Source organism: Brassica napus, chromosome C9 (assembly GCF_020379485.1).
Source record: "Brassica napus cultivar Da-Ae chromosome C9, Da-Ae, whole genome shotgun sequence".
NCBI classification, from domain to species: Eukaryota; Viridiplantae; Streptophyta; class Magnoliopsida; order Brassicales; family Brassicaceae; genus Brassica; species Brassica napus.
The window spans coordinates 35,558,151-35,630,065 of NC_063452.1; the positions used below are offsets into that span (position 1 = coordinate 35,558,151).

The 71,915-nt window shown below is 41.4% G+C and overlaps 2 protein-coding genes and 2 non-coding genes across 9 annotated transcripts; 3 read left to right on the forward strand and 1 right to left on the reverse strand.

The window, feature by feature from the left end:
- Positions 1–2,771: 2,771 nt before the first annotated feature.
- LOC106451962 lies at positions 2,772–4,381 on the reverse strand. Of its 6 annotated transcripts, none has more exons than XR_007329154.1 (5): positions 4,077–4,367; positions 3,886–3,971; positions 3,440–3,713; positions 3,353–3,361; positions 2,772–3,024 (listed from the first exon to the last, which is right to left on the reverse strand). XR_007329154.1 is itself a non-coding variant. In XM_013893971.3 (5 exons), the coding sequence occupies exons 3-5, from the start codon at positions 3,639–3,641 to the stop codon at positions 2,914–2,916; spliced, it is 432 nt and encodes a 143-aa protein (XP_013749425.2). In that variant the 5' UTR covers positions 3,642–3,713; positions 3,886–3,971; positions 4,077–4,381; the 3' UTR covers positions 2,772–2,913. The 6 variants fall into 6 exon arrangements, 2 of the variants coding, with proteins under 2 accessions (XP_013749425.2, XP_013749418.2); XM_013893971.3 differs by having other exon boundaries at positions 3,243–3,361; positions 4,077–4,381; XM_013893964.3 differs by having other exon boundaries at positions 3,243–3,361; positions 3,886–4,011; positions 4,077–4,380.
- A 31,615-nt stretch (positions 4,382–35,996) lies between these two features.
- LOC125593666 lies at positions 35,997–36,103 on the forward strand. Its single transcript, XR_007329566.1, has one exon. It is a non-coding gene; the product is annotated as a small nucleolar RNA R71 (small nucleolar RNA).
- A 7,873-nt stretch (positions 36,104–43,976) lies between these two features.
- On the forward strand, positions 43,977–47,865 carry LOC106452002 (ferric reduction oxidase 7, chloroplastic). Its single transcript, XM_013894008.2, has 9 exons — positions 43,977–44,586; positions 44,680–44,776; positions 45,140–45,337; positions 45,427–45,661; positions 45,775–46,102; positions 46,175–46,454; positions 46,530–46,785; positions 46,860–47,301; positions 47,459–47,865. The coding sequence occupies exons 1-9, from the start codon at positions 44,367–44,369 to the stop codon at positions 47,626–47,628; spliced, it is 2,226 nt and encodes a 741-aa protein (XP_013749462.2). The 5' UTR covers positions 43,977–44,366; the 3' UTR covers positions 47,629–47,865.
- Positions 47,866–65,694: 17,829 nt separating this feature from the next.
- LOC125593565 lies at positions 65,695–65,801 on the forward strand. Its single transcript, XR_007329468.1, has one exon. It is a non-coding gene; the product is annotated as a small nucleolar RNA R71 (small nucleolar RNA).
- Positions 65,802–71,915: the final 6,114 nt, after the last annotated feature.

Here is a 71,915-nt window from a genome sequence, read left to right on the forward strand (position 1 = left end):
ATATCGATCGACGCTTTTGGATAAGCGTTAATGCGCAGATTGAATATGCTCAATAAGCTTCCTAGATCAGCTCTCGCCTTACTCTAACAATCTTAGCTCATTTAGGATGGATTCAGGGTAAGATGCAAGATATCTAGAAACATGCATTAATGACAATCCTTAAGATGAACATCACAACTTAGCAATCTATAGTTGGGGCTAATCCCTCATAACTTATTTAAACCTTAAATCTAACAAAGAGAACTACTCAGACATGGCCAAGCAATTCACAACAACAATTAGGAATAAAAACTGCATAGATAAATATATAGATATCAATGGAGTTCCAATCACAAATCTCTTTGGATCTTCTCTCCAATCTACTAAAAATCCTAGAAAACCTTTGCTGTGAAATCAATAAAACAAGAAAGCACACTTTGCCTCTAACATGTTGGCAAAGCTTATATAATTAGGTTAAAACTCGTCAGGGGTAATCTTGTAAATTGGTGAAGACTTGGGCTCTAAGTTGGCTGAGACCAAACGGGCTTTCTGCGCGCTTCGTTGTCGATCGATGTTACGATATGAACATTGATCGATTATTCCTCTTCAGTATCGACCGATGGCCGTGCTCGATAGTCATCTCGGGTGCTTACTCCAAATATCTCCAAAATGCTCCAAAATAATCACTTTCTTCCAAATCACTCCTAATCCTATAAATATACTAAATAGACTCTATAATATAATAAACTAGCGCGGGATTTGGATTTTGTGTCGTTTCCATTTGAACAGAATGACAGAATGGTAAAATCATTGTTTGTTAGATATTGTTTAGTTTCCTGTTGTATTAATTGTTTGACTTTATCCGCAAGTTAGCTTTCACACGGAGTCTTATCCCAGACAAAATTGAAAGTGAGGTCTTCTGGAGTTATGTTGTCCGAGCCTTGAGCAAACCAGCCACCTCCAACCTGTCTGAGTGTAGATTCCCTTGGTAATATTATTGTTTGTTTCATTCAAAAAAAAAATATTATTGTTTGCTTTGACGACCCTCAAATTTTTAATTTTTTTTTTGAAGATTTCAAGACCTTTAGCAGTATACTTTGGAGCAACCACGATTTTATAAAACATTCAAGTTTCACTAAACAATTGAACTGAATACACTAAAGAACACTACCACTTTAATTTACCTCGTCTACCACGATAATGAAGGCCACAATGCCACCAAAGGCGATAACAGGGCAGCTTTTACAGCAAACCGGTAGGCCTCACGAAAAGGAATTGTGTGCTTCACGACTATACATAACAGGTTTTCAAATTCTGATACACAGTTCTACGCAGAAAATCTTTTAAAGTGTTAAATTGTCAGAAAGCGAGGAAAAAGATCATAAATGACAATTCATAACTAAGACCATTTGGCCAATAAAAACGAAAACCTTAAAGCACTATACTCTTACAACTATGGTGGCCAAACTATTATTATCTTTCCATGGAGCTGGAGTGTTGTGGCAAGACCTCGAACATTCAGTTCAGTAAGGCTCTGTAGCAAAAAAGAACTCTAAGTGAGAGCAGAAAGAAACTCGGAGGGAACATCTCTTTTGAGAAAGACATGAATAGCAATTAATCGGCTCGGTAGATAATGGTTAAATACGATGTTCTCACCACCTTCGATGAGTATATTATTTCTCAAGCGCAAAATTCTTAGATCGTCTCGACCTGACTTCAACGATCATGATTAAATCTCCTTCCACAATCACTCTGTAATTAGTGATACGGAGTTCCTCAAGAACCATCAATTGGATCGGTTGCTTCATCTTTGAAAAAATTATAACCACTTTCTCAAAAAAAAAAAAATTGAATACCTACTTCAAAATTATAACCTAAGTGCACATCCTCTATTCCCACCAAAACACATGTATTTCCAGATACATATACATAAGATCAATTCCAATGGTAGTTTTAGGAGGAGTTCTGAATATTTAAAAAAAAAAATAAAATAAATAAAATTAGGACAGAGAAAAAAGAAAAGTTATTAATTATGAATTTTTAAGAATCCCTAATATACTAAAAGGGGCACATGTCATTCAATTAAAAGCTTAACTTATTTAAAGAAAATAAAAAATAAATAAATGATTATGATACTAATAATTTTTTTATTTTGGAACCTTTCGTGTTTTCTAACCATTGGAGGTGTTCTAAAATCCACCTGAAAAGTCCAAGTCAGTAATTTACTTTGCTTGTATGAATCGTGCAAGTCATTATTGTCTACATAAGACCCACCTGAAAAGTCCAAAATTAAGTGTCAGATGCTTTAAAATAAGTGCTAATGTGGCAATTACCTTTAGATTCTGAACGTCTTTGGTAGGCCCATATTCTTCTCAGCTTTAGGGATGAAGAGTAAGAGAGTTGTTAACTGTAAAGAAATATATAAGCATCATAACTTTAGGAAAAATATTAATGTGATTCCAGATACAGCAACTCCATGTACCTTTTAAGGAAAGTATCTCACCACACTAAAGAACAGGTTCCACCAACTTTAGGTGAGTATCGTTGAGGAATTGTCTCGAAAATACTTTTCCCTGGCATCTGAGATGAGGGTAACATTTCTTTCTTCTTCCATGTTGTCTTTGTCCACTCAGTGGCAAATAAAAAAACAAAAACTATTCACTGGGTCAATATGTATATATTTTAGCATATTATATATTAGACCATAGATTGTTTATGGTCATTCAATTTGCTTGCTTAATTCAGGAAAACTTCACAGTCGAAGTCCTTAAATAAATATGGAGAAGATTGAATCGTTTTTAAATATTCATTTGGTCACATCTTATCCATATATTAAGCATTGCAATTATGTAACGGTACAATCCATAAAAAAACAAATCGCAAAGATGCTCCTGAGAGTTACAAACTTAGTTACATGAAAATGCAAGGAGATGATCAAAGCAACAAATACTCTTCCGCACAAAATAAACTTAAACTAAAAGCCGAGAAAACAACGCCAATACATACTTTGAGTTCCTCAAGCTTATCAGCCTCTGGAAACCACTCCTGCAAAAAAGTAGAGGTGATAAGCTTTGGTTTCAGGGAAGAAACTATCTTTCCAAGTGATACATCTATATCTGTTAAAATCAGCAAGTAGAACAGAGGAGTAAGCCATTATAATGAGAAAGAAAATTCTAGTGCTAGGCGGAACATAAACACCTCCTACAATCTTCGGGTTTATACTGGTTGCAACTACAACCTTACCTTACGAACTACAACCTTACCTTACGTTCTATTTTGTTGCGAAACGCAACAGATTGTGAGTCAAACAAACTAAGTGTCACATAGACGTACTGCCAAGGAGAAAACAGAATATGAATTGCACATATCTCACCAGTTATGTCTGCAAGATGAGGAACAACTGAATAGCGCACTGGTTACAAAGATGAGAGTGGGAGAAACAGCAAGCTGAAGAATTTACCTGGAAGGTGGGTGTTGGTGTTGGCTAGACCAAGCAACTCACTGTGATTGCAGAACCTGAACCGTTCTTCAGGAATGGGGTTCACCGGCTCAGTCATCTCATCCATAGCGGTGGAATCACTGAATCGGATTGCCAGAGGAGAGTCTGACAGCATGAAGTTCTGGTTGCACTCAGTCACATCAAATCTGCTGACGGAGAACATGGAACCCGCCGTGAGGCGATGTCTGAAAGTGGTCAGATGGTGGACATTCACGGTGGCATGTATGAGAGTCGCCTGAAACACATGTAAATAGAAAAACCTAATCAACAAACGAAATTGAATCTAAATCTGAAATAATAAAATAAGTTTAAAGACAGAAAGAGATTAAAAAAAAAAAATGCTTCGGAATCTGTTTTAAAAAGGACGGGCATGGAACAACTTTAAAGTTTAGACGGCTCATGTCTACCTTATCAACTTTCCACCAAGTTTAGCGTTTCTTGCTTCCTAGAGTCTCAGAAGCCGCACCTCCACCGTGGAAGAGCACCGTCGAGCCTTCAAATAGGAGAGCAAGATAGTTGAGGCAGCCATTATACTGAAAATAAAATTATTTTAGATAATAGGAACTGTGAGGATGATGCTAAAGGGATAAATCCATACCTTTTTATAGCTGAGAATCACCGACTGGACGAAGAACAATAATCATTTAATGGAAGATCGTGGGTGTAGTGGCGATGAAGATTTAAGTTTCGGTTCATGGGGGTCTATTAATTTGATTTGTAACGATCGAAAGGTGAAGAATGGAGACAGAAACGTCAGAATCGCCATTGTTGTTTGATGGTTGCATCTTGGATGCGCCTATAAACCCTAGAAATTTTAAGAACCAGGAGGAAGCTTAAGGCTTGATGGGCTTAGATTTTGGTAGATCTCGCCCAATAAGAATTCTGTAAAGTACGTATTCGAAACTGAACCCCAATATCAAAAAAGAGACAGTATCGCTGAAGTCCATTTTAAAAGTCAAAAGGCCGGGGATTTTTTAAAAAAGACACGTGTCACCTTGTCAAGTCGCGAGTTTCCACGTGGACACTGCTGGAGGGACTCGAACAATTTTTTATGTAATTAGATAGTAGATAAAATACTTATACACCATGGGTAAAAGTAGGTCAAATCCATGGTCTATCAACTTCTCCAGACTTACCCTTTTGCTTGTCCTCAAGCAAAACATACATGCAGTCTCTCTGAAAGAGGTTTGAAAATAACAGGGACTCACAGATTTTAAAACTTAGAATCAACACCTTAGAAAGTCCTAATCTCAGAAGCACACTATACCATATCCTAGTCTAGCAACCAAGTTCATCTAGTCAACAACTTAGCAAATCATGTCTGACAATCCCCTCTACCAACGTCAATTCTTGCATAAAATAAAAGTGTAGGCTTTACCCTGGGGGTATCGATCACATGATGCAAGGATGCTCAAACAAGTATCTGGACCTGTAGGTAGACAATAGTTCATATCCTCTCTCTTTACTAATTTCTCCCCTAATCAAAGTACGCTTTATTGCAAGATCTTTGATCAAGGTTGGACAGGCTTCCATGAATCAAGCTTTAATGGTTTTAGCCACCAAATCCTGTTCACTTCTTTTTGACCTATCTCCTAGGATTATTTGTGAATCAAGCCTTAATGGTGGTAGCCACCAAGTCCCGTTCTAATCCTTTACCTATAGAATTCTTATGAAGCAAGCCTTAATGGTTGTAGCCACCAAGTCCTGTTCGAATTCTTTCCTAAATTTCTCTATTTCTAATTATAAACATAAATAATATATATATATTTTTTTTTATAAAAACCTAAATTCAAAATTTAAGAGAGAGAGAGAGAGAGAGTGATATTTCTACACGAGGCTTTACCTTCCAGACTTGTTTGAAGAATCCGATCCCATGTATACCAAGCCCCAAGACAAGCAGAGTTGAGGTCAATTAGGTTGAAGGTCAGCTTTGGTTCCTTCAAACATTCTCAGCTAGTGTAACATAGTTGACAGGTTGATCCACTTTGGTATCTTTAGTGCTATCTGCAACTAGTAAATCTAGAATGGTGTGGTTAGATAATAAGCAAAAATTAAACAAGTTCATTATCCCCTTCTTGACTCAATAAAAACTCCTTTTGAAAACATTTTAATAAGACTCATGTATAAACTAATATTATTAAACATCCCCCACACTTAAACTTCACTGTCCACAGTGTAAATTAAGTCAGAGTTATGTGAATAACTAAAGCATAAGGACTCAATGTAACAAGTAAGAATGATATACCAGACCGAATTAGATCTCGATCGATGTAAATGTGTTGAAATCGGTCGCGACATGTGATGTTCTGTCAATCGATGTCGGCAGTGGTTCGTCGGTCGATACTCATGGTAATCGTCTACTCGGATCTTTTTATTTTATTTTTCTTTTTATGACCTGCAATAATTAAAAACCAACATAAATACTAAATCAATGAAAACCAATTAAATATTACCTAATATTGGGTTGCCTCCCACTCAGCGCTTTGTTATAGTCATTTGGCTTGACTTTTGGAGGTGATTTGGCTAGTAATGTGGAAAGCTGGAACTTGCTGGGAAACAAGTCTCCATCTCTTCTCTGCGCTTGTTGAACCATGTACCAGTGAAGTCTCTCATCGCTTCATCTCTTCTGCGCCATTTGTCCATCATTGATGCAGTTGCATTCTCTATCTTCTGCAATTTGTCGTCAAGACTCTCAAGTTGGAACTGATTCCTTATGAGTGTGACGTACGCATCGTCTGAGATCTCTTCTCCATGTTTGTGTGTATCAGACATGTCTGATTTCACCTATGGTACTAGCCTACCTCGGTTTGTAGCTTCATCGACCGATGTTCGTCTGCGACTGTCGGTCGATTTGTTGTTGTGTCTGTCGATCGATGCTGATGCTTCTGGTCGACGAGCGATGTATCCCTGAATCTCTACTATCTTTCTCTGTATTGCTTATATCTTGGAAGTCATAGAACTTATTGTAAGGTCCATCGGGAAACAGATGTCATCACATCTCCTATCAAGCCTCTCTTCTTTAGTTTCCAGAGTTTTATAAATTCCTTCTACCAACTGATCAATGTCTGCTCTGGTGTAAGAATCTGGTTGAGACTCCATCGGATGTGAGTGTTATGGGTTGTCGTCGATCGATGTTGGCTGGTGTCTGTCGATCGACGCTGCAGCAGTTGCTTTGGCCGCACACTGTGTCTGGATCTTGGCTATGTCTTGCCTCATCTCCTCCATACATGTAGTTAACCAACTGACGCTATCATTCAGTGGATAGTAGACACCATCAAGCTTCATCTGGAAATCACCTTCATTCTTTTCTTGGGCTCCACAGACTCCATAAAACATCTCATTGATCTCGTCCTTGGTGTAGATCTCTGGTACCAGCTTAGTCTTTGTGAATGAGCTAGCATGTTCTGGAAGACATAGGTAGATGTGCTCATCTCTTGAAGCTCTTTCCAGAAGACTTTTGATATCTCCCATGGATACACTGATGATGTGTCCATCTACATCTCTGGCGTGCCCATGATCATCTCTGTAGACTCCATACTCATCTTTCTCCTCCCAGTTGAATCTTCTGGTTCCATCACGGTCATAAGCTCTTTTTCCAAATTCTGGATGTCTGTCGATCGATGAAGAGACTTCAACGTCGATCGACGGTCGAGTATTCTGTCGAGATTTCTGCTTGAAACGATCATCTACTCCACCAGTTGTGTTATAGATCTCGCATTTGACCCTCTGCTGATGCGCTAGGCTGTTGCGTTGTTGCATGAAGAGATTTTCTGCTCCATTAGCCATCTGAAGAATGTCTGCAATGTCCTCGCTGGATACTTGCAGTGCATGTCCATCTATTTCTCTTGCATAGCCATCTGGGTTCCTGAAAATACCAAACTCATCACGTGTTAGATAATGATTATCATAATTAGGTTTTTCGCTTACAGTGGATTGTGGTTTCGGACGGATGTCGATCGATGATGGATGTTGGTAGTCGATCGACGGGTGGTTGATTCTCGAGTAAGGATTACTGAAACGTGTTCTTTCCCAACAGGTTTCTGCTTGGTGTTGATCTGCTTCATCACGTCTTTGCATGTTGAGAAGTTCCTCATATGTGAAACCCTCATGAAGTTCATCTCCTCCTGGTTCATGTACTGCAGTTTCTACTGCATAGCTTTCGTGATGGTGATCATCGGCCCAACTTCCAATTGAGTAATTTTCTTCTCGTACACGGTCGACTTCAGTGTCGATCGATGGGTAGCAGGAAATGTCGGTCGATGCTCGTTTTCGGTTTGTCTAATGAGGAAGAGTGTCGATCGATGTTGAGACAGTTTTATCGATCGACGGCGCATTCCTTTTCCTCGAGGAATGGTGGATAAGTCTATCTTCCTCATCAAGAATGCCTCTGTACTCTACAGCTCGTTCCTCCTCATAATCTTCATCATACTCCTCAGTATGCATGGTGTCTTTGGTGTGTGTCTCCATGGTGGGATTGTAGTAGTCGTTCTCCCAATCGCGTGGACTACTGTCGACCGATTCTTCCTTTGGACTGTCGATCGATTTCTGGTGGGCACTGTCGATCGATGTGGCGGTGTGAGTTTCAATCGACGCCGAATATTCTGTCTCATACTCGGCTCCACAGTGGCATGCTGCGATGAGTCCTTGATCATCGATTCTTCTGGAGGACGTCTGTGGCTTCCTGTCCGGAATAGGGTTGTAGTGGACATGTGGATCTATGAGCGTCAGGCACAACTGGTTGGTTTGCATGTTGCACACTGCTCCTACTGTTGACAAGAATGCTCTCCCAAGCAATAGAGAAGATTTTCAGTTCAGCCTGATATCCAAGACATGAAAATCAACTGGAACTAGGACATTACCAATCTGCACCTCTAGGTCTCTTATAATACCTGATGAGCTCCTCTGAGAACAATCCAGAAAAGTGAACGATTCTTTGGAAGGCTCCACCTTCAGACCCAGATGGTATGCCATAACCCTAGGTAGGATGTTGACTGATGCTCTTGTGTCGCACAGTGCATGTGAGAACTCAATACCCTTCACCGTGCATGGTACTGCAAACTTTTCAGGATCATTCTTCTTCTTCAGTGTAATCCTATTCTTCATCTTTTCTCTAGCCTCACAGAACATTCTCCTAATGTCCTCTTCAGTTTCTCTGGTCTCTCTGAAGAACATCCACAATCTTTGGGTGAAATAGGCATCTTCGAATGGTTTTTCTAATGGGATCCTGTCGACTCTCTTTTGGAAACTTTCCATCTCCGTCTCATTAGCTTCCCTTTTCAGATGCTTAGCAACCTTTCCTTTCTCTTCCTCAAGGTTCTCCCCATAGGAGCCTTATCAACTTCCATAGGCTCTGCTGCATCATCTGAATGTGTGCTGGTGGTCTCTGGAGGGTTAGCTGAAGGTTTGGGTTGTAGCCAGAGTGTGTTGAGACAGGCGACTTCTACTTTGGCATCTGCACTCAGTATGTGAGGTGCGCGTTGATCGATGGGCGCTGGGTGTTGTCGATCGATGGCGGCCTCTCTCTGTCGATCGATGGCATGACCAGTGTGCCGATCGATATTGACATAAACATGGTTGGGCGGATGTGGGTGTCTTGCTGCGAACTCCTCGTGAGTCATAATCTTCACGGCATTGGAAGATGCATTTGACTCCGTAGGTGTCGTCGATCGATGCTCTTGAGAGCCAGTCAATCAATTTTGATTCACGTCCGTCGATCGATGTTCGAAGTCTGGCGTCGATCGACACCAATGCGATCCGCCGAAACTCATCGAGCTTTCCACTTCGAAATCTCCTTCTTGCAGCTTCTCCTGCTTTACCACTTGCTAGAAATAATCATCTATGATGGCATTCACGTGGTGCTTCATCACATCATCTCCTACCCCCCTTGTTAAGGCCTCTTGCCTCTTAACAGCTTCTCTTGTCTGTACAACCTGCATCTCCAGCTCTTCACATGAGTGCTCAAAGTCTCAAACTTTGTATTCAGGTTGGTGTAGACAGAGTCAATCTTCCCATTGAAGTCCACCGTCATGCTCTGCTGTCCCTCAAGAACCTTATCGAGCATCGCCTCAATCTTGCTCTCTTAAGTAGGTGGTGGTGGCTTCTGGTAGAATGAGTTTCCATAACTCATGTTGTTGCTGTAGTTGTTGTTGTAGGGTTTCTGCTGCTGCGAACTCTGGTTGAAATTACTTCTCTGTCCATAGAAGTTTCCATTCTGGTTTCCAGACCTCTGAAATCCAGTTCCTCCAATGAAGTTCACATCTTCTTCTACTTCTGCTTTTCCCTCTGTGTCTACAGCCTCTGCATCCTCTACTAAGCAAGTCTGCTTCCTGAGAAGCTTGTGAACACTGTCCAGCTTTGCTCTGACTTCATCCATCTGGTCATTCCCAAGGATGGAAGCAGATCTCTTCCTCTCAAAGCCAGTGTTCTTGGTGTTGTTGTTGGATGCTAAGTTCTCAATAACTCTCACAGCCTCCTCTAGATTCCTGGTGTTGAATTTCCCATCACTGGAAGCATCAAGAGCCATCTGATACTGCACTGCGATGCCTCTGAAGAAGGTCCTGAGTAGTTACACCTCATTGAATCCATGGTGTGGACAGTCCCTCTGATAAGACTTGAATCTGATCCAGGAGCTTCTGGAGGACTACGTAGGCTCCTGAGTGAATGTGGAAATCTTGCTCCTCAAGTCTTCAGCACGTGCCTCATCAAAGAAAATGCATAAGAGTGCATTCTTGATGTCGGCCCAGGATGTGAGAGATCTTGGTGGTAACTGCTTAAGCCAATGCGAAGCCTCTCCAGCAAGTGAGTACTTGAAGAGCTTGCAGAGTAGGTAGTCCTCAGGGACTCCTTTGACTTGTATAGCAGATATGAGATCCTTGAACCTCTTTAGATGGTCCATAGGATGCTGGTGAGATAACCCATTGTAGGGTGTCTGTCCCACGAGTGTGTAGTACTGTGGCTTCAACTCAAAATCCCCTCTCTAGATAGTTGGAGGACGAATAGCTGATTTGTTGGTGTAGAACTGATCTGGACGGTTGTAATCAACTAACGTTTTGGGTCGAGCAGCCTCATCTACAGGTAGAGTAGTTACTGTAGCATCAGTATCAGACTCAGGGATTGCAGCCCCCTGCGCATTTATCCTCTGACCTGCTGCATTACGCAGATGACCTTCCTGGTTACGCAGGTTTCCCTTCTCATCACGTACAAGTATCAAAGTCGCAACCATGTCTCGCGGCTCAGTATCGATCGATGTTCAGACTGAAGTATCGATCGATGTCGGGTGGAATATATCGGTCAACGAAAGAGTGTCTTCGGTCGACGGTGGTGAGCGAGTGTTGGTCGACGAGACTGGTGTCTGAGTCGACGGTGGCTGACGAAAATCGAGCGACAAACTAGTGTTGTTGTCGATCGATGAGGAGCTTATTCCTTTGCGGATTGAACGTTCCAAGCTTGCAGGATCTGATGAGAATAGCAGTTGATTTTTCTTGTTGCTTCTGGTATTGCTAGGCATGTACCTGAAAAGACAAGAAATTTTTTGTGTCAGAAAGTGGTTTTAAGAAGAAACCTAGACTAAATCAAATTAAATCTATCAAGCGTTCAAAGCTCCCCGGCAACGGCGCCAAATTTGATCTCACTCAAATTACCCTAAGGTGTGAATTACTCTCTCAAATAAGAGGTTCAGATGTAGTAGTTAGGGATCGAATTCACAGGGAGCTAGGGAACCTAATAAATCTAATTAAGTTGATTAAGGTAGGTTGTTTATTATTAAATATAAAAGACATGTTTGTGAGCAAGTTAATTGCTCGATTGATTGATTGGGGTTTTGGAACTTAGATGAAAGTAGCTAGACTTAGGGCTTTTATTCAGGTAATCAGGATTATAATCCTACAGATACATGATAAGTTGTATGCATGATATTGTAGAGCTCAACACTTAATAACAAACCATTAGGCTTTCGCTTTCTAGGTTTGTCTATTGACCAGTGTCGATCGATTATTCTATAGGAATATCGATCGATTCACTTGTTGAAACGTCGACCGATTATTCGATTGGAATATCGATCGACGCTTTTGGTCAAGCGTTAATGCGCAGATTGAATAGGCTCACTAAGCTTCCTAGATCAGCTCTCGCCTTACTCTAGCAAACTTAGCTCAGTTAGGATGGATTCAGGGTGAGATAGGATGGATTCATGGTGAGATGCAAGCTATTGCTTATGTCTACAACTCCTAAGGCAAGTTCTAGGTAGCTAATCTAGAAACATGCATTAATGACAATCCTAAAGATGAATATCACAACTTAGCAATCTATAGTAGGAACTAATCCCTCATAACCTATTTAAACCCTAAATCTAACAAAGAAAACTACTCAGACATGGCAAAGCAATTCATAACAGCAATTAGGTATAAAAAACTACATAGATAAATAGATAGATATCAATGGAGTTCCAATCACAAATCTCTTTGGATCTTCTCTCCATTCTGCTAAAAATCCTAGAAAACCTTTGCTGTGAAATCAGTAAAACAAGAAAGCACACTTTGCCTCTAATATGTTGGCAAAGCTTATATAATTAGGTTAAAACTCGTAAGGGGTAATCTTGTAAATTGGTGAAGACTTGGGCTCTAAGGCAGCTGAGACCAAACGGGCTTTTTGCGTGCTTCGCTGTTTATCGATGTTACGATGTGAACATCGATCGATATGATTATTCCTCTTCAATATCGACCGATGGTCGTGCTCGATGATCATCTCGGGTGCTTACTCCAAATATCTCCAAAATGCTCCAAAATCATCACTTTCTTCCTAATCACTCCTGATCCTTTAAATATACTAAATAGACTCTATAATATAATAAGTAGTTAAAATACTTATAAACCATGAGTAAAAGTGGGTCAAATCCATGGTCTATCAGATCTGCACATAGTGAAGAAGGAAAAAGTGAAAATAATGAGATAGAGAAAGACGTGGATGAAGAGAATTCTGGGGAAAGAGAGGAATCTGAAGAAGGAGAGATCTTGGAGAAGGTGGGACAGATGAAACATGGGGAATTATGAAACATGGGGAATTCAAGCATACCATCAATCCCGCGAAACTCTAAAACTGGATAGTTTCCGAAGGGTCAATAAAAAAGAACCGCACAATCAACAAACCAACGACACTTTTGGTGGTCAAGAAGATAACCTTGCAAAAGGATAGTTCCCAAAGGGTCAAGCAAATGTGTTTGAGTTTTCCTCGCAACCATCCCCCGATTTTGTCAGGTTCCGAAAAATTTGGAGTTTAGGATACTTCGGGAAGAAGAAAGTTCTGATATTCCTCCCGAATCATTGGTACGAGATACAAAAATTTGTCTCTTCGTTAGTACTTGGACGTTGATGAATCTTTGCAAATATAAACCCTGAAAAGGGCGAGTATGACATAAGTCAACATACTTATTACAAACATGGAACATATTCCTTCTAAATGCAAAACCTATCATTGGGAGAAATTATAAAAACCGGAGCATGAATATCCAAACCCATAATCACCAATGTCGAGCGAATCCTGAGACTAGTTAACCTCCTCTCCTCGTGTGGAGCAGCGGGTGCAATATCTTCACAATCAGGAGAAACATGGATCGGAACCAACCTTCCCTAAATCCTACCCTCGATTTTGGACAGTAAAGGCTCTGAATAAGCATTCTGGCCTTGATGATCGGAGTTCAATTCAACGCAAGCTTTGTATCATAGTTAAACGCCTCGGTCTCCCTCATATACTCCAAAGCACCAACGTCACCGCTGCACTCTCAAAAATCACAGTAGGCTCCTTGAACAGTACCCATCTCCACCAACAATCTGAATCAAATGGTCTTCATAAATCGAGGCCGCCTCCCGCATTCCCTGCTTACTTCGGCATGCACGCTCTCAAACTCGGCCTTACGAGCCTCAACTTCGTTCTTCAAACGAGCAGCCTCCTTCTTGGCCTCTTTGGGTCTCAAGCGGAACGTCCGCGCCTCCAAATTGCTCGCCATGAGAGCCTCGTTCATCGCACCCAGACCCTACAAGAAAGAGAGACCAACGAGTTAGAAGCAGAATTTGAAATGACAAAAATCAATAAAAGACTTACCCCCATGCACATGTCAAAAGCTTCCACATAATTTTCTGAGCCAGAAAGGTCGTTAATTGTCACTGGCTGTCCAAGAGGTCGCCTAAGGTGTGCCTGAAGGTAGCATAGCCCCCAAGCCCATCGTCCCCAAACGCCGACATTTCCCGATATACAATCAGGGTGCAAACGGTAAGAGTGTTGTCAATGCTACCCTTTTAGCTCCACTCGGTCCTAAAAACAGATAAGCATTCTTCCGCAATGGACAAACTATTCAAAAAAAATATGAAAGAGTCTCTCCAACGCCATTCATTTGACGTGAACCCTTTGACTATCGTCATATGCTCTCTCAGTCCGAAGCAATAGGAAAGATTCTTCGATGTGTTCCCTATGTTCAAAAGGCCCTCTAGGTAGCCATCGCCAAGAGTCATCCTGCGGTCGAAACTTAGAACCAATATCCTGATAAGGTGTTGCTAACCGCGAGGAGTAACCTGACTAAGCGACACATTGAAGCGGTGCAGAACTTGAACTATAATTGATGGTATGGGAACCATAAACGGTAACGCAAGAGTTGCGCCTTGTAACATGTGAAAAAACTCGGCGGAGGAGTATCAGCACTCTCTCCTTCCCGCGGTATCCGAAAATCCACGTTATTTGGAACCTGACAGAATCAGCGGATGGTTGTGAGGAAAACTTGATCACATTTGCTCGACCCTTCCGAAACTATCCTTTTGGAAGGTGGTCTTCTCGGAACCCACAGTTCGGGGGAGGGGGGGGGGGGAATGTTCCAAATTGCACCGAGCTTTCCAATACGCTGCTGCTTCTTCTGGGTCAACGCGAGATACTCTGAACTCTTCTTTTGGAACTGTTTCGTCACTTGAATCATGAACCTCCTCTTTACTAAAACCGACAGAGGGTGGCTTATCAAAATTACGGGCAGAGCGTGAGAAACTCCTTGTCACTCTCCTACTAGTCAACCTGAAGGGAAATAAGAAAATAAGGGAAAGAGAGAGAAGTAAAAACAAATTTATATCTTACGGAAATTCCTTGAAGAAATAATTGTGAGCAAGTAAGACCATGATTAACGGAGTATCTTAAGTGGGGTTGTTAGTGTTATTAGGATTTAAAAAAATTTAGCATTAATGTGAAGATGCGTTTCTTATTAGGGGGTTTTAAGAGTCGGGTCTTGTGGGACACGTGTTCCCTTTTGCCCGTTCATCTCTTTCTTTTTCGAGAAAGAATCACTCGGCGTCCCTCTCCCTCTCCTCCACGACGCCTTGTCTCTCTAGCTTTCCTCGGCGACTCCGCATGTCTTTCGATCGGATGAATCAGTCGGCGTCTCCGTCGGTGGACTCTTTGTTTCTCTTGCTTTCCTCGATGGCTCCGCGTCTCTCTAGCTCCCCTCGACGACTCCGCCTCTCCGCTTTTAATCTCTTAGTGGCTCTCCTCGACGGCTCCTCGACGACTCCGCCTCTGCGCTTTTTATCTCTCGGTGGCTCTCCTCGATGGCTCCACGTCTCTCTAGCTCTCCTCGACGACTCCACCTCTCCGCTTTTGATATCGCGGTGGCTCTCCTCGACGACTCCGCCTCTGCGCTTTTGATCTCACGGTGGCTCTCTTCGACGGCTCCGCGTCTCTCTAGCTCTCCTCTACGACTCCGCTCAAGTGCCTTTTGATCTCACGGTGGCTCTCCTCGACGGCTCCACGACGAAGAAAAGCATAGACGTCTCTCTCTGTGGCTCTCCTCGACGAAATCAAAACGGCGATTGTTGTTGATTGGTCGAATCGAAAGGTAAAGCTATGTCTCTTGATTATGTCTCATTTGTTTGTTTATGTCTCCTGATTAATAAATCGTTCACCTCTGATCCATTTCGATTGGGTTGTTTTCTTTTTGTGTTGAGATGTACGGATCATGAGACATGCTTGGAAGGTCTAAGCAGAGGACTACACCTAGCGAGAAGATCCAATTGCAAAACAGGTAAAACGTATATATTTGATCTGTTACATAGATTGGAAGTGTTGAAATGTGATTGTGATTCTTGTATTGAATTCGATTGTGTTCTGAAATGAATAGATTGTGATTCTTGTGTGAATTGAAGCCTCGATAATTAATGTTTTGGTTACTGTTAGATTATGGGTGTGCTTAAAATCTTTGGTTAATTTCGATTGGGTTCTGAAATGAATTGAATGTGATTCTGGTCTGAATTAAAGCCTCGGTAATAAATGTTTTGGTTAGTGTTAGATTAAAGTTAAGATAGGTAATAAATAGATGAAAAAGGTTTGATAGAAATAGATGTGCTAGCTATATGTATACTCGAATTGGTTGAGTGTTATGAATGCGTTGATCAATGCTTCTTTCATTCTTCTTTTCTATAAAACACATTCTTCTTCTCTTCCTTCTATCAAAAACTGAGTTCTTTTCTCTCTCTCTTGACACATTCGGATATGGATTCCAATTCATATACTCCGACGTCAAACTTTGTTGACCTTCTTCAAAGTTAGCAACATACTGTCTTTGGTTATGTTCAAGACAATGTTGAACTATGTTCCTCACAAGTCCCTCTGTTTGGCACTCAACCTACGGAAGCTTCAATCCCAAGTCAAGACACTCATGCAGAGCGAATTCAAAGGAGGAAATGGACGCCAATTGATGATATTGTCCCATCAGCGCCTGGTTAAACACAAGCAAAGACTCTGTTGTTGGGAATGAGCAAAGAGCTGGTGCTTTCTTGAAAATGATAGCAACCTACTTTGCGGCAAGTCCCAAGGTTGCAGGTTGTGAACAGAGAGAAGCTAGTCATTGTAAACAACGATGGCAGAAGATCAACGACCTTGTGAACAAGTTTTGTGGGTCGTATGAAGCTGCAAGTAGAGTGAAGAGTAGCAGTCAAAATGAGAATGATGTTCTTAGGGTTAATCATGCTCTAAGAATGGAAAAACTTACTCCATTCTTATAAGGGAGAAAAAAATGAACCATCTACTGTAGCTTTCAGAAAAAAGTTTATTTTACCAACAAACCTTTTATCCATTGATTCCACCTAACATGTCTATCATTACATCTCGAGAATTGCAAGTAAAATCTAGCGAGCTGGGGGGCTAACCGCTAGGGTCAAAATCAGTCACGACGAAATCAATGGCTAAATTTTTTTATGAGAAATTATGCCTTAAATAGATATAAGTTGGAAATGTCAAAGAAACTACACCACATAAGTCTGTTTAAATAAGGAAACAAGAACAAAACTCCATCCCAGACAAGGGATGAAAGAGTTTCTATCCAAACATAAAATATTGGAACAACGTTCTTGCAAAAAGTTTTTGTGAGAAAGGACGAGTTTTACGAAATAATCTTCGGTGAAAAAAATCAGAAAGTTTCCAAGAAAGAACCTTATAGGAAAATCTATAAGATAATCTTTCGCAAAACAACTTTCAGAAAATCTTTATGGAAAAATTTTCGTAAAACAAAAAAAATGGTTCCAAGAGTATACGAAACAATCAACGGAGGGAATGAGAATAGGAGAAAGGCCTCATCGCCCATCTAACACTACCCATTGCCCAATGGCCTTTCACTCTGCTCCAGTTTGCCCTTCTCATATACCCTCGCTGCCCAATGGCTCTCTCAGCTCCTCATCACCTTTCTCATATACCCCCGTCACGAAATGGCTCTCTCTCAGCTCCTCATCGCCCTTCTCATATACCCCCATCGCCCAATGGCTCCCACTTAGCTCCATGTCGCTTTTCTCACCCTCGTCACACAATGGCTCTCTCTTGGATCCTTGTCGCGCAATGGGGACCCTCATCGCCCTTTGAAGTCTCCATCATGTTCTCCTTTGAAAATATTTCGAAATGTCTTTCGTTTCATTGCAATCGGATTTTTCGTTGAGATTTTATGAAGAAAATAAGCAACATGTGTTTTCTCGTAAAAATTGAAGTCAAAAGTCGAGTCGAGAATAACTTAACATCATCGTAGTTTTTACTAAATGAATTGGTTTTTATCATTTTGTAGGACCAATGACATAAAAACGTATGTCGGACAAATTAACGATTTCCTGAGAAAGAACCCTACTTAAGATTTAAAATAAGAACGTGTCCGGATAGCAATGACGATTTACTCGACTTGGATAAAGAAAGATGGGAAAGTTGGATAAATGTGAAGTTTCCAAGATAAACATGGATTCTGAGAAGATAATGAATGATCTATGCAAAAGGATAACTTGAATCTGGGCGGGAGAAGAAAGACGACCGACCTTGGAGGCATATATAAAGAGGACCTAGGCAAAGAGGACAAAAGAGACAAAAAATTTCTTAGCAACTTAACACTTGGAGCAGTTTTAGGCAATTTCGTTTTTGTTATCGAGCTGTGACTTAACTAAGTTTAACGTTTTAGATGTTTAGGACTAGAGAACTTGCTAACAGATCTTGCGGCCGAAAATTTTACAACCTGTTGTAACAATCGTAACGCTCTTATGCGGATTCAAAATAAGATCATCCTTGTTTTCCTCTCAATTTTGTATTGTTACTCTGTTTTTTATTCATAGTTTGATCACTTGTCGTTGGCTTCGCAGAAATCCTGATCCTCAAGGAAAATTGAGATTTTTTTACTTTCATCCGTTAACTATAATCGCAGTGCGAATTTCAGTTTCCACAATTCCTCTTCCCATCCAAAAAACCTTTAACACACTTATTCGCATGTATGTATGTTTTCGACTTAATAAGTTGTGGGTCATCTGCTTCACCCGGCCACTGAAGAAACAGCTTTTCTATAGTGTCCTTCATAACCATTTACCTCAAACGCACCTACATCAGCCAAAAATAAAAAATAAAATAACTCAACAATCAAATAATTCATAAATCAACCATAAAAACATAACTAAGCCATCAATAATAAATAACTCAGACATCAAATGATTCATAGGTAAGCCTTAAATCTTACCTCACCATGATCTCTAATCTCGTTAGACATGCCAGTAGTTAAGCTTGAACGTTTAAGGTTTCTACCCCATCGCAAAAGTGAAATTTCTTGCTCATTGACTACTTTCCCTATACGCTCTCTAAAGGAAGTGATACATTCATACGCCAAAATCAATAACACGTCTTTCAGGCCGCTAAAGGTGTACAACTTTCTTTGTGGATTCAACATCTTAATAGAATCAACAAGAACTTCAAATGCAGTCTGACCCCATGGATAAGTCATCATGGCTTCATCATCAAATACTTGTTTTGCACTTTCAAGAGTATTATAGAATTATGATGCAAGTCATAAAGTCCCATGGCTTGAAGAAGCAACAACCCTAACCATTTCCGATTTTCAAAACTCCCGGTCCGACAGACCTCTAATGCTGGCCTCAGTTCATATAATTTGGGTCCTACCCCAAGCGACAAATGAAACTCCTCCCATAACGTTTTGTATTGGTTAAGTTCAAAAATTTCCGTTGGTGGTGGATAAGCTAAACCTAAGAGGTTGATCAACAACGAGACACCAAATCTCCTTTTTGTGTACTCGCAACTGCCTACATAGTAGATAGTGCACAGTCTTACTAGACCAGATAAATTTGATATCAACTAGTTTAGCAATTACTCCCACAAGAAACTCCTTCAGTTTATCTCACACATCATGTCCTATTTCGCCTCTAAACAGAGGGAAGTTTCCCAAATGGACATTATGATTAATGTTTTTTTTTAATTTATAGAGTAGAAGCCCCTTCTGCGTAAAGTCTTGGAGGGTAATCCCTTATTTGATCTTGATCTTCAGAAACAACCACCTGATCATAAAAGACATATATAACATGTTAATAATAAATGATATACCATGGATTTTACCCATTTTTAGCCATGGTATATAAGTGTTTTCAAATACATTATAGTTGTTTTGGAGTCTTTTTAGTATGTTTTCAGGTTTTGGAGTGATTTGGAGGAAAGTTGTGATGTTAGTGCATTATGGAGAGAAAATGACAGAGGCACGAAGTTGACCATCGACCACGACTATCGAGGGCGATCGAGGGCGAAGCGCGCAGAAGTCAGATTGGGTTCCAACCGACTTAAAACCCAAGTCCCACAAAAATTACCATATTACCCCTGATGAGTTTTAACCTAATATTTATGTGCTCTGTCATTGTTCTAGGCAACACACGCTTTCATACTTTCTACCTTTTCATACAACAAAAAAAGTTAAGAGTCTTAGGGTTGGAGAGAAGATCCAAGAACTCATTCAGAGCTTTGTGATTGGAACTCCAGTTTCTTTACTCTATTCTATTTATGCAATTTACTTATTCTTTTGTTATGAATTTCTTAGCCACGTCTGAATAGTTCATCTTGTTAGATTTAGGGTTCAGATATTCATGAGAGATTAGTCCAAAATATAGAATAGCTAAGTGTCAGGATATTAATCAACTAAATTGTTCTTAATGCCTGTGTTCTAGAATAGCAAACTAGGACCTTGCCTATACATTAGGGCGCTTTAGGAAGTTTGGTTCTTTAAGTCTCCCGAAAGTGCTGACCAAATTTTGGATTTCTTTTATAGTGCGCTATTTATCCTAGTCGGATGTAAGAGGATCTATCTTTAGGATGGATCTAAATGTGTTTGTTTAGGATGGCTAAAGTGCTCGGCGGGGCCAATCGACGAGCGTTTGTAATTTATAGTCGTGAATGGACTGAGAGCATGTTCTCAAAGATCTAGGCGACGTCTCGCTTATTTTTTCGGAAAACATACTTTTAGTAATGTTTTCGGTAACTGAGACCGGGGTCTTATGTTCTGGTCGGGAGTCGGAATCGACGGTGTGTCAGAGATATGTTTGTCAAGGATTTTTTGTGGTCGACGGAATCTGTCGATTCCGGCGATGCCTTAGTCAATGTGAAAAAGTTTCTTTGTTGGATAAGCTAGTGTGGAGTTGATCCGTTTTGAGGTAGGACGAATTTTCGTGGGTTTCTATGATTTTAGAGAATAGAGTAGGTATTGAGAGACTACAAGTAGATTAGAGAAGATTAATGGGAGATTTGTAGAGAAATTAGGTAGTAATCATGTTTAAGAGTATTTAAGAATCATCATGAACAAGAGAGAGAGTCTAGAGAGATAATCCCCAAACTTCTTAATTATTAATCTGATCAGAGTTTACAATATATATGAGGATGCAACACTAGGATGAGGGTTTCATAAAGAGGCACTATTACAAGAGATAAGGTTTGCTTTAATTCAAACCATGCAATGAGCTTCTTCCTTGTGCATAAAGCTCCTTTTGCTTTATCCAGCTCTTCTCCAGCCTGTCACACGCGCCTCCTCTTCCCTTGCAACGGTCTGATGCCTTAGCAAAGGGAATAGGGCTTCTCTTCTTCATCCAAAGTTACCCGGGTAACTAGTATAACTAGTATACTAGGATAACTAGGGTAACTTTGGTTTAACCTTCGGAAGTTACTCGGGTAACTAGTATTACTATGCCATGTACGACCTCTTCATCATACTCAACTCCTCATGTCTTTCTCTTCCCTTATATTGATCTCATCTCAACACTCCCCCTCAAGCTTAGCTTTGTGAAAGTCTAAGCTTGGATAGCCATGAGATCTTTCTCATTAAAAACCTCACCAAGGAAAACCCATTGAGACAAAACCTTGATGAGGGAAAAAAAATAAAGACCTCATGACTTAGGGGATCAGCTCCTTCTCTTCCTAAGATCTATGAGTCCCAATCTTATGTGAATGGACTCCATAGTCTTTTGTCTTGCTGCCTTGGTGAACACATCGCCAACTGATCTTCGCTTCTTGTATAACATGGCAAGATCACTCCCAAGACTATCATCTGCCTCACCTTGTGGCAGTCTACTTCAATGTGCTTTGTCCTCTCATGAAACACTGAGTTTGTAACAATGTGAATAGCCGCCTGATTGTCACAATGCATAGTCATTGGTGTTGCTTGCTCAATCTCCAAGTGCCTAAGAATCCATTTGATCCATATCAACTCGTTGGTAAGCTTTAGCATAGCTCTATACTCAGCTTCAGCACTAGAGCATGATACAACCTTCTGCTTCTTACTCTTCCAAGTAACCATGTTTCCACCAACGAAAGTGCAATAGCCTGTTGTAGACCTTCTATCTACTCTATCTCCAGCCCAATCAGCATCACAATAACCCACAACTTCAGTGCTCTTATTGACTCCCATCCATATACCAAGCCCTTGAGTTCCATTCAGGTACATGAGAATTCTCTCCACCATGCGCCAGTGATGCTCTCGTGGAGCTTGCATATGCTGGCTTACTTGATTAACAGCAAAGCATATGTCTTGCCTGGTGATAGTCAAGTATATCAGCTTCCCTACAAGCTTCCTATACAGCTTTGGATCATAGAACAGCTTGTTGTCTTCAATCTCCCCCTCACGTGGAACCTTTTATCCATCTTTCATGGGCATCTTGGCTGTTCTTCCTCCATACGCACCAGCATCCTTCAAGATATCCAATGCATACTTCCTTTGAGAGATGAATAACCCTTCCTTGGATCTGCACAGCTCAATCCCAAGAAAGTACTTCATCTCACCCAATTCCTTTATATCAAATACTGATTTCAGAAACTCCTTGGTGGCTCGGATTCCTTCCTTATCACTGCCTGTTATGATGATGTCATCCACATACACAAGCAAAACAATGATGCCTGAGGGAGTATCGAGGGTAAAGAGGGTGTGATCAAGCTCGGACTTCCTGAAGCCTCTACCATTCAGTGTTGTGCTTAGCTTACTGTACCATGCTCTAGGTGATTGTTTCAATCCATAGATGGCTTTCTTCAGTCTAAGAACATTTTCTGGCTTCACCATTCCTTCAAGACCCGGAGGTGGTAGCATATAGACTTCATATTTTAGCTCTCCTTGGAGGAAAGCATTCTTCACATCCATTTGCCAAAGATCCCACCCAAGGTTGGTTGCAACTGATAGTACAATCCTAATGGTATGGAGCTTTGCAACAGGTGCAAAAGTATCAATATAATCCTCTCCATAGGTTTGTGTGAAACCTCTTGCCACTAGCCTTGTCTTACGCCTATCAATCTTCCCATTAGGTAAATACTTGATGGTGAAGATCCACTTGCATGACACAGCTCTCTTCCCCTTAGGTAACTCACTCTCATACCATATATCATTTCTAATCATGGCATCAGCCTCATCATTGACTGAATCCCTTCACTCTTGAATCAGCATTGCTTCTTCATAGCTTCTTGGCACATAGCTTTCATCTAAGCTTACCATAAAGGAGTAGTGCTCTTCCGGAAATTCAGCAAATGAGCACACAGCTTGGGAAGGATGCTCCATAGCCTTGGCATTGTAGTACACTCTCGTGTTTACCCAGTTTCTCGTGTTTGCCCACTCGGAAGCATCCCTCCTTACCCGTGTGCTTCTTTTCAAAGGAACTTCTACTTGTTCCTCAACTGCTTCTTCTTGTATTTGGATTTCTTCTCCAGCTTCCTGACCTTCATTCTGAACTTCTCTTACTAATTCATCTCCACTTTGGACAGGAGAATCTGAGCCTTGATCTTCTAGACCTCCAGCTTCTTCTGAGCCTTGATCTTTTAACCCTTCAGCTTCAGATTCACTTCCCCCCTCATGTTCAAAGTGGGATGGTTCTTCAGCGGCCACTTGAGTAGGCTCTTCACTCCTTAAGAGCTTGGAGAAGGCTTCAAGGTCAGCTCTCTTGAATACCTCCTGATCCATACCCTTTCCAATTAGTTGATGAGATGCCAAGGCTCTACCTTCACTTTCACCCACCTTAGCGCCTGAGCTAGCTCCGGATGAACCAGCACCATTTGCGTCAGCAAAAAGATGAGCCTTTGCTTCCTTATCCCTGTTCAACCCGCGTGGCCTGAGGTGAGGATGTAGGATCCAACACTCACTCTTCTTGTGACCGGTCCTCTTGCAATGCTCACAGCTTCCCTCATACTTTTCATACTTCCTTCCTGAGCCTCTGTATGAAGCCTTGTTTGCTTGCATTCCTTCAGCTTGATGAGCCACAGTCACCCTTCTCTCCAAACAGGCCAAGAGATCCCTCCTCCTTCTGAAGTTGCGCGCATACTTCCTCCAGGGATGGTAGGTTAGGCGATCTCAAGATGTGTTTGATGACATCTTTGTAGCAAGGATCCAATGTCATCAACAACCCAAACACTTGATCTTGTTCTCTTCTTCTTTCCATAAGAGCTGCTTAATCAGTGGTGTTAGGTCTTAGACTTTCAAGTTCAGACCATAATGATCCAAACTTTACCATGTGTTTGGTGAGCTCTCCTCCATCTTGCTTCATGGAGTTAATGGCTCTCTTCAGTTCAAACACACGGCTGATGTTGGAGACATTTCCAAACGTCTTTAAGAGGGTCTCCCACAAGTGTTTGGGAGTCTCACAATAGCTGTAAGCTTCAAGAAGAGGGACATCAAGAGATCCTTGCAGCACGGAGAGCACCATCAAGTCTTCTTGCACCCACTTCTTTGCTTCAGCTTTGGTGAGAGTCTTTTCCTCTTCACCTTCTTCAGTTTCTTTGGCCACTGGCTTCGGACCATCATCAGTGATGTGGCTCCACAGCCCTAGCCTTCCAATAGCAGTCTTCACCAATCGAGACCACAAGAGGTAGTTTGAACCACCTTTCAACGCAACCGGGACAATAACTAGCTTGCTGAAGTTGTTTCCCTCCATCTTCTCTTGCTTGAACCAGAAATGACCAGAAAGCTTCAAACTTGCAACTCAGCTGAAGAACACACAGTACCAGACTTCAAGAACACACGAACTTAAAGCACAACACCACATGAATCAACTTTATCACACATCTTCACGGAACACTCAAGAACACAAGAGCAAGAACACAAGAACACAAGAGCTAGAGAAAGAAAGAAATGGAAAGAGGTTTCTCAGTACCAAAGCCAACCTGGCTCCGATACCATATGATTTTAGAGAATAGAGTAGGTATTGAGAGACTACAGGTAGATTAGAGAAGATTAATGGGAGATTTGTAGAGAGATTATGTAGTAATCATGTTTAAGAGTATTTAAGAATCATCATGAACAAGAGAGAGAGTCTAGAGAGATAATCCCCAAACTTCTTAATTATTAATCCGATCAGAGTTTACAATATATATGAGGAGGCAACACTAGGATGAGGGTTTCATAAAGAGTCACTACTACAAGAGATAAGGTTTGTTTTAATTCAAACCATCCAATGAGCTTCTTCCTTGTGCATAAAACTTATTTTGCTTTATCCAGCTCTTCTCCAGCCTGTCACACGCGCCTCCTCTTCCCTTACAACGGTCTGATGCCTTAGCAAAGGGAATATGGCTTTTGTTCTTCATCCAAAGTTACCCGGGTAACTCGTATAACTAGTATACTATGATAACTAGGGTAACTTTGGTTTAACCTTCCGAAGTTAGTCGGGTAATTAGTATTACTATGCCATGTACGGCCTCTTCATCATACTCAACTCCTCATGTATTTCTCTTCCCATATATTGATCTCATCTCAACAGTTTCCGTTTTCGGGTTCGTACGATAATCGTTTTGCTCGTATACAGATGTTTTCTGAAAATATAACATGACATTTCTCGAGATAAGAGAGATTTTGTGAGATTTTAATGAAGTCTTTATTGCCGAAAAAGTTTCGAAAATATTGAGTACAAGGCAAATATTTTACAATGCGGGAATATAGTATTCGTATATATACCCACCCCCCCCCCTTTTTGAGAGGAGGGATAAATGAACTCGTCCTTGGATGAGCTGCCTACGTACCCCTTTCGAGGATCAAGCCGTCTCGTAGTTCTGCTGTTTGTGCGAGTGTGTTTTACTCGGCTGTCGTGTTTGCGTCGATCGCCTTAGTTGCAAGACCGACATTTTCTACCCAGTTTGTCTCCTCCGGTTGGGTCGAAGCTTTGGGCTCTGAAACTGGTTGTTACTTGGTTGTTACTTGAGTCGACGATTCTGGATTGTATTTTTCGAAGCGTTTTCAGCTAGTGCCTGAGTTAGCTTCGCCTGTTTGGGTATTACCATTGCGGTGGTCGTGATTTGTCTTAGTTTCTGATCGGCCAGGAAGCACCGTCTCGACTGTTTCTTGCAACCCCAGATTGCAGTAATTCCGTTATGAGTTGGGAATTTGATGCCTAAGTGATAAGTCGATGGGACTGCCTTCATGGCGTTCAACCAAGGTGTGCCCATAATGACATTGTAGATGGTCGGGTGGTCAACGACCGCGAAGTCGACGACCTTGGTGACTTCTTTTGCCGCAACGGGCAGTTTGATTGACCCGAGAGTCATTGACGTTGTGCCCGAGAAGTCAGTTAGCGGCTTGAGCGATGGTACGACTTTTCCTAACTCGACGTTCATGATACACTAAAATTAGATCTTTGTATACTGTCAAGTTAACAGTGTAGTTGTAATATCTTTAGATTCAATTCCAGAGGACCAGTTCACACTTTATTTTTATGTGATCAAAATTTAGCTAAAACGAAGTGGGGATTTTAAAGAAGTAAATATCGTAAAGAACATGTAACTTGATTAGGTTGTTTTCGATTGATTTAAAGGCGCTAGTCTAGAGTTTCTTTTCAGGTATGGAATCACAAACCAAGAAATTATTCAACTTCAGTTTATAACAAGTCTAAACTCGGATTACTCAAGTTGAATCAACCCACTCTCGTGGTGTTGATTCCTTTGCAAGTCGGTCTTGATGCCTAAACTCTCGTTTGGATCAAGACACGATGGTAAGCTCTAGAGATCAAGTCCGATATGTTCACAATACACCCTAATATCTGCTCTCGCTGACTAGGGATGCAAAGCTCATTCAAATCATATCAGGTTATCAATTAACGGCCAGCTAAATCGATTAACCCTAATTCATGCCCTAAGTGATCGGTTCAATGCAAGCAATAAGAACAGATATGAATGTAGACAATCTCAAGATGACTTATTTATGCTCTAGCTTACGAATCCAAAACCCAGGAACCCTAAACTAACTCGGTGACTACTCAGACATAACACAAGAACAGAGAAGCATGATTTCTGAATAATACTGCATATAATAGATCAAAGAAATAAGAGGATTCAGGATAATCTTCTCTATGAGATAGATGAGGCCTTCTCCCTTACAAGTAGCAATCGCTAAATCAAAGCTCCCTCAGGTCTTTTCTTGCATAAAAACTAAGAAAGGTCTAAAATAATAAATAGTAGACTATATATATGGGAGCCACAGGCGGCTATAGGAAAGAAATAGGAAATCTAGGGCAAATCCCAAAATATTTGGAAACTTCCTTTTTTTATCTCTGTCGCTGGAGCAGGCACTCAGGCTGCTCCGATTGACTGTGTTGCGCGAAAAACTCCAAATCATACTTTTCTCTCTTCTTTTCCTCTAGCTAGTCCATTTCTCATCAAATGCAACTCTAGACCTGTTATGACTCGAAAAGGGACTAAAAAGACTCGATAAAACCTTGAAAACTATTAGTAAGACATACATATAATGTGCCAAAAACACTATATATCAACTCCCCCAGACTTAGATCCTTGTTTGTCCTCAAACAAAATCAAGTACCAAGAACCGAGAGAAAGGTTTGAAAGTGTGGGAACTCGCTTATTCTCAGCAACCATACAATAACCAAGAATCTCTGAATCTCTAGCTAAAACAACACATCCTTACCAAGAACTCCACTAACTGCTGTTCAAAATGGCTCCATACTCTGTATCTCATGCCTGCCAAAGTTAAAACCTTCCAGACAAAACTTCTTATATTCAATTAAGAGTAGTGTGAGCTTCTCATCATATGCATTAGATAGGTAATGGTCTAGGTATGAAACATGCCTTTTTGTGTTTAAGTGGAGCTAATCAGTGTTTAGGGGTTACCAAATTTCGTAGAGGATGCAGGATATCGCGCATAATTGCAAGAGAGGATATATCCATTGATGTCCACAGCCTCTTTTCGTTTTTGCATGTTCTTCGTTAGGAACAGTCGCTCTGATCTGCATGGTTCTCCTCTCTTCACTTTATACTCCTTCTAGTTTACCAGTGACGTCCGTCTTTCTTAGGAATCTTCTCCTTCTTCATCACCTTATTCTGAAGTACATAAAGCTAAATATTTTTTTTTTTAAATACATAGGTGATGGTGACGAAGCAGGAGGTAACAATTGTGATGGTGACATGCCACTGGAGTTCTTGACTTCTCATTCATTCTTGTTTCTCTAAGTTAGATCTTCGGCGGTGGAGCGGCTGCTCCGCGTTGTTGGGATCAAAAACGGCTGCGACGAAGTTAACGTCCAAATCCCCGAAGAAGAAAACGAAAAACCTTCTTCGACAAATACTTTTTCGAAATAGATTCTTCCTTACGAAAAGCTTTGCGGAGGAAACGCGAGTCATCGGACAAGAGCTCAAAAAGGGTCGCTACGTAGCGACCGAGCTCGAGCAGAAGCTCGGTCGCTACGTAGCAACCGAGCTCGAGTAGAAGCTCGGTCGCTAGGTAGCGACCGAGCTCGAGCCGAAGTTTGGTCACTACGTAGCGACCGAGCTCTTCTGAAACGTCGATACAATATTAGACCATGCATTCTCGTCTACCCTTCGATGCTATCTCCCGAAGACCATAGCGAACCCATTTCACGTTCCCCGCCATTCTAAGTTATCGATCAAACTTTACCGTAAAAACCGCGGAAAGTTCGTTCTTTATCGAAAGAAGCCGTAATGAACGCTTCGAGTCAGAAGACGGCCCAAAGGGACCTAAGACATGACTCGAGGCCCAACTTACGATTTCTTAACCAACAGCCCGTGAGCCGCATGGCGGTTTACGCTTGGTTCGCAAGGAAAGATAAATATCAAGTTTCCGCGGATAAATACGAAATTTTGAAGATAATTACGAAGATCAGAAAAATGGAATATCTCCATTTTTATGCTATGGCGGCTTAAGGACAGAAGGGGAAAAGCGTAAACCGACCTAGGAGCCAGTATATAAGGAGTTCTTGGCGAGAGGCATGAGGAGGACTTTTCTCAGAGCAAACTTAGCATTTAGGGCAATTAGGCAACTTTTCATTTTTGTTATTCGAGCTGAGACTCAATTAGGTCGTCTTAGGGTTATTAGAACTAGGAATCTCGCCGACAGCTCTCGAGCCCAGGCTTATACCTTGTTGTAAACGCTCATACGCAAATTCGGAATAAGACTTCTCTTTGCTCTCTTTTTACGATTTCATATAATTTATCGTTGTTATCTCGTGTTCTGATTGCTTAGCGTGTGGTATTAGCAGATATCCGAGACTTCTAGGAAACTAGGGTTCTCCTACTTTCCTAATTTAAACGGAAATCGACAGTGCGAATTTTGGTTCCCAGACGCGTGCTTCCGCCTATTCTTTAGCAGAAACTTCTGTTGTATCAACGAGTAAGAGACTGCGTCGATCCTTTCCTCTCTGGCCCTTTTGCACATATCTGCACATAAGATACTGAATAACAAATGCATGAGAGCAGAACAAAGGCTTTAGGGTTTTAAGGTGGGTACTAGCTAAAGATGAGATAGCCACTCATGATCCGCAAGATGGGTAAAAATATTGCAGTCAAGATTAAGTTCAAGTTAGATGGAGTTAAGTCTTTCCAGAGTAACCTCGACAAGCTAAAAGCTTTTGGAGAACAAGATGATGTAATGTCAGGGCGTTCTGGATCCACATGTGCGTCTGTCTCCTCTGCTAAGGTCACTGAATAAGATGAATTAAAGCACGAGGGCGGTTAATACACATCATAAAATAAGGTCCTGATTCCCACAAGGTTGGACTGACTCGATCTTAACAAACTGACTTGATAAATACATCAAAATGACTCAAAGCGGACTGACTCTAAACATTAAACCAAAGGTAAACGATTAGTAGCAGATAAGCGCCTCCCTCAGACTTACTTCTCACCATCCCCGGTGAGAAAATAAATCAAGGAAAAGCTAAAATAATAAACAAGTGCAGGAAACAGAAACAAAAAATAGAAATAGTTCAAACGGATATAACAATGGAGATAGAACTAGGAGACTGCCTACTCAGTATCATCGCTCTCGGACTGGCCCGTGGAACGCATGTTCCTTCTGCGTGGAGTGGCCCATGGAGTCTCTTCGTCACCCCTTGCAGTTCCTGCTGGCTCCTTCCCTGGACGATGACTGCGCGGTGTAGGCTGGTCTTGACGAGGTTCATATGTGCTCGGAGCTCCCATGCATCCTCCAGTGATCGCCTTCAGTATCCTCTTCATGAGGCTATTGTTCTTGCGCTGAGATTCTACCATCCAGCGATGGTAGGTGGCATCATCTGCGTTGTCATCAAGGGGGCCCAAGTCATATGCATTGTCGCCTCCATCTGTGCGGACAAACCCAACATCGTCACGATAAGATGACTTTGGGTCGGCGCAAAGATACTGAGCATCAGGGACGAAATAGATGTTGGTCACGTCACTTAGCGAGGTGATGTTCGGTTGAGGCAGCTTGCAGTAGAGGTTTCTCCCGTCCTAACTGAGGAAACTGTAGGTTGTCTCGTCGCGGAGAATCTGGCAGTTGATCAGGTAAGGGATATCAATGAACTCTGCTATCTCGTTACACTGATAGACGCTGAGATCAAGCTCTAAGTGGCGGAAGAGAGGAGTAAGCAAACTCCCAGAACGGTCTTTCTTCAAAGAACCCTTAACCACTCTGGCTTTCTTGTCCACAAACATCTGAAAGAGCACATAACTTGGACTGGTTGTCATCGGCGCGGTCGGAATCCCAATGTCGGAAGATTTGAGCTCGTCCTCAACACCGGCCCATAGCATCTGCAACTCTCCCCGTGTCACCTTTGACGTCTGATCCTTTGAGAAGAGCAGATTGCTCAGGACCTTAGCAGTAATTCGCAGAACAGGGTTGCGGATGTGATACTGACTGGCTAATCGGGATTTGAAATCCCTTGAAGCGATGAATTTCCAGAATGCTTGCTCTGGGATAAACTTCCTGGGGAAGGACGTCAGAGTGTACCACTCGGACATCTCATAAATCTCAGTCAGCGTCAAGCTGATGGAGTGCTTAACACCACTCGCAAAGAAAGTGAAAGAGGCTTCCTCAAAGATCGGGAAACCAGGCTTCTTGAAAGTTAGCTCCGCGGTGGCGAGGACTTGCCTCACCAAATCAGGGTACAGCGGGTGAGTTCTGTGACAGAGATCAGCTATTCCCAGCACTTGGAGAACCGCGTATAAATCCTCATGGAGGCCTAGGTTGCTCAAAGCCCCGGCGTCGACGAAACGGGTTGGGAAGATGTTGGTGTTGAGCAGAGTGTTGTAGCGGCGCGAGGCTTCCTTATCCCATTTTTTCTCTGAAGACTTAGGGATGTTCAGATCTGTGAGGGAGATCTCGGTTCCCTCTTTTTGTGGCCATGGGTAAGTTGAGGGAACAGTGTAATCCTCTGGTTCACCCCGACCGTATGGTCATTTGATCCTAGATGCTGCCTTGGTTCGCCTGGGAGCCATCTGCAAAACAAAACCAAAGGCAAGAGTTAGTACCATTCGATTGGGTTTAGTAGGAAGACTTGGAAGCTTTTGCGATTTAGTTGCTCTTTCCAAACTATCCCATAACCCAATGTAGAGAGTTCAAGCGATTGAAAATGGTAAAACAAATACAATCACTTTAGAAGTCTAGGTACTTAGATCAACTTGCCAATCAAAAATCGATTCAATGGATCCCAAAACCCATATCTTAGCAATCGATGCATGTGTAATTTAAGAACATTGGCCTAAAGGTGATGACTTTCCATCTAACCTAATCGAATTAACCATTCTCATCTCAACTTCTATTAACCATCCTAGCAGCAAAAGGAGAGGTCAATTTTGATTTTGATAAACCCTAAAATCGATCTATTCAAGCGCAAAGAAGAGAAGAGAAAGAGATTTTAAGGACGAGAATCATAGTGTGATTTCGCCTCTTACCGTTCGATTGGTGATGGTAGAATCCTGCAAATTAGCCAAACAGTTCGAAATCAAAGCAAGTAGAAACCGAAAAACTCAAAACAAGTTGAAGAAATTGAAAGAGTTTTAGGTTTTGAAAGGAGAGGGAAGAGAGGCGATGGGGGAGGCGATTTTTGTGGAAGTGGGAAAGAGATGGGGAAAGTTCCCTTTTTATAGGTCAACTTCATGCCCCACTTCCTAGGATTTCCCTCTATTTTACAAAATTAATTCAAATCTAATAAAATATATATTTTTTTTCGAGGAACTTACCTTCGCGGATCGACTGCTTCGAAAAATCAGAGACTGTTCTGGTTTGAGTAACTCGGTTTTTTGATTTTTATCCTGCAAATAAGTAAAAAGAAACACAAAAACCGAAATCTAAAAGAAATATTTACACTCACCAGTGGGTTGCCTCCCACCAAGCGCTTGGTTTAAGTCACTAGCTTGACTTGGTTGGCCTATTAGGCTAATGGATGATCGCTTAGGGGAATTTCTTCACCCTCTGCGATTGTTGTCTCAGCAAGGTATGGCTTTATGCGTTGACCACTGACAACAAATTCTTCCCCTTTTGTGTTCAGCAACACAACAGCTCCGTGGGGGCGGACCTCTTTAATGATGAACGGTCCGGACCATCTAGATCTCAGCTTTCTAGGGAATAATCGTAACCTTGAGTTGAAAAGGAGCACCTGATCCTTAGGTTGAAAGTTGCGGCTGGTGATCCTCTTGTCATGGTAGGCCTTAGTTCGCTCCTTGTAGATCTTAGAGCTTTCATAGGCGAGATGCCTAATTTCCTCCAGTTCGTGAATCTGCATGGATAGTCTCTCTGCTGCTGGTTTGATGTCGAAGTTGAGTAGCTTCACAGCCCAAGCTGCCTTGTACTCCAACTCAACAGGCAGGTGACAAGCGTTACCATACACTAGATTGTAGGGAGTGGTCCCGATTGGTGTTTTGTAGGCTGTTCTGTAAGCCCAGAGAGCGTTGTCTAGCTTGAACGACCAATCCTTGCGACTTTTGTTAACTGTTTTCTGCAGGATGCTCTTGATTTCTCTGTTTGAAACTTCCACTTGTCCACTAGTTTGAGAGTGATATGGCGTGGCTACCTTGCGTTGTGCACCGTTCTTCTTCAATAGACCTGCAAAGATCTTGTTGATGAAGTGACTACCCCCATCACTGATGACTACGCGTGGTACCCCAAATCTTGGAAAGATTATGGTTTTGAACATCTTAGTCACCACCTTTGCGTCGTTTGTGGGACTGGCAATTGCTTCCACCCACTTAGAAACATAGTCAACTGCTACCAAGATGTACTCGTTCTTGAAGGGTGGTGGGAATGGTCCCATGAAGTCGATTCCCCAACAATTGAATACTTCAACCACCAAGATGAAGTTCTGAGGCATCTCATTTCGTTTACTGATATTCCCTTGTCGCTGGCATGAGTCGCATCTAGAGATGTAGGAATGGGCATCTTGAAACATTGTTGGCCACCAAAAACCGGCTTGGAGGATCTTAGATACGGTTTTAAATGTCGCAAAGTGCCCTGCATAAGAGGAACCATGACCGTGATAGAGGATTCCTGGAATCTCAGACTCAAATACACATCGTCGGAATATTCCATCCTTGCAACTTCGGTACAAGTAGGAATCATCCCAATAGTAGTGTCTTGCTCCTCTTAGAAATTTCCGTTTATCATTGCCAGTGAATTTGACAGGTTCTTTCTCAGCAGCCAAGTAGTTGGCGATTGGCGATCTCAGCAAACCATGGAAGATTAGGATATTGCTTTTGGATCGCACAGACAAGGTGTTCCGGAACGCTGGAGGAAACTGGATAGAGCGGTTGTTCTGTGATGCTTCCCAGACTGATCGAGTAAACGTGCTCGACTAGGAGGCTGTCATCAAGTGATGTATCTTCAACTATCTTCATTCTGGAGAGGTGATCTGCAACGCCATTCTCAATGCCCTTTTTTTCCTTGATTTCTAGGTCAAATTCCTGGAGCAATAAGATCCATCGGAGTAGCCTTGGTTTTGCATCCTTCTTCGTCAGCAAATACCTCAATGCTGCATGATCTGTGTGCACTATCACCATAGATCCAACTAGGTAGGATCTGAACTTTTCAAAGGCGTAGACAATTGCTAGAAGTTCCTTTTCTGTAGTTGCATAGCGACATTGAGCTTCATCTAATGTCCTGCTCGCGTAATAGATCATGTGAAGCTTCTTGTCTTTTCGTTGTCCTAGCACAGCTCCAACTGCAAAATCGCTTGCGTCTGTCATGATCTCGAATGGGAGCTCCCAGTCTGGTTGTTGCACGATGGGTGCTCTGACTAGATCTCCTTTGATCGTGTGGAAGGCTGACAAACAATCGCTATCGAACTCAAATCTTGTCTCCTTGCAGAGCAGGCGAGTGAGTGGTCTTGCGATTTTGGAGAAGTCCTTGATGAATCTTCTGTAAAATCCAGCATGTCCGAGGAACTCATGATTCCTTTGACAGAGTTTGGAGGTTGTAAGCTTATCATCACTTATATCTTTGCCTTGTCCACTTCGATTCCCTTTTCTGAGATTTTGTGACCGAGAACAATCCCATCTCGCACCATGAAGTGACACTTCTCCCAATTCAAAACGAGATGATTTTCCTCGCAGCGTTGAAGGACCCTGCACAAGTTCGACAAACACACAGAAAAGAAACTCCCATAGACGCTAAAATCGTCCATGAAAACTTCCATTATATCCTCAATTAGGTCAGTGAAAATAGACATCATGCAACGCTGGAATGTCGCAGGAGCATTGCACAAACAAAACAGCATTTTCCTGTAGGCAAAGGTGCCGTAAGGACACGTGAAGGTCGTCTTCTCCTTATCGTCTGGGTGAATGGGAATCTGAAAGAAACCTGAATAACCATCTAAAAAGCAGTAATATGGGTGGTTAGCCAATCTCTCAAGCATTTGATCAATAAATGGGAGTGGGAAGTGGTCCTTTCGTGTAGCCATATTTAATTTTCAAAAATCAATACACATACGGTGACCTGTTACTGTCCTAGTGGGTATCAATTCATTCTTTTCATTAGTAACCACAGTGATCCCCCCTTTCTTAGGAACTACATGAACATGACTAACCCACTTACTATCAGAAATCGCATAAATTACACCAGCTTCTAGAAGTGGAACCCAGATCGCATAAAGAACAAGCGAAGACTGTCTTTCCAATCTAAACAGATATGACAAATTTTCCAGGATCTTCCAATTTCATGATTGTTCTGTTTTAAAGGACTGCACTGTATTTTTTCGAGACCATCATGATGTCGCTGTCTGCAGAAGTCTTCCCGGAGATCAGCCCTTTCACAAGATTGCGCATTGAAGGAATCATCTGAATAGCATCCATGAGAGAGAACTTGACATTCATCTCTTCAAGCATCTTCTTGCACTTCATCTCTTCGCAATCCTTGCGTGATTTCTTAGCAGGGACTGGGTAGGGAACTTTTGGAATGTAGACGCGAGTGGGAACAAATTGATCTTGCGTCGTGGGTGGTTATGCGGCTGTTGGCTGTTCCGATTCATGGTCGTCGTGGACATCCTCAAGCGGAGGCTGTTCTCCCTCTTTCTGTTTTCCCTTCTCTTGAGCAGTGAGCTTCTTGGGGACAGGATCTGATAGATGTCTTCCACTTCTCAGCTCGACTGCGTTACAGTCCTTGCGATTCTTGTCTGTTTTCCCTGGGAGCGTTCCCTGTTGCCTTTTTATTGTTTCAGCAGTTTGAGCAATCTCAACGTCCATCTGCTTTATGTGGCTTGCTACAGCATCATATTTGGAATTCAATTTCGTGAACATGTTGTCCATCCGAGTGTTTATCTCTGTTGTAACCTAGTTCAGTGCTTTTCCTTGAATTTGTTGACCTTGCATAAGTTGTTGCATCATTCCCTTCAGCTCATATGGCGGACCACTCGTGGTTGCAGGAGCAGCCTGTGGATTATTCTGCCGGTTCTGAAATTGATTCTGAGCCTGGCTGAGGATGAACATCTTCCCATTCTGATTATGATTTTGATTCTGATTCTGGAAGTATGGCTTCTGATATCCAGTGTTTTGGAACTGATTTCCTTGAGATCTGTCGTTGGGGTTGTCTGGATTGGTCTTGTATGAGAACAGATGCGGGTTGTTCCTTACATTAGGGTTTGGATGGTAATTCTTGAACTGCCAACCCTTCCCATTAACGTAACTGACCTCTTGCTGATCTTCTTCCGATGTCTCGGTTTCTGCTGCAGCAACTGTAGTACCTGGTTCCAGATTGGTTTCTTCCATGACATATATGTGATTCTGATTGTTCTTGAGCAGCAGATTGACCTTAGCGGCAAGGTCATCAATCTTCCTAGTGTTAATGCTGTTCACCTTCTTGGAACGGTCAGTCTCCTCGTTTTTGTTGGACGAACTAGCTGCCATGTTCTCTATTAGCGCGTGAGCTCCTTCTGTGGTTTGAGTCATGAAATCTCCATTGCTCACTGCGTTTAGACCATTGCAGAACTCCCATTTCACATCATCGTAGAAGATTCCTAGAACATGGTCATCGTCGAACCCGTGATGAGGACAATCTCTGAGGGTATCATTGAACCGTTCCCAAGCTTCGTTGAAAGGTTCATTAGCGAGTTGCTTGAAGGAGGAGATCTTGTTCCTTAGGGCAGCTGTTTTGGCTTTCGTGTAGAAGTGTCCCAAGAAAGCTGCTCTAACCTGTTCACAATAAGTTAGGGAACCTGTAGGTAATGACTTAAGCCATCGTGAAGCCTTGTCCGCTAGAGAGAATGGGAACACCATGCATTTGTTGTAGTCGGGTGGGACGCCGTTTGCACGAGTGAAACTGCATATCTCTTCAAAAGCTTCAATGTGTTCCATCGGTATCTCAGCTGATAGTCTATGGAACATCTTTCTCTAGACAAGATTGATCATGCCGGGTCTTATCCCAAAGTCTGCCCTTTGACATGGTGGTGGGGCGATAGCAGAGCGCGTAGCAGAGATGTTACGCGGTAGGTTTCGCTCACCAATCGGGACAGGTGGTTCCCGCTGTGCAGTCAGTTGCTGCGCTGCGATTGTTTGTTGTAACTCTTGCATCTATTGCATCTGCTGTTGCATCTGTTGCATAGACCCGGCCATTTGTTCTGGAGTGCTGAAGTTGGCCATTGTTGCAGTGATTGATTTTTGTTGACGGTTGGTTCTTCCTAAGCTTGCGAGTTCCTGATTTGTAAGCGAAATTAAGTCCCCTGGTCATGCACCTGGGTCATCAACTGCAAAAAGTATTAAACAAGTTAGAAGTTTTAGACTAAGTAAATAACCGAAAAATAAAGGTAAACCCCGTCGCAACGGCGCCAAAACTTGATACATTAAAATTGGATATTTGTCTACTGTCAAGTTAACAGTGTAGTTGTAATATCTTTAGATTCAATTCCAGAGGACCAGTTCACACTTTATCTTTATGGGATCAAAATTTAGCTAAAACGAAATGCGGGTTTTAAAGAAGTAAATATCGTAAAGAACATGTAACTAGATTAGGTTGTTTTCGATTGATTTAAAGGCGCTAGTCTAGGGTTTCTTTTCAGGTATGGAATCATAAACCAAGCAATTATTCAAGTTCAGTTTATAACAAGTCTAAACTCGGATTACTCAGGTTGAAACAACCCACTCTCGTGGTGTTAATTCCTTTGCAAGTCGGTCTTGATGCCTAAACTCTTGTTTCTATCAAGACACGATGGCAAGCTCTAGAGATCAAGTCCGATATGTTCACAATACACACTAATATCTACTCTCGCTGACTAGGGATGCAAAGCTCATTCAAATCATATCAGGTTATCAATTAACGGCCAGCCAAATCGAATAACCCTAATTCATGCACTAAGTGATCGGTTCAATGCAAGCAATAAGAACAAATATGAATGTAGACAATCTCAAGATGACTTATTTATGCTCTAGCTTACGAATCCAAAACCCTGGAACCCTAAATTAACTCGGTGACTACTCAGACATAACACAAGAACAGAGAAGCGTGATTTCTGAATAATACTGTGTATAATAGATCAAAGAAATCAGAGGGTTCAGGATAATCTTCTCTATGAGATAGATGAGGCCTTCTCCCTTACAAGTAGTAATCGCTAAATCAAAGCTCTCTCAGGTCTTTTCTTGCGTAAAAACTAAGGTAGATCTAAAATAATAAATAGGAGACTATATATATGGGAACCACAGGCGGATATAGGAAAGAAATAGGAAATCTAGGGTAAATCCCGAAATATTTGGAAAATTTCTTTTTTTATCTCTGTCGCTGGAGCAGGCACTCAGGTTGCTCCGGTTGACTGTTCTGCGCGAAAAACTCCAAATCATACTTTTCTCTCTTCTTTTCCTCTAGCTGGTCCATTTCCCATCCAATGCAACTCTAGACCTTTTATGACTCGAAAAGGGACTAAAAAGACTCGATAAAACCTTGAAAACTATTAGTAAGACATACATATAATGTGCCAAAAACACTATATATCTGTTCATCCTCTTGAGAGTGTCACGGAAGATGACGTTGACCGTGCTGGCCGTATCGATGAGAACCATGGCGACCTCGAGATCTCTTATCACGAGATCGATCACGAGTGGATCGCAGTGGGGATGGTCGATCCCGCCAGCCTCTTCTTCATCGAAAGTGATTGCTCCTTTCGGGAAGTCACTGGGCACGGACCAGGTCAGCGAATTTGTGCTCGTCTCGGCCTTGCACTGATAAGCTTTGGTGGCAGAGACGGTATCGCCGCAAAATTACGACCCTCCGATGATCATGTTCACTCTGCGGTGACTATTGTCGTTGCCCTTTTCGTCCTGTCTTCTGCCGCGCTTTTCTCCCAATTGGTTCCCTTGGAAAGAGTTCTCTGTCGGAGAGCCTTATCGTTCCTCTAAGGGCGGTCTGAATCACGGACGAGATCTTTTATCCTAAACACTTTGGCGAGTTCTCCCGCATGTAGCTTTGCGGCTAACCTTGCGCCGAGAACTTTGCATTTAACGGATGAGTGGCCGCAGGCCTGGTGAAAGTCGGAGAAGACATTCTCGTCGTAATTTAGATTTCGGGTCCATGTGTTACCCGTCGTCTGGCCTTGCTCCGGTCCGAAGTTGATGGCGTAGTTATGCGCTCCATGGGTCTCTTCTTCCCCGTGATGGACATTTTTATCGTTTCAGGGGTTTCTCTTTTTCGACTTCTAGTCCGACCCATGATCTTTTGACGATGTCTTTGTCAGCCTTTGCTTTTGTGACAAGAATTTCGTCTCCTCCTCGATGATCATGTAGTCTATGGCTTTGTGGAGCGCATCTTGGATCGTACGCAGCTTATCCAAAGTTATCCACTTCTTGAACTTCGACTTGTACCAGAGCCTCTTTCGGAGCGCGTCTACGGCTACTTTGTCGCTTATTCCACTGACTCTATCCATAACGGTCTTGAACCGTTTTATGAAGTGGCGGAGAGATTCATCCTCACCTTGGGAAATGCTCCAGAGATCTACATCGGAGGTTTCTCGATCTTTGAACATAGAGTACTGCTTGAGAAATTCCGAGGCGAGTTGGCGGAAACTTTCGATGGAATTTTGCCTCAGGCGAGAGAACCACTCAAGTGCTACTCCTCCGAGGTTTCGAAGAAGAGGCGGCATTCGCTGGCATCTCTTTCGTTTTCTCTAACTTGGCTCTCCCCATCGCGATCTGGAGAGTCTGTAGGTGTGACTTTGGATCGCTTGTACCGTCGTAAGGTGTTACCTTGACCTTTCCAGGATCCGAAACCCTAGGTCCGGTGATGCAAGTAGTGAAGGGCGTTTTTCAAGACTCCTCGAGTAGTAGATCAATCTCGGGTGCGGTGCTGGTAGCGTGTTGGATCTGAGATTGCACCGTTCTAACCTCTACTACCGTTTTAATGAGATGATCGCGAAGATCTCGAATCTCAGATTTTTTGCTAGCAGATTTGCGACCTTGTCGGCATTTGCCGCGAGTGTTCCGAGTTTGCTCATCGGCCAGTTCTTCCTGTTTGTCCCAGAAGATGGCTTCTTCTTCTTCTTTGATCATAGGGTTGTCAAACTGGGAGTTGTCTTGAGCCGCGCGGCTCCTAGTTCGACGCGGATGCACGTCTGCGTCTTCGTATGTAGGCTCGGACTGACTGCTAGAATCCACGTCGACATGTCAGATTTCTCCTTCTTCTTTATCTTCCACGACAGGAGGAAGATCTTCCGGGTTTTTCCGTGTTGGCGCGGGATTGACTTCGTCGGGATTTTTCCCAGACGGTTTTCCCAGCACGCTGCCTGACCGGTCAGAAGGAGTCGTGAAATCAAGTCTTCTTCCGCGGATTTGGGTTGTTCTGCGCAGAAAAACTACCATGGTTCTGGTTGTTATGTTTTCAACCTGTTTAGCGAGAGAACTCATGACATTCTTCTGTTCTGTTGACTTCTTTTCGAAAGTTGAGAACATCTTATCGACCTCCTCGAACACTGTGGTGTTAGCGTTAACCGGGGTAACGTTCGCTGCTGGAGTATTTTCAACGTCGTTGTCGGCAGCGGTGCCGCCACTGGTTTGTTGGTTGTTGAGATCATCAGTTGACATGTTTGATCGAGCGTTGGTTGCTGAGAGTTAGATTGATCCGTACCTCCCCTCCCTCCTTGTAGCGCCAAACTATGGAAACCGAAATCCGCCTTGTCGATTTCCGTTGATTTAGGAAAGATAGGAAACCCTAAATTTCCCAGAGGTCCCGGATATCTGCTAAACCACACGCCAAGCAATCAGAACACGAAAATATAGACGAAAAGTAAATATGAGAATAGAAAAGAGAGAAAAAGTGTTTTATTCCGAATCCGCGTATGAGTGTTACAACAAGGTAAGAGCCTTGGCTACAAGAGCAGTCGGCGAGATCCTTAGTTCTAGCAACCTAAGACTGCGGAAAACCTAGTTGAGTCGCAGCTCGATAACAAAAATGGAAAGTTGCCTTAAATGCTCTTAATTGCTAAGTTTTGCTCTGAGTAGAAAAATTGCGTCCCTCTGCATCTTCAGCCTCGACATCCTTATATACTCCTTGTAGAGGCGGTTTGCTATTTCCCTTTCTGCCCTCGGTCGAGTTTATCACATCGCGGAAATATTCCATTTTTCTTCGATCTTCATATTTATCTTTGGAAACTTCACATTTATCTTCCGATCTTGACATTTATCCTCTCCTGCGGAATAGAAGCTAGACCGTCATAACGATTGGCTCGATTTCGTATAAAATCGTAAGTGGGCTTCTAGCCGCGTTTTGTACCCTTTCGGACCGTTGCTCGACTTAAGTGTTTTTACGATTAATCGAAAGAGCGCTTCCGAAACGATGCCGATTCCGCAGTAAGTTTGAATTTTCTCGTATAGTGGAGGCAGTTCGAGGTGTTTAGTTAACCGTTGCCGTTTTATACGATCAATTCGAACTTCTCAAGAGAAAATGAGTTCTTACGATTATAAATCGTAAAGTTGCAACGGTGATTCCGATCGAGACGAAACAAGAGCAGGTTCAATCCAATCCCGAAGAAGGGAGCTACGAGGATGGGACGAAGCCAGGCTAGTTGATCCGACTCGCCCGTTCGGCGAGTTGGACGGCTTGCTCGATTCAACTTGCCCGTTCGGCAAGTTGGACGGTGTGTTCGGTCCAACTCGCCGCTTCGGCGAGTTGGACGATGGTTGTTTCGCTGTTCGGGATCTGTTTGTCTGAGGCCTGGAGTAACCTTCCTCGAAGACTTATCGTGTGAATCCTTTTCGGAGTTGTTACAAAACTCGATTTAGTTTTTCCACTTCTCTTTTCTTTTGAATTTTTCTCTCTTTTTCAAAGTTTTCAAAGAGGACATTTTCCGGGAAGTTTTCTGACATTGATTCCGTTGTGACCGATTTTGAACCCAACAAGTTGTGCCTTTAAAAAGGCTGCCTTCGTACCCTTATCGGGATCAAACCAAACGTAGTTCTTAGGTAATATCTTGTGTATGTGGTATAAGATGGGATTGTCTGAGAGGACTCCTTGTTTAGCTTGTCATCTTGGCTTCTCTTCTAGCTGGGAAGCTAGGAGAGAGCTGTTTTGTTCAAATAGGCGATTACGTCTCTACTATAGCTTGGCAGCTAAGAGAGAGAGGTCTCTTCTTGAGATAGGCAATTAAGTCTCTCCTATAGCTAGGCAGCTAGGAAAGAATACTATTTTTGAGATAATGATTAAGTATCCTCAGATCGTCAGACCTCTAGGTCTCCAGGTCGTCAGGTCTCCAGGTCGTCAGGTCTCCAGGTCGGCAAAGCAGGTAGACGGTGTGACAAATATGCAGCTTGGCTGCTAAGCGATTTGGCAGCTAGGCAGTGCGATAACTAGATAGCTGGATTGTTAGATTGCCGAGAGCTAGGAAGCTATGCAGTTTTGACAGCTTGATCTGGTTGTAAGCTAGGCGATCTGGCCGCTAGGCGGCTTGACAGCTTGGCATCTAGGTGATCTGGCTGCTAGGCAACTTGACAACTATGCAGCTAAGAAATATGGCAGCTAGACAGCTAGGCAGCAAGGCAGCAAGGCATATGCAGCTGTGTAGCTAGATTGCTGAGAGATAGGCAGCAAGAAGTTTGGTAGCAAAGAGTTAGGCGTCAAAGAGTTAAATGATAACAAGTGAAAATAAAAGATACTAGGTGTTTTCCTACTCCATGTGCAGTCATAAAATTGTTAAATTAAAATTATATTTAAAAAGAAATTTTTATTGTTCTTTTCTATTTTAATATTTTCTTTTCAATATTTTAATAAAAATTTGATTTAATTGAACATAAAATTAAGATGAAATAATTAATTTTGTTTATTTTAAATTATATTAAAAATAAATATGTATATATAGTTAAAATTATAATCAAAGGCAGGTTTTTTATCTATTTATTTTGGATAAAATATATTAAATACAGTTGGATAAAATTAATAAAAATTGATATAAAGGTTGTATAATTATCAAAGAGTATAACTAAACAATATTTCTAAAATTTGTATATATATAAAAGAAGCTAATAATATTACTATTTAAAAAAAAATTGTAAAAAAATTGAAAACCCTGTTTGGTAATAAAATTGTATAATTATAAAAAAAATAGAAATTTATAATATTTAGCAATTTATAAAATATTTTTATATTTTTATTCGTATATTATTTAATGTAATATTTGAATAGATTTACTTTAATGATGATATACAATTTACTATCATATTACAAAAAGTTTACCAAACATATAAAAAAATATTAAATGTAATTGTCCATGTGACATTAAGTCATAAACCATGTCATATATTCTAGTATGCATGTCATATTTACTTTTAAATTTAAATTATATTTAGAAATTTTTTTTTATTATTTTTTCTATTTTGTCATTTTCTTTTCAATATTTTAATATAAAGTTCGATTGAATTGAACATAAAATTCAGATAAAATAAATAATTTTGTTTATTTTAAAATATATTTAAAAATAGATATGTATATAAATTTAAAATTATAATCTTAGACAGGTTTTTTCTATTTCTTTTGGATAAAATATATTAAATCAAGTTGGATAAAATTAATAAAAAATTATATAAAGGTTGTATAATTATCAAATAGTAACTAAACAATATTTCAAAAATTGGTAGATATATAAAAGAAACTAATAATATTACTATTAAAAAATTTCTTTTAAGAAAATGAAAATCTGGTTTAGTAATAAAGTTGTATAATTATAAAAAATAGAAATAAATAATATTTCAAAATTTGTAAAATATTATTATATTTTTATTATTATGTTATTTAATTGCATATTTGAATAGATTTACTTTAATGATGATGTATAATTTACTACACTATTATAAAAAGTTTACCAAACATATAAATAAGTGTTAAATGTAATTATCCATGTCATATTAAGTCATAAACTATGTCATCAATTCTCGTATGTCATGTCATATTTATCTAGTGAAAATGATTGCAGAATATATGTGTTAAAATTATTTCGTAAATAATGTCTAGAGCATAGAAAGATGGTAAGAATGAATAAATGACTTCTCTTTTACGATGAGTATGTGGATCTTATGTCAGGAAGAAATGATGAATTTGTGCAATCTTCTTCTCCTTTTCTTCTCTTTTCCTATCATGGAGAACTCTTCTTTTTACTAGGCAATTCTTTTCATTTTATATCTAATTTCTAGGTGGAGAGAATGTCATCTATGGTCATTAATTGGAATAAATGACTATATTATTGACAAAGGCCATTGACCAAGACCCTTGACCAAAAATTATTGACTTAGTCTTCGTGGGTTTCATGTAATATGGGCTTTCGATCTGTAGTGGGAGGCATTAGTTCTCGAATAACCGAGTCGGACTTACGGTTTGGACTTAAGGTGAAACCCGGCTCCTACATTGTGGTTTAATCAATGACAAATGGTTGACGTTGTACAACTACTATGAAAAAAACAGTATAATACACACAATACGATATATTGTGTTTTCTAGCACTAACTGTAACCGTATATGAAAATGAGCTAGCGCAACACCCAAAATTATCCAAACATCGCACTCGTCATAATAACCATCTTATCTATATACTCTGTAGTGACTACTCACCGTCCCTTACTTGTGGTTGAAATGAGACGTGCTAGTCTTTCCCAAGTACAGTTACTCTCACATGGAAATTGCCTTCTTCCCCTTTACTCTTTTGTTTTTTTTTTGTTAATTGTGTACTAGGATTGATGTTGGGAGGGAATCTTTCATTAATGCGAGTGATGTAACCTTGAATGGTTCACAAAATTTCTTCCTTTCTGTCATCTAATTATCTCCTGAATTTCTTCTCATAACCTCTCCTTTAAATCTGATGATGCGTTTGAGCAACCTCTCATCACTACACTGAGAAACCAAAGTAAAAGATTCACAAGAGTGAGCTACACAGAGAGAGTAACGATGGATGATCATGAAAGCCCTCTTTTGTCCAAGGAGTCATCATCGTCGTCATCATCATCATCCGTGGTGGCTTCCTCGTTTAAATGGATTCTGAAAGTTTTAATGTCCGTGATTTTCGTTGCATGGGTTGTTTTCCTTTTTGTGTACCCTGGGAAACTCGGCGATGGAATTCTTACAAATTGGAGAGCTGTTTCTTCCCACACTCTCTTCGGCACCACAGGTTTTACATTTCTTCTAATTTTCCGACAAAAAAGTTTTAAAATTGTAACTAATATTCATTTTCATCCTCCGAATTTGCAAAAAATATTTGCAGGAAGCATGTTCTTGATTTTCAGTGGTCCGATTCTTGTTATCTCCGTCTTAGCTTCTCTCTATCTGATCATCTCCGGAGAAGAGAATGTGTTCACTAAGTACGTGTGGTCCACGTTCATTACTTTAGTGTGATAACTAGTTGATTTTAAGACAACGTCCATCATATATGATTGCTATAAATTCCGAAGAAATTTAAAGATTTCAGTATACACAAACTTTTTTTTTTTAACTAATTTTAGTATACACAAATATATATATATAATTTGAAATTGATATTGCATATTTGCATAAGAGCTTAAATTGCTTTGGAACAATGTAAGAAAGAGTTTATTCATATATAACAATAACAATGTAAGAAAGAGTTAGAAAGTGAAGTTAAAACTTATAAATAAATATACAGTAAGTCATTTTGGATACTGTCAATTTTATTAATTCCATATTTATTTCGGTGTTTATTGAAGGAAGAAGATATCGAAATTCCCAAGGTTCAGGCTGTGGACATTTCCTGTTCTTGTGGATGGGCCATTTGGAGTTGTTTCTGCAGCTGAGTTTCTTGGAATTATGATCTTCTCTGTCTTCTTCCTCTGGGCTATCTATGCATATACCATGAGGGATCTTGACCTTCTTGATCTCTTCCATGTGCTTCCCGAGGATAGAAGGTTCTTAAAGCTAATTTTCTTTGTTTCTTCCCTTCTTTATATATATATATATATTTTTGCTTCTCATTCCAATTACGGTGTGTCCTCAGTATGCTTCTGTTGGAGATAACGGGTCTGCGTTTCGGGATGATTGGACTGTTGTGTATGGTGTTTTTGTTTCTTCCAATCTCGAGAGGCTCCATTCTCCTCCGTCTTGTCGATATCCCTTTCGAGCATGCTACAAAGTATCACGTTTGGCTTGGTCATATCACCATGGCTTTCTTCTCCTTTCATGGCCTCTGTTATGTTGTTGCGTGGACCGTTCAAGGTCGACTTTTAGAGCTTGTAAGTCTCTTCCTTATTTAGTTTTTTTTGTTTTTAACTTATTTCTGTTGTGAATCTCACATATAATCCTATTATGAAGCTTCGTTAGTACTTACTCTATCCCTGTCTCTCAGTTATTCGAGTGGAAAGCTATTGGAATCGCAGTGTTACCTGGAGTTATCAGTCTTGTAGCGGGTTTACTTATGTGGGTTACATCGTTACAGTACGTGAGGAAGCATTACTTTGAGCTTTTCTTCTACACCCATCAACTCTATATTGTCTTCGTCGTCTTCTTGGCACTTCACGTGGGTGACTACTTATTCAGCATAGTTGCTGGAGGAATATTCCTTTTCATTCTCGACCGTTTCTTGAGGTTCTGCCAATCCAGAAGGACTGTAGATGTAATCTCTGCAAAGAGTTTTCCCTGCGGGACTTTAGAGCTCGTCCTTTCGAAACCACCGAGTAACAATTCTGTTTCCCCTACCTCTAATCTAAAGCATTTACTGACTTTTTTTTTTAAATGTCCAACTCTAGATATGCGATACAATGCACTGAGTTTTGTCTTCCTCCAAGTAAGGGAGCTATCATGGCTACAATGGCATCCCTTCAGTGTTTCATCAAGCCCTCTAGATGGGAAGCATCATGTTGCCGTTCTCATAAAGGTTCTTGGTGGATGGACTGCAAAGCTTAGGGACAAGTTGTCAAAGCTATACGAGGCAGAGAACCCAGATCAGCTCCTTTCTCCTCTGTCATATCCCAAAATCACAACTTGCGTGGAGGGCCCTTATGGCCATGAATCTCCATACCACCTGGCGTAATGAGTTATAAATTTGCTTTGTATATTTGAAATTTGTTTCAATACAAATAAAGCTCGTATTTTTGATTGCAGGTACGAGAATCTGGTCTTAGTAGCAGGAGGAATCGGGATTTCGCCATTTTTCGCCATCTTAAGTGATATCCTACAAAGAAAAAGAGATGGGAAAGCTTGTCTACCAAAGAAGGTTTTAGTTATCTGGGCAATCAAAAACTCAGACGAGCTCTCTCTCCTCTCATCGATCGACATTCCTTCCCTTTGCCCTTCTTTCTCTCAGAAAATGAACCTTGAGATTAACATCTATGTCACAAGACAATCCGAGCCTCTCTTGGTAAGTTTTACATAAAACATTTTGCGCTTAAAGCCTTAGTTTGTTGAATATTGTTTTGTTTCACTGTCATACAGGAAGATGGAATGGTTCACAAGATGGTGAATCCTTCTGTGAAGCCAAGGAGCAACGGGTGTCCCATGTCGGTATTAGTTGGTACAGGGGATAATATATGGTCTGGACTCTATCTGGTATCATCCACCATCGGGTTTGTTTTAATGATCACATTGTTGGACATCTTTTACATAAACAAATTCAACATAACGGCGTGGTGGTACAAGGGACTTCTTTTCGTGGTTTGTATGGTTGCAAGTGTGTTGATTTTTGGAGGTCTTGTTGTTGTTTTCTGGAATCTTTGGGGTGAAAAAGCCGGTGATGTAGAACCAAATGGCCACGACAAGGTGACTACGAATGGAGAAGAACTACATAACCCATCTGCGGAACTTAAAGGCCTTAACACAGAAGACGATATTCAGAGTTTCATCACTACTCGTTATGGCACGAGACCTGATTTTAAAGGTACGATTATAACTAGAGTTGACCGATCCGTTTTCATTACCCAGTACTCTCCGGATGGATTCAATTCGATTCAGCTATACCGGCCTGTTCTAGTGCAAAACAAAATTATAAATGGTTTTCTGTTGTTTTGTCTTTGAAAACACATTTTAATTTGCAGAGATATTTGAGTCATTGAATGAGAAATGGGGAAGTGTTGATGTTGGAGTTATTGTATGCGGACCGGCCAGTCTTCAGTCTACCGTTGCCAAAGAGATACGTTCACATAGCATCTGGCGATCCACGAATCATCCACTTTTCCACTTCAACAGCCACAGCTTCGACTTGTAACTTTGCTTTCAAGGCTGAAGATAATTATGTAATCAATCTGTGGAATCTAAAAGAAAAAGTATGCATATGTATGTAATAGCAGTCTGTATGTATTAAGGATACAGCTATGGGGAATATGTGACTTTCTATTTTCATGTATAATTATGCAAATATATGAGCTTCTTATATTGTACTATTAGATAATAACCCGTGCGCAAGCGCGGATAAGTTTTTATAATAGTGTTTATTTATTAAATAGTTTTAACATCTTGCAACCCTACAATTTTTATCGATTATAAAATAACGAATATAAATGTTGGTCTCTTAAATATATCATCCTTGTTGAATAGTTGACGTATTACATCTCATTTTAATTATTTTTAAGACTTCATATGCACAAAAGGAAATTAATTTTTGCGGCTGACACAAATCATTAAATTCAAATAAGCAACATCGATTGTATAATGACGAAATGAGATTATGTTTTCTCCTCTAGATTTGTTTACTATTGACTCTCTATAAGTGATTTCATTTTCTATCTCTATAAAATTGTGTTTTCGTTCCCGTCTATGTTTCATTGATATGAGCAGTTTCTTTTTTTAACTTCTTCTATGAATTCGGTGAATTACATAAATGTCAATTTAAAAAAAAAATAGACATCTGTAAAAATTAATTTCACTCTAGATACATATCTAAGAATTAAATTTTGAAAAATAATCACCGGCAAACTGTATTAACATGTTAGTGTTCAAATCTAATATAACAAATTGTTATAGAATATAAGTGCAAACTCGAAATATAAATGTCTGTCTAGTATATATTCACCAACTCGGTCAGAAAATCATCTAATTCAAGAACAACAAAACAAATTAATTATTTCACCAGTTCGGGTAATATCTGAATCCGAAAGTGATGCGCCCCAGTCTATGGATCAGCACATGGAATCAGCATCGGATGATGATCAGGACGATCAGATTATTTCGACTGAGGTTCATTCATCCGTTCGTACTAGACAGACCGACCGTGCAGTGTACCGGATCGACCCGCGTATGTCCGGCAAGGAGCTTAGGCTGGATCCACGTCCCGTGGTCCGAACTGACCGTACTGAAGCCCGTCCTTCCCGACCAATTCGTCAAGCTAGGACTGATGATCGAGACAGAATCAACTTCGAACGCACCGATTCCAATTCAGACCGTAGCTTCTCATTTCTCGTTAGGCTGGGCCGTACCGCATGTACTGACGGACGTACTGATGGACTGACCGACTACTTTGATCCAATCTTTGAGTTTGATCATTAGGAATTCTCTAAGGCAACGATACTGAAGCTCTCAGATGTCTCGGTCATATTTGGTCCAGTTCAGTTCGTGAGAAACTACATTCAGGACGAACGGACCGTCTGGCTCATGTAATGGTCCTTACCGCGGGTTGTGCCGCCGAATACATTGAATCTGGACAGAAGTAGGCGAAGAGACCATTGACCAGTCTTCTTGTTCTTTTCCGTGTTTGACTAGATCTGGCCAAGCTTATGTTTTCTATGCATTGTTTTTACACATTTCTCATCAATTCTCTTTGACTAAGAATTCTATAAGTATGTAACTCAACTTCAGATTTTGGATCGATTTTTCTTTTTATAAAACTTGAGTTTTTACTCTCTTTGTTCTTCTTCAAGAACTTGTCTTGATTGCTTGGTGTGGCTAGCTCCAAACAATTCTCTCTTTCTCGTTGGACCGGTGAGTCACATCCGGCAACAGATTGAGAACCATCTCCTTGTCGGACCTGTGAGTCATATCAGGCGACAATTAGACACTGGAATATCGAAGGCCGTTCTGCACCCTTCGTGAGACCCAACGATCCATCCGTTCTCCCTTCGGAGTTCTTATCAAAACCGTACCGGCTGAGTGTTCTGTTCTTAGGGCGTATCAGTTTGGTATCAGAGCCACTCAACCGGTATCATCTAATCATTCCATCTTCTCTTCTTTCATTTTCTTCAAGCACTTCTTCTTCTTCCTATCTTGAATCTGGGCCCCTCTTTATCATCTATATATATAAAAAAAAAGAATGATCCATATATTTAAAAAAAAAAAAAAAAAAAGAGATTTCGATTGTGGATTGGTGGTGGAAGAGTAAACCTGCTGGCTGAGGAGAAATCCAGCCTTTGAGCTGGTTAAGGCGGATTCCAAACCAAAACTTTCTTATCTTTCTTTCTTACCAAAATCCCATTGTTTTGTTTGGATCTACCCATTGGGTTTTCTTAGACTTGTCTTACTTAGAACCTTGAGAAACAAAGATCTTGAGTGAATCACTATAAAACTTGAGAGAAACACGTGTGTGTGTAAGGATCAAACACTCAAGGGTGTGAGGTTTTATCTAACTTTCCGTGTTTAAGATTTTCAGGAAACCATGAGTAGTGAGGAAGAACGGAACCGTCCCGGAAATTCTATTGCCGGATTATCTAACTTACAAATGGGAGCCTTGAACGATTCTATGTCTAACTTATTGAATACAGGTTTGGAGCAGATCCATCAAAGGCTTGACGAGCTTCAGGCCAACCAACAGACGCGTTCTCGAACCGGAGTTAGAAGAGATCGCCCAAGACGGCACAACCGATCCGATCTTGACATCCAGGAGGGGGAATCTCAGGACGATGATGTCTGGTCCATCAACAGACCAAGGAGAGATCCTAGAAACCAAAATCAAGGTGATGTCAATCCTTTTGGTAGAAATGATAGAACTGATAATGGTTTGGGTGGTTTGAAACTGAAAATTCCGAGTTTTGATGGCAAAAATGATCCGGATGCCTTTTTAGAATGGGAAAGAAAAATTGAGTTGGTTTTTGATTGTCAAAATTTCTCAGATCTTAAAAAGGTTAGACTTGCTGCTGCTGAGTTTTCAGGCTATGCTATTAACTAGTATGATCGAGTTGTGACTCACAGGAGAAGGACAGGAGAAGCACCAGTTGAAACATGGGAGGAGCTTACCATGCTGATGAGGCGACTCTTTGTTCCTGACCATTACCACCGTGATCTACATCAGAAGCTCAGGCGTTTGCTTCAGGGTACTAAGTCAGTGGAGGACTATCATCAGGAAATGGAAACTTTGATGATCAAGGCTGATGTGGACGAGCCTCTAGATGCCACCATGGCGAGATTTCTTACCGGGCTCAACCGAGACATTCAGGATCGTATGAAGCTCCAAGACTACGACAACATGGAGCAGATGCTACACAAAGCCATCCTGATCGAACAGCAAGTCAAGAGAAAGAGTTACTCTAAGCCGACCTATGCTCCAAAACCATCATTCCCTTCTAAGCCAAACTACCAAGACAAAAGTAAGTCTTCTTCAACAACAAATACTGCTTTGAAAACTGATGTCTCTGCTGGGATTGACAAAGGAAAATCAGTTGAGAACCCAAGCCGTGCAAGAGACATCAGATGCTTCAAGTGTCAAGGTCTAGGACACTATGCCAACAAGTGTCCAAACCAACGGGTGATGATTCTCATGGATAATGGTGAAGTTGAGTCCAAGGATGAAAAAGAAGACAAGGAGGACCTTGGACCAATTTTTGATGAGGATGAAGAAACCTTTGATTATCCAGCCAGTGGTCCACTTCTTGTTACTAGTAAACTCTTGGACTACACACATGGACCCATTTTCGATGAGGAGGTCGATGGCGTGATTAACGAGTTTTGTTCGACCTTTGTGGAGGATTCAGGTCCGATCTTTGATGAGGACAGCCTTGACTACCCAACATCTGGTCCACTACTTGTCACTAGATGTTCCTTGAGTGTGCAACCAAAAACCGATGACAAAGAACAAAGGGAGAATCTCTTTCACTCTAGATGTCTCATTTCTTCTAAAGTTTGTTCTTTGATTATTGATTGAGGTAGTTGCACTAATGTGGCCAGTGACACCCATGTAAAGAAACTTGGGCTTGTTACTCGACCACTTTCTCGTCCTTTCAGGTTGGAGTGGCTAAATGAAGCTGGTGAACAGTATGTCAAGGAGAAAGTCACCGTTCCACTCACCATTGGCCGTTATGAGGATGAGATCGTGTGCAATGTCCTTCCCATGGACGACTGCCATATCCTTTTGGGTCGGCCTTGACAGTTTGATAAGAAGGCAGTACATATGGGTTCACAAACTGACATTCTTTTGATCACAAAGGAAAGAAAATTACCTTGGTTCCCTTGTCAACTTTGGAGGTGAAGGGCCGTGAACAAGAGTCTAAAGCCGACAAACCTGAGAATTCCACCAGAAACTCCAACTTCTTCATTAAGCAAAGTCAGGTAAGGAAGTCTCTTTGCACTCAAAAGCCAATCCTTTTACTTATTTTTAAGGAATCTCTTTTGTCTTCATCTTCTTCTAACCATGCACCGGACATTCCGAGTGAGTTGCTAGGACTTTTTCTGGACTTTTTTGATGTGTTTCCAGAAGAGAACCCAAAAGGATTACCACCAATAAGAGGCATTGAGCATCAGATCAATCTTGTCCCGGGCGCGTCTCTGCCGAACCGGCCAGCGTACCGCACCAATCCAGTCGAGACTAAAGAGCTCCAGAAACAAATTGATGACCTGCTTGACAAGGGTTATGATGTTAGGAGTTTTCAAGGCTCCTAAGACAAATGTTGTAGTATAGTGAATGTCGAACCAGTTCTGAGGGATATCAAAGCACTGAGAATGCAAGTACTCACTTAATCTAAGTGCAACCAATGATTTAAATGGGTTTTAAGCTATGACTAAAACTAGAAAGCAATAACAGAATGATACTTTCTTGACTAAGGGAAAAGAGAACTCATGGGCATAGGGATTAGACCTTGGGTGATCAAGTATCGAACTAAGGATGGCAAATGATCAGTCAAACTATCAACCTTAAGCCTAGACACAATTCTAAGCAAGCTCTATGTCTAGATGAATGCTCATTTGCTAACACATCTCAAACATCAAATGTCTTTGGTTGAATAATATGAAAGCAATCATTACTAACAAGTCTATTAGCTATCTTAGCATCTTTAACAACAAATGTCTTTGGCAAAGTATACTAAAAGCCTAGGAGAGTTGTCTCAGGCATTTCATCAAACACCTTTCGGGTGGGAAATGCCTATTGATCAACTTTTGAGTGGCCAACTCAGAAGATGCATTATGAATACTCTACTAGCAAGGAACAAGAAAGATTTACACTAAAACATCCTAGAACTAACCTAATCACCCTTGATCTCCCTAACCCATGAATTCAAAAGGTGATTACTCACTAATCTCCATGATTCCTCTTAAACCCATATTGAATTTCAGATTAATCATGTAAAGAAATAGATAAGAAATCAACAAGAATACAAGAACATAAAAATCAAAATCCAAGAGATGAACTTCTCAAGAGAGTTTTTTGTGTCTTTCTTAATAGATCCAAAAGATAATCTCCTCCTGGTGGCTTACAGAGTATAAAAAACATAGGTTTAGAAAATAAAAACGTGCATAATGAAATGACCAAAAGACCCTTAAGTAAAATAGAAATCGACCCAACAATAGACGCGGAGCGACCTCGGCATGTCGCTCCGAGAGGTCGCTCTGGCCTTCGGGAGCGACCTCAGTGGATCGCTCTGAGAGGTCGCTCCGGGCTTCGCTTCGTGTCGTCTCGCCATAGAGACGCGAGCGACCTCGGGGTGTCGCTTTGGGAGGTCGCTCCGAGAGGGGTGTGAGATGCGAGCGACCTCAGTGCGTCGCTCTGGGCAAGTCGCTCCAGGGCCGATGGTTGCGAGCGACTTTGGTCCGTCGCTCCAACGGGTCGCTCTGGATCGGGAGCGACCTTGGTAGGTCGCTCTGAGAGGTCGCTCCAGGGTCATCTAAGACTGTTCGGAGTAACGAGAACGCGAGCGACTTCATGGCGTCGCTTTAGGAAGGTCCCTCTGAGAGGTGGGACACAGCGACTTCGTGATGTCGCTCCAGGAGGTCGCTCCCATGCTCTGCTCGTTTAATGATCACCTATATCACCTCCTTTGAGCTCCAAATGTCCCCAAGAACTCCATGTGGCACTCCAGTACCTAATAGAGACTCATGTATGCAAAATGCAACCTAAACATGTCTAAATCATAATCTCTATGATGAAAATGTTTATGAATGAATGGATAAAACAATGCAAATATGCAAGATATCAGGTTACATCAGGGAGAGTCTCAGCCCCTGTGCTGTTCCGGTTCTATTCGTGCCAAAGAAAGATGGCTCATGGAGGATGTGTGTGGACTGTAGAGCCCTAAATAACATCACGGTAAAGTATCGCCATCCCATTCCTCGCCTTGATGATATGTTTGATGAACTCCATGGTGCTTGTGTCTTTTCTAAGATAGATCTAAAGACTGGATATCATCAGATTAGGATGAAAGAAGGTGATGAATGGAAAACAACCTTTAAGACAAAACTAGGTTTGTATGAGTGGCTTGTAATGCCCTTTGGTCTCACAAATGCACCTAGTACTTTTATGCGCCTAATGAATCATGTCTTGAGATCGTTTATAGGCCACTTTGTTGTAGTTTACTTTGATGATATTCTTGTTTACAGCAAAATCATTGATGAACACATTACACTTGAAATCAGTTCTTGAGGTACTAAGAAGAAAACTCTTGTTTGCTAACCTTGGGAAGTGTTCTTTTGGAACAGATCACGTGGTCTTCTTAGGTTTTGTTGTAGGTGCAGATGGACTCCGGGTGGACGAGGAAAAGATCAAGGCCATCCGAGACTGGCCCAGTCCAACGACCGTGGGCGAGGTAAGAAGCTTTCATGGCCTGGCCGGGTTCTATCGAAGGTTTGTCCAGAACTTCAGCTCTATAGCCGCCCCTCTCACCGAAGTGATCAAGAAAAATGTTGAGTTCAAGTGGGAACAAGCCCAAGCGGAGGCATTGATGTTAAGAGTTTTCAAGGCTCCTAAGACAAATGATGTAGTATAAAAGAATGTCAAACCAATTCTAAGGGATTTCAAAGCACTGAGAATGCAAGTACTCACTTAATCTAAGTGCAACCGGTGATTTAAAAGATTTCTAAACTAATGTTTAATGCTAATGCTGTTGCAGAATAATAAAAGCGATAAATGAAGTAACTTTCTTGACTAAGGGAAAAGAGAACTCATGGGCATAGGGATTAGACCTTGGGTGATCAAGTTTCGAACTAAGGATGGCAAACGATCAATCAAACTATCAACCTTAAGCTTAGACACAGTTCTAAACAAGCTCTATGTCTAGATGAATGTTCATTTGCTAACACATTTCAAACATCAAATGTCTTTGGTTGAATAATATGAAAGCAATTATTACTAACAAGTCTAATGGCTATCTTAGCACCTCTAACAACAAATATCTTTGGCAAAGTACGCTAAAAGCTTAGAAGAGTTGTCTCAGGCATTTCATCAAACACCTTTTGGGTGGAAAATGCCTAAAGATCAACTTTTGAGAGGCCAACTCAGAAGATGCATTATGAATACTCTACTAGCAAGGACTAAGAATGATCTACACTAAAACATCCTAGCTCTAACCTAATCACCCTTAATCTCCCTAACCCATGAATTCAAAAGGTGCTTACTCACTAATCTCCATGATTCCTCTTAAACTCATATTGGATTTCAGATTAATCATGTAGAGAAATACAGAGAATCGATATGAAAACAACAGGACTGCAATAACAAAAATGATCAATTGAATCAAAGAGATGAACTTTCCAACTGGTTTTTGGTGGTTTTCTTAAGATCAAAAGATAATCAGCCTCCAATGGCTTACAAAAGGTACTTCAACATAGGTTTAGAAAGTGTAAAACATGCATAACAAAATGACCAAAAAGCCCTTGATAAATCATAAGTTCGACCAAATAGACGACGCGCAGCGTCCTCGGCACGTCGCTCCCGGAGGTCGCTCTGGGTGCTGGGAGCGACCTCAGGTAGTCGCTGTGGGACGTCGCTCCCGGCTTGTTCGTCGCTCTCAAATCGACACAACCCGAGCGACCTCTGGGTGTCGATGTGGTGAGGTCGCTCTGGAGCTGGAGCGACTTCGCCTTGTCGCTCTAGGAGGTCGCTCCGAAGCGTAAATGGCGAGCGACCTCGGGGTCTCGCTCTAGTAAGGTCGCTCCAAAGCGTAAATGGCGAGCGACCTCGTGTTGTCGCTCTGGTAAGGTCGCTCTGAGAGGTAGGGCACAGCGAGTTCATGGCGTCGCTCCGGTAGGGTCGCTCCCATGCACTGCTCGTCCAATGATCACCTTAATCACCTCTTTTGATCTCCAAACGCACCCAAATGTCCCCAAGAACTCCATGTGGTACTCCAATACTTAATAAAGACTCATGCATGCAAAATGCAACCTAAACATGGCTAAATCATAGTCTATATGATCAAAATGCACATGGGTGAATGGATAACACAATGGAAATATGCAAGATATCAACTCCCCCAAACTTGTTCTTTACTTGTCCTCAAGTGAACTTGCAAAAACTCATATAGGAGAGAGGTTTGAAGGTGGGAACTCATAGCCAAAAGTAACACTTCCTAGCACTCAACTTAACATCCTAAAGAAACATAGCAAATAGCATGAGCAACTCTCTTATTATACTCTAGCTTCTCTAGGCCTATCCCTACTCATATGCCTCTACACAAGTCGCAATACTCCTCAACTAGCAAGTCCCTTCAACCAGCTCTCACATTGATTCACACACACACACAAAGTGAATTCTCACAAATGGGCATTTGATCTCAATCATTTGGCTAGGTAAGCAATGGTCTAATATGAATGAAGAGAGGGGTTCAAATGTTTTCATTTAAAGGTGGTTATCACTCTAAACAAGGAGCTTAATCATTATACAAAATATATCTAAGATTAGAAGCAACTCATGCATAGATTATTCTCATCATTCTCCCCCCCCCCCCCCCCCCCCTTTTGTTATAAGTGATCACAAGTTCTACCTTTTTTATCATCATCTCAGAATCAAAATAAGCCCCTCACATCACTCACCCAATGAACAACTCTCCTTTCCTTTTGACTCAAAACTCTAGGGACTTTAATTCATTTTTTACATTCTCTAACTCTTCTCATTTCCTTCCCCACCTTCTCTTTGATTCTTTTTTTTTTTTATATGTGGGGGAAAGGTTCTTTGTTACATAATCTAGAGCTTTACACCTTCCTTTTTGTCCCTAGAGTTTTCTTTTCTATGTATACTCTTTTGCTCATCTCTCTCATCTTTCTCACTCTCCAAACCCAAGATATTAAAATTTAGAACACACAAACTCCTCTCACCATCCCCAAATGCTAACCCATTGTGCTAGCAAGAGATGAGAATAAACCTATGTCGCCTCCAATACTCTCAAGATTTTGCACATGACAAGCTATCAAAAGAGGCCTCACTCATGCAATTCAATGTTTGGTCTCAAAGAATGGTTAAGGTTTTAGGGTAAGAAGTGCCATTTGGGTTAACAAAGATAGGTATAAAGGAATAAGATAAACCAAATGGGTATGAGATCCATGATCAAGTATGCAAATGCCCATATGCAAGAGAGATTAAGTACATTGAAGCCAAGTTCAAGTTGGAGCTGGTCTTAAGGACAATGCTAACATCAAGCAAGCAAACAAGTTTTAAGAAGAGTTTTCAAGGCTCGAAGCGTGCAAGGCTTTCAAGAGATGCTTAAGCTACTTGATATGTTTAACTAGGGTGTCATTTTGAGTTCTAGACAAGAGTTCTTCGCAAGGCATTTTAAATCATTGTTCCCAATGTAAGTGAATGTAACCTATATGCTCTAGACTCAATCTTAAAGTGCAAGTGATGCAACTACATGTTTCTTTTTGTATTTTTCAAATTTTTCAATTTTTTTTTTTTTGGGTTTTTCTATGCATATATGTATGCACAATGCAATGCATGAGACTCAAATCATCAAAGAAAACATGATCAAATACTTGGTACCTCTCCCAAACTTAAGTTACACAGTCTCTGTGTTGTCAAGTAGAGAGAGATACCCTAAAGAAAACTAATATGCAGAAAATGAAATGGTATATACAAGGGACAGTAGTGAAATACCTTCTACGGATAGTGAGTAGGGGTAGATGCCCCAGCACCGTCGTCGTCAGGTGGGAATGTGGTGTAGTAACCACCTGTTGCTGAGATGTAGCCTCCAAACCATGGCTGGCTCTGAACCTCGTCAATCTCGACCTCATTATCAGAAGAGGCTAGGGATGGGGACTTGTTTCCTGAGGCGGAGGGTTCAAAGGGTGGGTTCCTCCACTTGTGCTGGAGCTGTCTAGCTGTGAGGGGGAAACCAAGATCCGCAGGCTGAGGTAGAGGCTGGGGGACTGATGTGTTCGCGAAGGCGAAGTCTGCAGAGCTACATCCAGCTATTCCTCCCCTGGTCAAGACATCAGCTACTTTCTTCATGAACTTGGCTGAAGTCTTTGCTTGCTTCTTCACAGTTTTGCTAAGCGCCTTGCACTTGTCTTTCAGCTTTTCTATCGTCCTGTCTTGTGCTTTGTTCCATCGCTGAAGTCGACCAATATGTTCATGAGCATCACGAAGCGCACCAGGAGGAAGAACTCCAGCCTATGGCTGGAAGTAGTAGCGCGAAGGTCCATAGACGGGTTCAGATGCTTCTGCCGCAGGTTTGTCATGTCTCGTCGGAGCACTCCTTTTCCATGGTGCAGCAATGGGATCAAGAGACCCGTGCTCTCCAAGAAAGTCTTCCTGGGAAATGTTGAAGCTGATAGCTCCAGGTCTCTCTAAGCTCGTCAGGTTCTTGTTTGGAAGAACCACCTCAACAGGCTTGCCTTTCAAGTAGTAATGGTAGACGTAGTTCTTCCCATACATCCCGCTGAAAGAAGTTGCAATCCTCAAGTAAGTGCCATCTATGAATCGAGGTCCTGCTGCGTCCTTTCCCAAGGGGACATTCATAAATTGAAGCAGTGGTGTGATCAACCCACCAATTCCAACCTTCGGGTGCGAATCAGAGGTGTACCAGGCCCAGTCTCTGTAGTGCTCGAGACGACTCACGAAGAAACTGACCATCCCAAAGGTAGCATAGATGTCGGTGCTTGGAAGAGGCAGCACTCCAGGGGCTGCGTAGGGTACGATAGCCGGGCAAAGCAGTCGCATATCTTCCTCGGTGACATTACCTGCTTCCTTCTGTGGATAGAATGCATGGACGAGCATCCTATGGAGGCAGCGCACAAACGGATGCCGGATATGTGAGTTCTTATCAGACCCGGTAGAATACCTGTTTCCGGTGATCAATTTCCAAAGCTCGGTGGGGAGATTTTCGCATTTGGGAAGAGAGGAGTCTTCCAAGTCTTGGAACCCCATGACTCTCCCAATGTCTTTGAAGTTCATGTTGTAGTCTCTCCCATTGACCTTGAACTTGATCTTGCCCCATCCTTGCCTCACATGCGGAGTGTTATGGTAAGTGACCTCAAGGGAAGACAAGAACTGACAGGAGACCTCCTTGTAGACAGGGTAAGCCATGGTGAGGAGTTTTGGTAGCTTCAAATGTTCCAGCATAGCCTCAATATCAGAATCAAGACCCAACTCCTTCAGCAAATCAAGGTCGGCGAACCTTGTTGGAGTCCAAGTGACCCCATTCAGCAAGTGGTCATACAGCTGTTCCACAGATGGAGTTTTCTCCCTGTCCCTATCAACAGCAACCGTCTTCCCTTTTGACATCTTGGCTTTCTTTGTAGGAGCCTGCTCATCCTCATTTTCACCGCCACTATCCTCAATAGTGGGAACTACTACACTTTTCCCTGCCCTCTTATCTTGCTCTTTTTATTTCTTTGCAGCCAAGGTTTGCGGTCGAGAAGTTCTCTGTGTCCCCGAGCCAGCTGGCTTGGAGGCTAAGGCTTTCCCTCTTAGTGCAGACTCTTTTCTTTCAGCTTCTTGCTTCTTAGCATCTAACTTTCCCTTTGTTTTCTTAGCCATTGTTACCTGAAAAATTCAAAAATTGAAAAGGGATAAGTAGGTGGAAGTAAAGAAGATTAAGACTTTGCAAGTGAAAATTGCAAGAGTAAACTTAACAAATGAACTAGCAATTTAAGCTCAAGTTAACTCAATACAACTATTTCACACATTTAGCACTAAGAAGCCAAGTTAAAGGCAAAGAATCACATTTCTCAATCTTTTAATCACCTTAACACACCAAGTTCACCCACCAACACACTCAATTAAGGGCAATTTCGAAAAATCCCAAATCTATGAACCCTAATTTTGTCAAAGTTCAAATTAAACCCAATTTCACCATTGATTCATCAACCCAACTTGATATATAAGCTTTCACTAGTCTATTTCACAGTAATCAAGCAAGAAAAGGACCAAATTTCGATTTTGAAAATCTAGGGTTCATGGACCTATGAAATTGAATTTTAAAATTCAATACCTTGCTTTGGATGAAAGGAAATGGTGAGTGGGTGATGGGTAATAGACTACAGGGGTGAAAGCTTGGATTTAGAAGCAAGAACCAGGTGATTTGGTTGAGAATTTAGAGAATTATGGAGTTTTTGGTGTGGGTGTGTTTGAGAGAGTATGAGTGTTTGTGAGAGGAGGGGAGAGTGAGGGAGATGAAGTCGAGAGTTTTGGGTAGGTCTAGGGTCGTCCGGTTTGGTTTAGGTCGATTGGGGATCGGTTCATTTGGACTAAACCGGGTTTAGGACAAAGAATACTTACCTGAACCGGTCGTGGAGCGACCTGAGGTAGTCTCTCTAGGAGGTCGCTCACGACTTGCTTTTCGTGTCTCAATTCGACATAAACGCGAGCGACCTCTGGGTGTCGCTGTGGGGACCTCGCTCTGGAGCTGGAGCGACTTCGTGTCGTCGCTCTAGGAGGTCGCTCAGAGAATATTTTCGAGCCCCAAAACGCCGTAAAGACGAGCGACTTGTTATACTCGCTCCGGTGACGTCGCTCCCAGCTGGAGCGACCTTTCACCCTCTCTCCGGGTCCTCGCTCCCACGCACTGATTCTTTGCTGAAACCGGCTCGATCATGCACCTGCATACAACCTCAACTCTTTTTTTTTTTTTTTTTTTTTTTTTTAGAAACATGATGAAAATGAAAATACTAATGCAATATGTACAAGGATATACATGGGACTTCCTCCCAAGTGAGCTTGTTTTAAGTCTCTAGCTTGACTTTTTCTCCTTTTAGATTAGGCCGGGGTAGGATCAGAAAGTGGAGTTGAAACCCCATCTTCCTCTGGTGCAGTCGCCATGTAGAGCTTAACCCTTTGCCCATTGACTGTGAAGTCTCTTCATCAGTACTCCACAAAACTATTGCCCCATATGGCCTAACCTCCTTGACCTTGAAAGGACCGGACCAGCTTGACTTAAGCTTTCCCGGAAATAACTTCAGCCTAGAGTTGTAGAGAAGAACTTGATCTCCTTCTTTAAACTCTCTCTTCAGGATATTCTTGTCATGGAAAGCTTTAGTCTTCTTCTTGTAGATCCTTAAGTTTTCAAAAGCATCCATTCTTATCTCATCAAGCTCATGTAGCTGTAGAAGCCTTTTCTCTTTGGCACTCTTGATGTCAAAGTTCAGCAACTTTACTGCCCATAGTGCCTTGTACTCAAGCTCCACTGGCAGATGGCAAGCTTTCCCGTACACTAGGTTGAAAGGTGTGGTCCCCAGAGGTGTCTTGTAAGCTGTCCTATAAGCCCAAAGCGCATCATCAAGCTTAATGGACCAATCCTTCCTTGTAATCCCCACAATCTTTTCCAAAATGGACTTGATCTCTCTGTTAGAAATCACAACTTCACCACTTGTTTGAGGATGGTAAGGAGTTGCTACCTTGTGCTTTACACCGTTCTTCTTGAGAAGTCCCTCAAGCAGTTTGTTGATGAAATGAGAGCCTCCATCACTTATCACAACCCTTGGAACTCCAAATCTTGGAAAGATGATGCTCCTGAACATCTTGGTCACAACTGTAGCATCATTGGTGGGGCTTGCGATAGCTTCCACCCATTTGGAGACATAATCAACAGCTACAAGGATGTACTTGTTGCCAAAGGATGATGGAAATGGTCCCATGAAGTCAATGCCCCACACATCAAAAACTTCAACTTCAAGTATTGGATTTTGAGGCATCTCATTCCTTTTCGTGATGTTCCCTCTCCTTTGGCATGAATCACACTTTGAAATAAAGTCTTGTGTATCCTTAAACATGTGTGGCCACCAGAATCCAGCTTGTAGCACCTTTGCAACAGTCTTGAAGGTAGGAAAGTGGCCTCCATAGGATGATCCATGACCATGTGTAAGGATCCCATCAATCTCCTCATTAGCAACCACTCTCCTATAAAGTTGATCCTTGCAGAGAATGTAAAGGTAGGGCTCATCCCAGTAATACCTCTTCACATCCTTGTAGAACTTCTTCTTGGCATAGCCCACAAGGTTCAAAGGTTCTTTTCCTGTTGCTAGGTAGTTCACCAAATCAGCATACAAAGGTTCTTTCTCTTATGTTGCCTTGACTTCTTCAAGCTTTCTACCGGTCTCACAAACTGCCATGACTGCTCCAATAGCCATGATCTGCTCCTCTGGAAGTCCTTCGTCAATAGGGATGCCACACTCCACTCTCAGCCTGGACAAGTGATCAGCTACACCATTCTCAACTCCTGTCTTGTCTTTGATCTCCAAATCAAACTCTTGAAGCAAAAGGATCCATCTCAAGAGCCTGGGTTTTGCATCCTTCTTGGCTAAAAGGTGTCTCAAAGCCGCATGATTTGTGTAGACAATGACTTTAGATCCCACCAAGTAGCTTCTGAACTTCTCAAAGGCAAAGACAATGGCTAGCATCTCTTTCTCTGTTGTGGCATACCTCATCTGAGCATCATTCAGGGTTTGGCTCGCGTAGTAGATCACATGGGTCTTGTCATCTTTCTTCTGTCCCAAAACAGCTCCCACAGCATAGTCACTAGCATCACACATGATCTCAAAGGGGAGATCCCAATCAGGTGGCTGGACAATTGGAGCACTGATGAGTTCACCTTTCAGCTTCTTGAAGGCTTCTAGACATTCCACATCAAAGCTTAAAGTGGCTTCTTTGCACAGCAGCCTGGTCAATGGTCTAGTGATCATGGAGAAGTCCTTGATGAACCTTCTGTAGAACCCAGCATGACCAAGAAAACTTCTGATGTCTTTCACTGTCCTTGGTGGGGGCAAACCAACCATAACATTGATCTTAGCCTTATCCACCTCAATCCCCTTTTCTGAAATCTTGTGTCCCAGCACAATCCCTTCCCTTAACCATGAAGTGACACTTCTCCCAATTCAGCACAAGGTTGGTGTCTTCATATCTCTGTAGGACCCTGCACAAATTTGACAAACAAGCAGAAAACGAAGATCCGTAGACAGAGAAATAATCCATGAACACCTCCACAACATCCTCAATTAGATCAGAGAAGATTGACATCATGCACCTTTGAAAGGTGGCTGGAGCATTACATAGACCAAATGGCATTCTTCGATATGCGAAAGTACCATAAGGACATGTGAATGTCGTTTTCTCTTGATCATTGGGATGTATGAGGATTTGGAAAAACCCTGAATACCCATCAAGAAAGCAATAAAATGGGTGATTTGCAAGTCTCTCAAGCATCTGATCAATAAATGGTAATGGGAAATGATCCTTTCTAGATGCAGAGTTTAGTTTTCGGTAATCAATGCACATTCTATGACCTGTGATGGTTCTTGTTGGTATCAATTCATCCTTGTCATTTCTAATTACAGTGATACCACCCTTCTTTGGTACAACAAGCACATGAGATACCCATTTAGAATTTGAGATAGGGTAAATAACACCAGCATCTAAGAGTTTAAGAATCTCTTTCTTTACAACATCTTTCAGGTTAGAATTTAACCTTCTTTGATGCTCGATAGAAGTCATTGATTCATCCTCAAGATGTATCCTATGCATGCACAAAGAGGGTGCTATTCCTTTGATGTCATCAAGTGAATAACCTATTGCCTTTCTAAATCTTTTAAGTGTTTTCAAAAGTTCAGATAACTCAGTTTCAATAAGTTCACTACTCACAATGACATGATAAGTTTCATTAGGACCAAGGAATGCATACCTTACACCATGGGGGAGAGGTTTAAACTCCACTTTAGGCGCCTTAAGCTCGCTCCAGTCATCTCGCTGGGTGTCCTCTTGTTGAGTGACTGAGGCTTCTTGATGAACCACTTTTGGCAGCTCCTCATACTGATCCTTACTAACAAACCCTTTGTGTGAATCCAGCATCATCCCATAGGCAGTACTCTCCAGGTTCTCAATCACTTCAACCTCTCTCTCTATCGTCAAAGCATGCTGTAGAGGGTCTTCTAGTGACAGCTCTTCAAGGAGCTCATCAGCAAGGGCGTCCATTTTTTCAATGTAGAAGACTTGCCCTTGAACCGTAGGTTTTTTCATTACCTCCTTGATGTCAAAGTGGAGAATGTGCCCTTTACCCAAGTGGAGATCAATCTTGCCCGCTTTCACATTAACAATAGCTCCTGCTGTAGCTAAGAAAGGCCTCCCAAGGATTAAGGGATCTTGAGCTTCCTCACCCATCTCGAGCACCACAAAGTCTGTAGGGATCTCATAGTTTCCAACCATCATGGGGAGGTCCTCCAAGATACCCACAGGGTACTTCACTGAACGATCAGCCAATACCAGAGAAAGTCTACACTTCTTGTACTGAGTGAAACCAAGCTTCTTAGCAACAGATAAAGGCATCAAGCTGACACTAGCTCCCAAATCGCAGAGACATCTATCAAATACCATAGGTCCAAGAGGACAGGGTAATGTGAAGCATCCTGGATCTTCAAGCTTCTTTGGAACAACAAGCCTCTGGATGATGGCACTGCACTCATGAGTGAGAATCACCATGCCCTCCATCTCTTTCTTCTTTGCAGCTACAACATCTTTCAGGAACTTGCTATATTGAGGAATCAGCATGAAAGCATCACTAACGGGCATTGTGACTTGAACTTCACTCATCTGCTTCTCAAATAGAGCTTTGTACTTCTCTAACAGCTGCCTCTTGAATCTACCAGGGAATGGAAGTTTGGGTTCATAGGGAGGAAGAACAAAAGAATTCTCACTTGCTGGAAGAACAACTTCACCATATTTCACTGTTCTCTTCTCTTCCCCAACCTTTCGTTTACCTTTGGCTTCCACAATCTTCTCCAAAATCTCATCATTGATCTTCTCATCAACAATCACCACTTCATCATCTATGTTGATGGCCACCCCCTCACCTTGTTTCTCAGCATCCTTGGTGAGAGTTCTATGAGGTAACTCCTTACCACTCCTTAGGGTGATAGCTTTCATGGTCTCTTTGGGGTTTTGCTCAGATTTTCCAGGTAAAGAACCTTGTTGGCGATTTTGGTGAGCGTTCATGGCAGCAAACTGGTTCTCCAAGCTTTGAACTTGTTGTTGAGATCATTGTAGGTCCCATCAATCTTTGAGTGAAGGTTCTTCAACTCATAACCAACATGCTTCTCACTTCTAGTATGAGACTCCAATATTTGTTTCAGTAGGGCATCAGTGCTGCTTCCTTGAGAAGTAAAGGTAGAAGGAATAACTTGTTGTTGTGATGAATTGTGTCCTTTGTTGTTGAAACCATGAGGAGGGTTTTTCTGAGGCTGATAGCTGCCTTGCTGGTTGTTCCTAGGCTGATAACTACTCTGTTGGTTGTTGGAATAAGATTTCTGTTGGTAGTTGTTGTAGTGAAAGTTTGGCTCTTTTTTGTACCAGCTACCATTGTTGTTAATGAAATACAACTATTCTTGACCTTCCAAACCCTCAACCTCATGGACAACAGGTGGTGTCTCCTGGTTTGAGTTACCAACAAAGTTCAGATGCTCTTGGGTGGATTTATCAGCAATGAGTTTGTCTATCTTATCATGTAGAGCCTTTAACTCCTTCATCGTCTGCTTGTCATCTGTTCTACTGTCTCTGTCGTGGTCTCCACTGTAGACTGCGTCACTCTTTACCATGTTGTCAACCAGCTCTTCTGCATCTTCCTCAGTTCTTCCCAAGAAGAACCCATTGCTAGTTGTATCCAATCTGGCTCTGTACTTAGGAAGAGCACCCCTGTAGAATGTGCTCAGCAAGCTTTCCTTAGAGAAACCATGGTGAGGGCATTGAGCTTGGTAGCCCTTGAATCTCTCCCAGGCTTCACTGAATCCTTCCAAGTTCTTCTGTTGAAAGGTGGAAATCTCATTTCTCAGCTTAGCAGTTCTTGAAGTAGAGAAGAACTTCTCCAGAAATGCTTTCTTGCAGTCATCCCAGGTGGTGTTAGAGTCGCTGGATAGAGACTTCTCCCACTGACGTGCCTTATCCCCCAAAGAGAAAGGGAATAGCTTGAGCTTTAAGGCATCCTCGGACACACCATTGGTTTTTGACAACCCACAGTAGCTGTCGAACATGTCCAAGTGATCAAATGGATCCTCTAGAGCCAAGCCATGATACTTGTTGTTCTCGATGACGTTGAGGAGTCCTGATTTGATCTCAAAGTTGTTAGCTGCCACAGCCGGTGCTCGGATTCCCAGTCTATGACCATGAATATTGGGGCGGTCATAAGTGCCAATGGGTCGAGCTGCTCGCTGTGGGTGTTGTGGAACGTTGTTGGCTCCATTGGTGTTCGCATCATCTTGAGGTTGGTCTCCCATATCAATATCCAATCTCTGCAAGTGAGTCTGTTGCTCTTCTTCTTTTCTCTTTCTAGCACACTCTCTCTCTAAAGCTCTGATGTCTGTAACTCTGGGAACTAGGTTTGATGGACCCATGCTCCTCAAGTTCATACACCTGAAAGTAAAAGGGAGGTGAAGAAGGAGAATCAGTAACAAAAGAAAAAAATAAAAATGACTTAGTCTCAAGCAAGTGACTAAATCTTTATGTTCAAATCTACTCAGAATTTGGCAACGGCGCCAATTTGATGTTAAGAGTTTTCAAGGCTCCTAAGCCAAATGATGTAGTATAAAAGAATGTCGAACCAATTCTAAGGGATTTCAAAGCACTGAGAATGCAAGTACTCACTTAATCTAAGTGCAACCGGTGATTTAAAAGATTTCTAAACTAATGATTACTGCTAATGCAGTTGCAGAATAATAAAAGCGATAAATGAAATAACTTTCTTGACTAAGGGAAAAGAGAACTCATGGGCATAGGGATTAGACCTTGGGTGATCAAGTTTCAAACTAAGGATGGCAAACGATCAATCAAACTATCAACCTTAAGCTTAGACACAATTCTAAACAAGCTCTATGTCTAGATGAAAGTTTATTTACTAACACATTTCAAACATCAAATGTCTTTGGTTGAATAATATGAAAGCAATCATTACTAACAAGTCTAATGGCTATCTTAGCACCTCTAACAACAAATGCCTTTGGCAAAGTACGCTAAAAGCTTAGAAGAGTTGTCTCAGGCATTTCATCAAACACCTTTTGGGTGGAAAATGCCTATAGATCAACTTTTGAGAGGCCAACTCAGAAGATGCATTATGAATACTCTACTAGCAAGGACTAAGAATGATCTACACTAAAACATCCTAGCTTTAACCTAATCACCCTTAATCTCCCTAACCCATGAACTCAAAAGGTGATTACTCACTAATCTCCATGATACCTCTTAAACCCATATTGGATTTCAGATTAATCATGTAGCGAATACAGAGAATCGATATGAAAACGACAGGACTGCAATAACAAAAATGATCAATTTAATCAAAGAGATGAACTTTCCAACTGGTTTTTGGTGGTTTTATTAAGATCAAAATATAATCAGCCTCCAATGGCTTACAAAAGGTACTTAAACATAGGTTTAGAAAGTGTAAAACGTGCATAACAAAATGACCAAAAAGCCCTTGATAAATCATAAGTTCGACCAAATAGACGACGCGCAGCGACCTCGGCACGTCGCTCCGGGAGGTCGCTCTGGGTGCTGGGAGCGACCTCAGGTAGTCGCTGTGGGACGTCGCTCCCGGCTTGTTCGTCGCTCTCAAATCGACACAACCCGAGTGACCTCTGGGTGTCGCTGTGGTGAGGTCGCTCTGGAGCTGGAGCAACTTCGCCTTGTCGCTCTAGGAGGTCGCTCCGAAGCGTAAATGGCGAGCGACCTCGGGGTCTCGCTCTGGTAAGGTCGCTCTGAAGCGTAAATGGCGAGCGACCTAGTGTTGTCGCTCTGGTAAGGTCGCTCTGAGAGGTAGGGCACAGAGAGTTCATGGCGTCGCTCCGGTAGGGTCGCTCCCATGCACTGCTCGTCCAATGATCACCTTAATCACCTCTTTTGAACTCCAAACGCACCCAAATGTCCCCAAGAACTCCATGTGGTACTCCAATACCTAATAAAGACTCATGCATGCAAAATGCAACCTAAACATGGCTAAATCCTAGTCTATATGATCAAAATGCACATGGGTGAATGGATAACACAATGGAAATATGCAAGATATCAGGCATTCCAAGACCTCAAAGGGAAGTTGACTCAAGCCCCTTTACTTATTCTTCCAGATTTTACTAAAACTTTTGAGATTGAGTGTGATGCTTCCGGGGTCGGAATTGGTGCTGTCTTGATGCAGAATAGGAAGCCAATTGCTTATTTCAGTGAGAAACTTGGTGGAGCCATGCTTAACTATCACACATATGACCAGGAGTTGTATGCCTTGGTGAGAGCTCTCCAAACGTGGCAACACTATCTTTGGCCAAAGGAATTTGTCATCCACACTGATCATCAGTCCTTAAAGCATCTTATGGGTCAGCAGAAACTGAACAAACGTCATGCACGCTGGGTGGAGTTCATAGAAACGTTTCCTTACGTGATCAAATACAAACAAGGTAAGGAGAATGTGGTGGCTGATGCCTTGTCACGCATGTATGTTTTACTTTCGGCCCTTGAAACTAAATTGCTGGGTTTTGAGTTTATAAAAGACATTTATGCGACTGATCCAGATTTCAAAGAAGTTTTCAGAAAAAGTTCTAAAACAGCTTATGGGAAGTATTATCAGATTTCTGGTTTCTTATTCTTTGATAACCGCCTTTGTGTTCCCCAATGTTCTTTGAGGGAGTTGTTTCTCAGGGAAGCACACAGAGGAGGCTTGATGGGACACTTTGGAGTCAAGAAAACACACAAGGTCTTCCATGAGCACTTCTTTTGGCCGAGCTTGATGAAAGATGTGGAGAGGATATGCAGCCGATGTGTGGTGTGTAAGAAAGCCAAGTCTAAGGCCTTGAACCAAGGTTTGTACTCTTCTCTTCCCATTCCATCTCATCCATGGGTTGACATTTCAATGGACTTCGTACTTGGTTTGCCTAGATCAAAATCTGGCAGAGACTCCATCTTTGTGGTAGTTGACAGGTTCTCTAAAATGGCTCACTTCATTCCATGCCATAAGACTGATGATACCGTGCATATTGCTGATTTGTTCTTTAGAGATGTTGTTAGATTGCATGGTATGCCTAGGACCATTGTCTCAGATCGAGATGCTAAGTTCCTTAGCTATTTTTGGAAAATTTTGTGGTCTAAGCTAGGCACTAGACTGATGTTTTCTACTACTTGTCATCCTCAAAACGATGGTCAAACTGAGGTTTTGAATCGGACCTTATCTGCATTGCTTAGATCATTGGTTAAGAAAAACTTGAAATTTTGGGAAGAATGTTTGCCTCATGTAGAATTTGCATATAATCATTCTTTGCATTGTTCTACAAATTTTTCTACAAATTTTTCTCCGTTTGAAGTTGTTTATGGTTTCAATCCCTTATCTCCACTTGATCTTTTGCCTTTGCCTTTGAGTGAAAGAGTTAGTACAGATGGCAAGAGGAAGGCGGACACGATTCTAAAGTTGCATGAGAAAGTCCGTGACAACATCAAAGCCAAAACCAAAATCTACACAAGGAAGGCAAACAAGAAAAGAAAGGAAGTGATCTTTAAAGAAGGAGATTTGGTTTGGGTTCATCTAAGGAAGGAACGATTTCCAGAAGAGAGAAAGTCCAAACTCATGCCTCGAGTTGACGGTCCTTTCCAGATCCTTAGGAAGATCAACGACAATGCCTACCAGCTAGATTTAAAAGGAAAGTACGATATTTCTTCTAGCTTTAATGTTTCTGATCTTTCCCCTTTTCTTGCAGATGTTCCAGATTTGTGGACAAATCCTTTTGAAGAAGGACGGGATGATGCGCCCCAGTCTATGGATCAGCACATGGAATCAGCATCAGATGATGATCAGGACGATCAAATTATTTCGACTGAGGTTCATCCATCCGTTCGTACCAGACGGACCGACCGTGCAGTGTACCGGATCGACCCGCGTATGTCCGGCAAGGAGCTTAGGTTGGATCCACGTCCCGCGGTCCGAACTGGCCGTACTGAAGACCGTCCTTCCCGACCAATTCGTCAAGCTAGGACTGATGATCGAGCCATAATCAACTTCGAACGCACCGATTCCAATTCAGACCGTAGCTTCTCATTTCTCGTTAGGCTGGGCCGTACCGCATGTACTGACGGACGTACTGATGGACTGACCGACTACTTTGATCCAATCTTCGAGTTTGATCATTAGGAATTCTCTAAGGCAACGATACTAAAGCTCTCAGATGATCTCAGTCACATTTGGTCCAGTTCAGTTCGTGAGAAACTCCATTCAGGACGAACGGACCGTCCGGCTCATGTACTGGTCCTTAACGCGGGTTGTGCCGCCGAATACATTGAATATGGACAGAAGTAGGCGAAGAGACCATTGACCAGTCTTCTTGTTCTTTGCCGTGTTTGACTAGATCTGGTCAAGCTTATGTTTTCTATGCATTGTTTTTACACATTTCTCATCAATTATCTTTGACTAAGAATTCTATAAGTATGTAACTCAACTTCAGATTTTGGATCGATTTTCCTTTTTATAAAACTTGAGTTTTTACTCTCTTTGTTCTTCTTCAAGAACTTGTCTTGATTGCTTGGTGTGGCTAGCTCCAAACAATTCTCTCTTTCTCGTTGGACCGGTGAGTCACATCCGGCAACAGATTGAGAACCGTCTCCTTGTCGGACCTGTTAGTCATATCAGGCGACAATTAGACACGGGAATATCGAAGGCCGTTCCGCACCCTTCGTGAGACCCAACGATCCATCCGTTTTCCCTTCGGAGTTCTTATCAAAACCGTACCGGCTGAGTGTTCCGTTCTTAGGGCGTATCAGAAAGGGTAATATCTGAACCCGAATGCATATCCGAAAATAACCAAACATAAGTATACTTAACCCTATATTTCTAGTTACTTCTCTCATTTTATTCAAAATACTTATATTAATGATGCTTATTGCTCAAAATTAAATAATATACATATAATTATGGACAAAATCATTTGCTACTCACTTAAAATATATATCAAGCTCTTGTTTCTTGCATTAACAAAAGTTGCATCTAAATTTTCAAAACAACAACTAAATTAGTGTCTTTCTAACCTATTAATAGTTTATTCTTTTAAAAATTAGAAAACCAGTTAAGTTAAAATATATTTTAAATACAAAAAACTTAAAAATGAATAATTTATGTATTTTTTCTTCAAAATTTAAATATCTAAACCCAACCCAAAATATCTGAACCTGAACATAACATACCAGAACCCGACTAGAAATGTAAAAATACCCGAATGGATTCTATACCTTTATACTGAAATACCCGATACGAACCCGAACGCGTATCCGAACGCCCACTCCTACGATATCATTTGTATCTTGCCTGAACAAAAGAAAGTTAAACCATGAATCACAAAGTTTTCAATGTGAGACTTTTACCATTTTTAGTAATTTATAGTCATTTTAAAAAATTTAAAATATAACATATAAGAAAAAATCCAATTTTTTTATATGCTTAATGTGATTGTTTAATTTCTTTTAATAGTATAAAATTAAACAAAAAGAGAGAGTTTAGAAAAATTGTTATCAAATATATATTATTCATAATCATTAATTGTCATATATATGTTAACCATATTAGGTAATTCCATAACTTTTATTTAAAGAAAAAAAATATTTTTTGTACACTAATAATTAATTTGATAGTTATTTTAATAAAAAACATAGTATATGTTTATATGGACCAACTGATTTTTCCAACAATTCTAAGAATCACTCTCCTGATGATACGTGGCTACGAAAATATGTTGTAATGCTCCATAATTAATATATAGGGGATATGTGGGAAGTAAATCATGCAATCAATAATTTTATAGAACAAGGTGTTAGCTTTAGGATAACAGTGGGAATTTATATGAGTAAATCTTTAAGATAGTTTGCTCAAGTTGGGTATTTTACTTCTTGAACCCGGGGGCCAGAGAGTCACGTGTCAAATCTGGGGGATT

Bases quoted from the DNA above. Each gene is read 5' to 3' on its own strand.
- LOC106452002 (XM_013894008.2), top strand. From the start codon at position 44,367: ATGGATGATCATGAAAGCCCTCTTTTGTCCAAGGAGTCATCATCGTCG. The intron at 44,587-44,679 runs GTTTTACATTTC...AAATATTTGCAG, and splicing joins CACTCTCTTCGGCACCACAG to GAAGCATGTTCTTGATTTTC. The intron at 45,662-45,774 runs GTAAGTCTCTTC...CCTGTCTCTCAG, and splicing joins AAGGTCGACTTTTAGAGCTT to TTATTCGAGTGGAAAGCTAT.
- LOC106451962 (XM_013893971.3), bottom strand. From the start codon at position 3,641: ATGTTCTCCGTCAGCAGATTTGATGTGACTGAGTGCAACCAGAACTTC. The intron at 3,362-3,439 runs GTAAATTCTTCA...CTCATCTTGCAG, and splicing joins CACCAACACCCACCTTCCAG to ACATAACTGGTGAGATATGT. The intron at 3,025-3,242 runs GTAAGGTTGTAG...ACTTTTTTGCAG, and splicing joins GCAACAAAATAGAACGTAAG to GAGTGGTTTCCAGAGGCTGA.